Genomic DNA, 70,582 nt, shown 5'->3' with positions numbered 1-70,582 from the left:
TCGCAGAATCTTCATAGTGGACTGCGTTTAATCGCGGTTTGAATTGGATGTGTAAAATTCTGTTATTTTGCATTTCAAGACAGTTTTGAGCCCATGATGTGAAGTATTTTTTACCAGAAATCGGCCAGAGAGGCCGACTACGGGTAAATAAAAGGGACAAAAAGGCTTACGTTTGAAGTGCGATTAAAAAAATTAGCACGTTACGGATTGTATTCAACTAATCGTGAATAATGCTTTAGCGCTGACAGCCCTAGTAGATTCTTATACATAAATAAGACCCAAATGACTTTTATTGTACTTTTACTATACTCTCTTGACGGGCAGTATATTAAACTTACCAATAGAAAAATCATATAAAGGCCAAATTTTACACACTGGACCTTTAAGGTACTTCTGAAGGTTCTATGAATTACTCACCACTGTACATCTTGCTGCACGACCCTGCTGGCCTCCGTCTGGGCACCGGTTTGGTGTGAATGCGGCCCAAATTGGAGTTCAACTACGCTACGTCAAGGTTTATTTGCCGGACAGCTTGTGTCCGTCGCTTCATTTCTTTTCATGCATTTTTCGCCACCTCTCCCACTCTTGCCGAATGCAAAAGCCTGTTGCCCGCAGCGGCGCCAGCCTCAACTCCCCCTCCGACGTGTCTCCCGCTCCCACAGGTGACTCTGATGCTGCTGGACCAGAGCAACAGGGAGCACATCATCGACGCCTTCCGGCCCGACGTCACCTCCTCGTCCTTCCAGAGGCCCGTCAGCGAGATGAACATCGCCAGCGGCTGCCCCCTCTTCTGCCCGCTCTCCAAGCTCGACGCCAAGAACTCTTACATCCGAGACGACACCATCTTCATCAAGGCTATCGTGGACCTCACCGGCCTCTAGATGACTCCGCCCCTTGCGTGGGCGGCACAGTGTTTTTTTTAAAGTGGCGACAAGGCGCCAGCTCTGTGACCAAACAAGGTTCCATTTTTTGGCTCGTTCGCGGTCGCTTTTAGGGCTCAGTTCAGGCATCGACGCGTCCCCGTCCCCCCTCCCCGCCCCCCGCCGCGCAGCCCGAGGGGAGACAAACGTGCTTGCGACTCTCCGCTGCGTTCAGGCGTCGACGGCGTCGGCGAGCGTCGGGCCGGCGCCACTCGAGGGAGCCTCCCAACCCTCCCGCACCCGCCACTCCGTCACCGCTGTACATTTTGGGTGCACAAGCTTTTAATTTGACTTCCCCCTCTTTTGACATCACAGCGCGCCGCTTTGCGTGGCGGTTGCACTTTGATTTTTCAGTAGGAGGACACGCGGAGGCGAGGCGCCGCCGCGGCGTGGCCGGCGCTCCGCCGAGTAGCAGCAGCAGCAGACGAGGCGATGCTCGGCCCAGAGTAGGGGAGAGCCTTTTTCTTATCTAAGTGTGTTTGAAGACCCGGGAAAGCGTGTTCCAGGACACGCAAACTGCGTTAGAACAGGACTGTAGATTGCAGGTAGTCGGTGTGATCATCATAACGTCGCGGTAGAAAGCTGGCAGTTAGACTTTTAGAGTTTTTAAATAGAGCATGGCTTGATGCAGATTATCGCCTTTTCTTGCAGGGTTGTGGATATTGTGAGCTTCTCAGTTTCCAGTGTGGAGTGAATTTGCATAGACAAACGTGGAGTTATGTTATGAATAAGACTGTTTTTTTTTCTTCCCCCTTTCCCTTTTCCACCACCCCTCCCCACCACCACCCCCTTTTTGCGCAAAGTGCATGCCGCCGGCATTCCTGACTTTGAAAAAAAAAACGCTCCTTATTTTTCCGACCGAGCTCTCACGAAAGGTTTTCTCCTCGTTTGTCGTCAAAACCCGTGAGTGACTTAGCCGTTCATGGCGCTCAGACATCTTCCGCCTGCGTCCGCGGTGCCGGGGATATATATATATTTTTTTTTAACATGTAAAGTTTGTTGTTGCGTGTTTGTTCCTGTTTAGGGGGGGGTCGGTGGTTCTGATCGGTGGTTTGGTACATCTGTGGAAGATACAGTGGAGTTACCAAGGAGTCAGGGCAGCTTGCCAGTCAAGCCTGAGGCGTTAAAAAACTCGCGATGCAGGTCTTTGTCTCCGACAAACGTGCACAGCCGAGGTGTTTTTTTTATCCCCAGGAAATGCTCACCAGCTCACATCTCAACACATAGTACTGTGTCCCACCACAGATCGAGGTCAACACAGATTCCACGAAATGAGGGAATTGTCCGTTCCTTGTTTTGTTTTTTTGTCCATTTCCGTGTACAGTGCATATGTGCTTCTGCTGCTCTCAGATAGAGAATACTAATGTGAATCTATTATAAATGTTGGTGCAAATATACACGAGGTACATGTTTGTAGGGGGTCGAGAGGCTGAGAGGAGGCGTCGTCGCCGTCGAAAGCGGGGAAGTCGTCGTGCTTTGTTGTAGATCTCGACCATGAAATTGGTGTTTATTATGGACTGTTAAGTGAAGCCTGGGATTATTCTCTCAAACTTTAAACGTGCCCTCGCGCCACTTGGGCGAGGCGCCGGCAAAAAAAAAAATCCACATCAGGTCTGTTTGAAACTGCCGTCATTTCCATGCGTTCACCACCAGAGGTCGCTGTCGTACCTACTTAGCATGCATGCTGAGGTTTCTTGAGGTTCCCCACCCCCCCTCCACCTCCCCGCTGGCCTGTTTGAAAACCATTCTCGACCTATATTGGAACCTCTCTGTGCATGGGAGGATTCAATTCATATTCACTATGGAGTTCCACGTTGGTTTACCCCCCCGTGAGCCACGTGCGAACACATATTTGTTGGGACGAGAATCATAGAATAGTTATTATGTTATAACTGGCGGTGGCGCCTGTCCCCCAGGGGCACCCGCCTATATTCATAGCAATTTATAAATATGTATCTTTCATATCATAATGTGAAATAATCTATATATCAATGTTAGTACACACAAGATGTTATAATAAACATAGTATTACTGAATACCTTATTAATTCTATATCTATATACCAACTTTTCCTTTGTCAAGATGGTTTGAACAGGCCAGGACGACCCGTTGTGCAGTAAAGGACTTTTGATTCCTGCTAGAGTGCAATATACAATTATATTTTTTGGCTTTGAGGCGGTCATCCTCGACTCATTTGTTTACATTTCTCATTGCGGCGCTGAAAAACTGCAACAGATCCGGAACCCTCCAAGGAAAAACGGTGCTTTCCTTGTTACTGAGGGACATAAAAAATCCCCTCCATGGGAACTGGCTGGAGTGAACTATGAAGTTTTTTTTTTGTTTTGTATTGGGGTTTTTTCTAGGAGGACCATATTTTCACGTTGAGAAGTTCATGCTGTTGGTGGGTTTGTAATTTTATCTTTTATTTGCTTTTTCCAGTGAAGACAGAGCATGTAATGGTTAGGATTACATGAACTTTTTAAAACCTTGGGTGTTCCTGTAATGTGCCAAAATCGGATATTACCTCTATATACTATGTGGTATTGCAAGTTGTATTATTATTATTTTTCGTTCTATGCTAAAATGTTCTACCAAATATGTTTATAACTGAACTGAAATTCAGTTTTAAAGTGACGAGTGTGTGTGTGTGTGTGTGTGTGTGTGTCTGCGTGCGCGTTTGCACGTGTGTGTGTGTGTGTGTGTGTGTGTGTGTTGTACATGTGTGCCATTTAAATATGATACACTCTTTAACCCCGGGAACCTTTCCCCAAATGGCAGACCCTCCTGAGGTTTTCTTTTTTTGAATGTAAGCCTTTGATTCAGCTGTTTGTTTTATTTGTCTCTTAACGAAACAGCAGTTGTGTAACTTGATGCAGTTGACTCGAACCAATTTTATTTGCGCACTTTTCATTGGTTGCTTGTCCAAACAGGGTATTTTGTTGAGTGATTATATACCTTGAAATCAGAGCCATAAGTATCCTGATGTTAATAATTGATGTATTATGCTAAGAGGGACATGCAGTATGTAATAAAGTTTGCTGGTTTGAGCTTGTTCATCCTGTTATCTCTTAGTTTTTTTTTGTTTGTTTGTTTGTTTGTTTTTAAATTGAAGGCATTTTTATTGGCGAACCAGAAAAGGGCGAGGCTTTGTTAGGAAAAGAAAAAAGAAAAAAAAGTGTTAGTTGAAAGAAGTGGCCACTGGAGGGCACCGTGGTCCCCTGATGAATCCAATGCTTTGTTGTCCGCGTACACCTACTTTCAGTGAAATTTAGCTCCTTAATGTCCGGCGTAGTTTAAAAGGCATAAAAAAAAAAAAGGATAAACACCACTCATTCTATAGAGCCCCTCGCTCGCCGGGGAAAAAAAAAAAAAAAAAAAAAAAGCGGTGCAATTATATCCTTGCAAAAAGGTTTTACGTTACTGCAAGCTAATTCTGAACTCACTTGAACGTCATCGTACAGGAAAAAAAATTACCGTGAGAACCCCATTATGTTTCAAGAGAACCGTATAGTTGTTGCAGCCACTGACTTAAGTAATTAAGACGGTGGGGTGCAAAGTACTGCCGTGACAGATGGGATATTTCCTAAATCCTCTGGATGTATGTCACATATCCATCTGTTGAAAAGTTTAGAAGAAGCATTTTGGTGGGGGCTACACAAAACCTGGACGGTGGCTGGATGAACCAATCAGTCATTTGTGCTGAAACAGCGCCGCTAAGAAAGAAAGAAAAAAAGAAAGAAAAAAAAAAAGTCACTTACAGTTGTTATGGCTGCATTGCCACCCTGTGGTAAGCAGAATTTAGTCATGTGTTCTCACCCAAAACAACTGCATGTAAAGAAAGAAAGAAAGAAAAAATGCCAACCTAGCATAGACAGTAGACAGAAGCAGCTGTGAACTGCAACACAACTGCTAGTCTGCTGTCTATGCTAGTCCCTAGCCTGGTTTAGCCAGGAAGCAGTGGTTGCTCCTTGGTTTCATCACAGCTGAAAGGACGCTGCCTGACTTGCATGGTAAATCAACACTTAAAGACTGAAAGTGCTTTGTGTTGTAGGTTGCTAAGACAGATGAGCAAGATCTAAATCTTTAACGAGAGCAATTCAGCCGACGTCCAAGGTAAGTTGTAAAGACTAAGAGTTTATGTCTACTCCTTAAGTACGAGGTCTGGTGTGAACTCATGTGAACTTGCCACACGAGTTGCCCTGGTGTGTGTCAGAGGCGGGAGACAGGAAGGGAAATGGGACAGTCCCTCGTCTCTAATGCACTTCTTGTCCTGCTTTGCTCTCTGAAGATGGAATACAGAGTAGCAAGTTGGAAGCTTCCTGAAATTTGAGGGTAACCTGAAACTGAGTGAAGGAAGGGTTTTTTCTTTTGTTAACAAACGTGTTTACAAAGGTCTCTGTTTGGATTTAAAGGTTCGAGGGATGATCTTTAATTCCAGCAAAATGTGTTGGCTGTCTTTACAAGATCAATCCCAAGCAGTTTTTTCATCTTTTTTTTTTTTTTTTTTTTAGCCATACATACTAACATAGGCTGTGTTATTAGGTTCTATGTGTTTTAAGGAAAGAAAAAAAAAAACTAAAAATACTAAATGCTAAAACATAACTTTATGGGACCGCTGCACACAGCGGTCTCTAAATCTTCTGGACCCAACCTTGTCACACTGGCAGCTGCGGCCAGTCAGTGAAATCTTGTGTAGTAACGCCACAAGAGCAGTAGCAGTCAACTGTCGATTGCAGTGAGAGATGATGACGTTAGGAAAGCAGCTGTTATTATAATTATTATTATTGTTACTATTAATGCTACTGTGATTGTCGTCTCATGTTTGCAGCTGTTGTCGACTGCGGCCACGGCGGTCTGGTTAGGGTGACCCACTGGCCACCTTGTTTTTCGCTGAAAGGAGGAGGTCGGCAGGAAGGGCTGTCTTGAAGAAGAAGAAGAATGTGAAGTGATCGTGGCAGTGTTTCAAAGCTATGCGTGCGTCTGAAGGTTTGTTCGATGATCAGCTCCTCAAACACTTTGTTCCAGACTAAACATCCCGCCACTGGTGCGTGTCACTGTGTTTTCCGTGCAGACGACAATGTGCCCTAGAATTGTGATTATCATAACTCTGATGATGCATTTGTGAAATTTCTCTGCCTCCTCCGACCCAGTTGGTTTTCATCAGTTTTTTTTTATTTAGATGAAACCACATAATGGATTGACAATATATAAAGACCGCTAAAAAAAAAAAAAAGGTTGACCTCGGGGTTCGTTCTCTAAGCTTGACTCATCTGCTCTACTTTTCTATCCACCAAACTGAGAGGAGAGCATTAAAACCAAACGCTCTACCTGCCTTGCATCAGCGTGGCACACAGCAAAGTTGTTTGCATTCCGATGTGAATTCGTAGCAGAGATGGCTGCACAATTCTTGTCTTGCCGGGCCAAAAAAAAATAATTAAAAAAAATAGCACAAACTGATCAACGTTTAAAATGGTAGCCTGCTCCCGTATGACAGGATGAAGTGTCCTCTGTAGTCCAAACATTTACTGGTGCTGTCATGGCTGACCTGTGCCGACCCCGTCCAGCTGAGATTAGTGTGTTTCTATAATAGATGTGACGACAGCACGGCTGGACCCAAACATCGGCTGGCATGTTATCAAAAGGAGTCGAGAAGAACATCTGCATCGCCTCCGGTTTTCAACATTTCGCTGTCCCTTCAAGCTGACTGCAGTCACCGGCCTGCTTAAAATAGCCGTGGACATAAATGTGTCCGTTGCATTGGTGATATTTAAACAGTTCACAACATAGTGTGCCATCGTGGCAAAGCTATTCATTTAAAGATGACATATTACAAGGTGCTTTTTTTTTTTAGACCTAAAAAAAACTACATAGATCGACGTAACATGGCAGCCTTAGCTTCCTGCTAACATGGTAGCAAAAATTCGAGCGAAGCCCATGACAGGGCATGACGTCAGCCTTATTAGTATTCCCCGCTGTGCGACCCTAATTAGCTGGAGGCTTACGTCACTTCCCTCAGAAGTGCCCTTTTTAAAGCCACCCCAACTGATCATCTTCCTCTGCTTCTTCACCGGCTATCGAACAAACAAGCCACCCCCTCCCCTGCTCCTCCATCACAATTAAAACTAACATTTCTCTCCGTAGCTCTGGTTCTGCAGGGTTGGTTCGTAGTTGCTGCTGCTGGGCTCAGCCCAGGCCTCTCACGCAAGCGCGTGGGAGAGGGAGTCCCCAAACCGAACCTGAGCTGCCCTCCCCGCCTTATGCCTTTCACGATGGCTCGTGAAGGCTTTCCACTCAAGCACGTGGAAAGGGTGGGGGGACCCCAAGCAGAACCATACCGCCAAACCTAACGTGCTTGATAGTATAATAAAAAATGTTAATTTTGACAAAGTGACCCTGTCTGAAGTTGTAATGTACACAAAAATCATAGAAGAAATACCAAGTTGAACTGTGGGGAGTGGTATTCCCCCCCCCCAAGAGCTTGTTAAGTGTAATTCTGTGAGTCATGTGACTTGGCTCAGGTCCGAGCTCAGCTGTGACAAGTGTCTCATGGAGTTGTTCCGTCGCCAGTTGTAACTTTGGCCCACATTGGCCGTGTAAACGCTGGCAAACTGTGAAATCGGGTCACTCCCCGGGCTTTTGTCGATACATAATTAAAAAGACAGATAGAGACGCACTTCTATAGAGCTGAACCACTGAACGGGCCACGATGCTTCAGGGGAGAGCTGCGTTACCCACACCAGCTGCTGAAAATGTCACTGCAAATGTTACAGTCCCTTCTAAAAAATGGTTAATGGATTGAATTACAAATTGGACACAGTGAAGTTTCAACACGAAACGTCTTTTGTCCTGCAGATGGATGCCAGCGGCCGGGAGGTTGTCACAATTGTTTATCCAGCGGATTCGTCCTCCGCGGCGGGGTGAGATCATTTGAAAATAAACTTCTGAAGAAGATCAAAAGGAAAAGGAAGCAACTCGGAATTTGAGAACACTAGCGGCGGGTTCATCAGAACTGTTAACGGGCTCGATTTGAAGTCAAAATTCCCATTGGCCATCTTTAAATGAGATACACAGGCCGCGAGTCCAATCGCATTCACATTACCAGTTCTTTCAATGGCCCTCCTCTTTTGAAATGTTTCCTTATTTTAGTAAATGGATATGTAGAAGAATTCAAATGGAATTTCTTGCATTATGTGGACTGAACTAAACTTAAACAAGATTCAGAACCATTATGGCTTGACATGCTGTATCGGTGTGTACGGTGCCGTTGTGAAATAACTTTTCATCCGGTACAGCGGTAAATCAGAATTACTGTTCTTGGATTAAATCGTACAACTTCCTGACAGAGCTTGAAGTTTTCCAGGGCCTCCTGCGGACCGATTCCTCCTGGAAAAAAAACTGCCGGAGAGAACAGAATGTTTACAGAGCCATCGTTAATAATCGTCTCTCCATTGTGAGGTTGCCGTGGGACGTGGCGTCCAGCCACGGGGGGAGAGCGATGGCCGAACGTCTGAAAACGGTAAGTCGGAGCGCCTTCTCCCCTGCAGAGGACAAACACCTTGGTTCCGCACACGTGCGCACTGGCGTTTGTGCTGTAGAACATGATGTAATGACCTCAGGCAGAGTTTTGAAGCATTCCAGGCTGTGAAGTTTATGAGCATGTAACAAAAGTCAGGAAACAACAACCACCGGCAGGAATATTTATCCCCCTGTTTTCACAGCAGTGTGTTTCCAAACTGGCTAATGCTGAATCACTTAATTGTGCGCTTCGTGCGAATGAAAAAATGATGTTGTTGTAAAAAGGCCTCATTTTGTCAAAGCGCAACACGTTGCCTTACAATCTGAAAATTATTTGTAAATGTTCCATTTTTTTCTATGCTGTGAAAAAGTCCCTGTGTTGGGTTTCATCCCTCTTCATTGACTACTTCACAAAATCATTCTTTGTCATTACAATGTTTATTTACAGTTGCAACTATAAATACTACCAGGGATATTTTCTCAAACTTTTGCCACTCAACCCATTTTATAATGAGTATAAAACCACAACATGAAATGTTATTTTGTGGTGGTTTTATGTAAACTTAAAATATCCTGGATAGAGAGCAAAACTATCAAGCAACCAGCGACTACCTCGAGTGATGATATAGTTTCATAGTGTCCTGATGTCTCTTCTCTCCAACCATTGATTTTGGCCTCAGATCCTTTTTTTTTTTTTTTTAATTGCCTGCAGGTTTTCTTCTTGGCTGTAAAGCAGGAAAAGCTTCATTGTTACGTTTTTCATCAACTGCCTCAAAACAAAACAAAACAAAAAAGTTTTATGAATTAATTACTTCCAAATAGGAACAATATGTTGATGTCAGGTCCCGTGACCTTGAGCCTGTCGGTCAATCCAGCCACAACTGGACTCCTCACAGACTGCTGGACATTTTACATTGACAAATGAAGTCATAGTTAAGCTGTTCAGCGCTCTGCTGCAGTGTTAAATGAACTCCTCACCCACTGTGGGCCACACCGGCATTCAGCGATGGAGAAATCATGTGCTGCACTCGTCCCGCTCCCACGACTAATGTTTGGAAATAACTTTTAGGAGGAAACAGGAAACGTGCAACGTCCTCCGAATCCAAGAAACAGAGGAGAGTCCTGTGTCCCCCCCCCTCACGTCTCCTCATAAACCCCCAAAGTGGAAAATCGTCCAAAAGTTACAGTGTGAAGAGGGATTTGTTTTGGAAGTTGCGTAATTTTTCTGCTCCCCCCAACAAAACACCCACATAATTCTTAGAGCTGTCCAGGTTTGTCAAAGAACTGTCACTGAGAAAACACATCAAACACTCCACTAGAGCGTTTACGTGAGGAACCTCTGACCTGCTAACAGCCAGAGGGCTGCACACATACAACATGAGGAATGAGTTTTGACCTTGTCCATGTTGAAAGTTGATCCAAAGGTCTTTTTGAAGCAAATTTATGTAGCCGATTTGATTGTTTAGTAATCATGAAGGCTGTACAAGACTTTTATAATGCAAAACATAACTTACCAATGCTTTGTAATGATTTCAAGTGGTTTTAGTCCAGTGACAGTGAAGTCAGATAAATTCCAAATAAATATATCTTATCAAAACAAAACTTCAACTAAAATAAGATGGGCTGCACAGAAAGAAAGAAAAAACAAAAAACAGTTTTACGTCACGTCTGTTATTCTGCTGTTTGTTTGTTTTTTTGTCCACGTCTCTAATTTGTGTCCAAATTCTGCCTGCCTGTGAGCGGCCACACGGGTTTTGTCAGATACTTTTGAAATAAATCTATATATATTTAATATATTTATTATTATACTACATACTTCACATGAAATGTAATATGGAATAATGTGCTTTATATAATGCTTCTGCAAAGGCATCAAATGATGCTTCAGAAGTGCTACAGTATCGCTTTAAAAAAAAAAAAATACAAACATAGAAACCCCCTATAGAGCAGCAACCTGACATTTCAGTCTCTAAAGGCGCCTCTAGATGAAACTGTACATCAGACTGAACCAGAGATGGCTGGTTGTTCGACTTGCGTTCAAGTGTGGGACAGACCCAGACGAGCACGCCAACATTAATCCCTCTCAGTCTGGAAGCGTTGACCTCTTTTGTCCAGTTGATGGCTTATTACCGGTATTGATTTTGGCTCCTTTCTGTTAACCGCCTTCCTGGAGGGCTGCGGATGACTAATGCACATATCAGCTACTGTTTGCCGCTACTGTCCCTGCACCGACAGGCAAAATTTGTTGTGCTGCGGATAAACTCTTTACTTCTGCCACTTGTTTGTCTTTTGGCTGCACTCCACTTTTGGATGACACGTCCCCTGTTGTTCTGCAGGACCGCGTGCGATGCTCCTGGATTTAAAGTTGTGCGGCTTTACAGTCAGATTGCAGGGGGAGGAATCTTCAGGTTGACCTGTGCATCGACCATCTGCTGCAGGAGGACCTCAAGGTAAATTCTCATTGGTCAAAGCACTTTAGTTGTTAGAAAATGTGTACTGTAATTTTGACACGTTGCATGGTATTTCCTGTAATGACAATTTTCCAATAGTCAGTATTATGCAAAAATGTTGAAAAATTCCGAGTAGTTTAAAGTAGTTGATATTAATTGCACCTCAGATACACTGTGGAAGCATTGATTACGTTTTAGTTAATTAGTAAGTAATAGAAGTAATATTTAGATAATACTTTTGACCTTTTGACAACCGCACAGGCTGTTGCTCACTTGCCAAATCAAATCCTCTCCTTGCCTCGGTCCAAAGTCCAAATCTTTTTTTTTCCTCCAAACTCCTTCATAAAGTTGTTGCCGAGCAGCTTTTCACAGCTTTAGGCAACGTCAGCCTGTCTGGCACCCATCAGTCTGGTATCCACTAGGTGAAGGTCAAGAATGACGCTCTGATGGCGACAGATGATGGGGAAATTCTCCCTGCTGGTTGTTACTTGATGGCAGTTTGACAGTTCAGAGTCTGCTGCCTGCTTCCTTGTCTTGTGGCGAGCCGCAGGGTTGTATCCTCGATCCGATGTGGTTTGTCCTATATTGCTACCCCGGTTGAAGTGTTGATCTTAGTGATGCCATCTTTTATTACCGGTGACATGTGGTTATACCATATGAATTGTCTTATTTCAGTTAAATAGAAGGGAGGTTAACAATTTTGTTTTAGCCCATAAATAGTGCATAACTTTCCTCACTAAGTTCTCTACACAGCTCTTCTTTTCGGTCAACTGAATTTAATTTGGCACTCGTCATATTTCTAACTATGCCTTTGAAATGAACACACTTGTCAGTGTGTCATGTGACAAGATCGGGCTATCCACTCGGACTTTCTGTCAGCACACTTTCCTTCCCCTCTCCGCATTTCCTGCTCTGACCCGATGCTCCGTCCTGATTCTGCGTCACTGTTAATGAGGGCCTCCTGTCGACCTTCTTACCTTAGAGAGGAGCAGCTGCAATATAACTTTAACACTTCCCTGTAACAGCAGTCCACGGATTTTCTGCTTACATCTGGCTTCGGCCGAGGAGGTCCACTGTGAAGACTCCCCGCGTCACCGGGCTTCCCCTCCACGGCTCTCAGAGTGCAGCCGAGATGTTTGTATTTCCCTCACCATGGTTTTCGAGTCGCCTGGAGATGGATGGCGTTATGTGGCAAAAAGAATGGGACGCTAAATGCAATCCAGAAGTGTGGCAGGGTTTGAACCGAGAGGGTCAGGACCTCCTCTGGAAGGATTTACATCAGGAACTTTTTCAGGGCAGATGTCAGTTTGTCATGGCGTTGACACTTTTACACAAAAACACTGGCCAGGAGAGGTGGGCTTGTGTCAGCCAGAGGTACCTGGTTTAGGCCCAATAGAAAGAGACAATTGGGATTAACATTTTTCCCCCCTACATTTTAAAATTATTATTATTACTTAAAATGATAACATGGAGATGCATGAAAGCAGAACACTATCCCATAAAATATTCTGCAGTTTACATATTGCTGTTTTGCATCAATTTAATCCTTTCAATACGAGTTTTCATCACAGTTAATCCATTTATTAACAATGACATGTGCCTAGCATGATACATATTAGCATTTAGAGGAGCGGCTAGGGAGTCTAAATATGGAACAAGCCTTTTTGTGGGCCAATTAGTTTATTTGCATCACACATTTTTTTTTCCTCATCCCTGCACAGGAGTCATTGTGATTTGCTTGTGGTGGCTGCAAAACTGCAATCCAGAAAGAACTCGAGATTCTGAACTGAAAATTAGTTTGACACCACGTTTGCATACTGAAGTAAAAAGTTTTAGTTTATGACTAAAAAACTGATGAGTGGAGGCCAACCATTCATTCCAGCAGTTCTTTACGGCTGACAGGCAAGCACATTGTCATCATTTTGACACTCTGACATCAGAACTCAATACACTTCATTACTAGTCTAACTTAAATCTAAACACAAATAGCTTGTATCCTGGTTCCCTGTTACTCCTCTATGGCCATTCCTGTATTCCCAGAGAGAAACGGGAAGAAAAAAAACCCCTGAAATCTCTGTGACTTTTCCAACTTAACAAACCTCAGCAAGTGGCTGCAGATTAGCCATGAAATGCACAAGCTTTTCCACCAAATCCCAAGTTTGAGCTGTCAGCAGGATGAATGTGTCATCTGTGTGTGCCACATGAAAATCATCTATGAATAACCTCGGAGGAAACGCTCCGCCTCCGCCGGTCAAGCCACATGAGAAGGCAGCCGCGCGGTTGTCATGGCAACGGCGGATTGTTTTGCTGCTGAGACATGGGGGATACTTTTATGAGCGCCTCTTCATTCCCAGTTTGTCATCTGAAACACTTCCTATGGAGAAGTGTTTCTTATAAGAGCTGACGTACAGGAAGAGTCCCCAGTCATATCAAACAGCTCCTTACATCATCCGGAGTCTCTTGTCGGGTGTAAATATTAAAGTGCTTCAACCTTTAAATTGCATTTGAACGAAACGGGGAAAATAACCTTTCTTGGTAAAATTGCATATTCTTATTTTTTTGCCTTTGCTGTGTTCAGTGGAGTTGTAAATTACTGCAGAGGAAGCCAGTGTTTGTGTTCTTTTCACCACAACTGCAGACATCGCTTTTAGGCGTTCAAATGTTCTGCACTTGTTGAGACTTATTAAAAGCCATTAGTCCAATTAGCCATAACGTGACTGCAACACCATTTCCTCTTCTGCTGTGAAAATATTCCGAAGAAGCATAATCTGGCGATCATTTTTTATAATTAAAGTTTACAGTGCCATAACGTGGACGTCACTCTGGCGCACGGAGCATTTTCAGAGAGCCTTAATTTTTGTGACCTACATTTATCTGGTCTTGTCCCAAAACCTGTTTCTGGACAACTCACACTGATGTTTCCAGTATGTTCTATTAGTGGGGAACTTAATGTTTTCTTGGCTGGACCGTCGAAAGCTCAAAGTGATCATTGTGCTTTGGTGGAAATCATTTACCTCTGCGTGCGCTCAGGCAAATGCGTTGTAGTTTGTGAGTGAAGCTGCCAGGTTTCACTCCGGCCAGACTCATCGTTGCACCCAGCAGTTGAAAAATTACATCAGTGCAGTTTGTCAGTGTTGAATGACGCAAGTGTCACCTTTTTACTTCTATGTTTCCCTCTCATAAGAGCGCCCTCGCACTCTGTCATTTTCATGGACTCACAATTAGGGTTATATTTGGCCGCTTCTCATATGAAAGGAAAACCACTGATGTTCCTGTGATGTCACAGGAGAGAGAGAGAGAGAGAGAGAGAACGATCGAGCGGCACTCCCACACATTTTTCCACATGCCTTTGTCCTGTCGAGAGTTCTCGCAGCTGCGAGTACAAAAGCGCTGAGTAGCTGCTAACCGAGGCGAGACTGAGGCTCCTCTGTGAAGACCAGCCATCGGCCTCAGCGGGCAAATCTCAGCTGGATGGAATGAGCTCCAAGTGGAAACTGGGGACGCCCTGCAGCCAAGTGAGATGAATCGGTGCTACAACTAGTCCGGCACTGTTTTAGTTCGCTGCGTTTGGCGATGCACGACAGATAAGACAAAGATTAGTGCACATCATTTTGTGGCCTTTTTGATCTTTGGAGGCAAAACTTGCACCGTGAACCGAGGATCTCAGATGTCGCTTCTAAAATCATTCATTCTTGGTTCTTCCTTTGAATGGAAAAAAAATAAAATAAAAATTGACTACACAGTTTCTACACTAGTCGCTTTAGCAGCAGCTAGCCTCGCTGTAGAATCCTGTATTGTTCCTCATCTTCTCTCTTTTAAGGCAGCTCGTTACTGTCACTTCCTGTGTGTAATGCAGCTTAAGACGAAAGTCATCAATTATGCAACGGCAGGAGTGGTGAAAATGCTTCAGATTGGAGCTTTGCCAGATGGACGTCAACTTAAAACCAAGCGATCCAGCCGCCTGGCAGGGTTGCAACAAATTACGTGAAATGTTGCTTTACGGGCCGAGCAACAGCGCTACTGAGGAGTAAAACAAAGAGCCTGAAGTGACCGAAAGATTATTGCTGTTGCCATGAAAGTCACCAACACCCGAGAGCCGGCTAATGCTTAACCAGTGGAGACGCTGGTGGAAGTGTCCAGCGGATAATCTGAGTCGACCCGTTTGCCGCTTTATTCTGATGGATTTTCTTCCCCTTTGGGACGCAGCTGATGGATTCAGAACACTGTGTGTGTGTGTGTGTGTGTATTGCTTGTTTGGACACCATAATAATATTTGTCAAGGGAAACACGTTTCAATTGGTCCCTTCCTTGGTTTATTAATCGTCTTTGTCACTGTGACTCTGCTGCAAATGACTGTTATTATTATTTCAGTCACAGCCTTTGCAAACAGTGAAAATCTCTGGCAGGGAGACACGACGTCGACTGCTTTATCTTCTCACAGCTCCTCTGTCACTCTCGTGTTTAACCGCAGAACGTTTCTAATTTGAAGGCGCCGACAAAAGACCGCCAGCGCGCCGCTGTTATCACTCCGCCCGCTTTAATTGGCAAAGATAAATTTTTCCGACCGCTTTCGGGGAGACTTATTAATGGGGTAAAATTGACTGATCAAGTGGAAAGAGCGAAGTGTGTTGCGGAAGTTTTGGAGCCTCGACTCGATTTCCACAACACACCTTGCTGTAGCTGAAGGTAGAAGTCTTCTTGGCAGTAAAGACAGTGACGGTTACAACAAAAAAAAAAACAACCCCATTTGTTCCAGACATTTGTCTTGAATTTATTCTCATTTCTGTCTCTTCGAGATAAAGAAAATGACCTCCGAGTCCCTTTCATCCAGCAGCACAATGGTGAAACCTCGCCAAGCAGCTGCTTCGTTTGAATGTCACTCCTGAAATCGTGCTCGTCCGTTTTGTCAGACCTCCAATGGAAAAGCATTTCTTTCAAAGCCAGTGTAATTTTCCGTGGATTCCGTAACTAATCAGCTTGCTTCACAAATTACAAACCCGGGGGGTTGGGTGGGGGTTAGAAGAGACGTTAAGTTGTGGCGAAACCAGGAAGCGACTGATCCAAGCTACTCTGGAAGGAAACAGAGATGCAACATCATTTTAGAGGTTAACAAATAATACTAACAAACGTCTGATTTACAACTGCATGCGGTGGCCTCGCCAGTGTCTTCTCGCCTGAACCGTAAGGGGGCCACAACTGAAAGTCCACATTCTCTAATCTGCCCGGCGCAGTAGATTATGAGCCGCAGCTAGGCGGCCACAGGAAGGGGATTTACACGCTCGGTTTGCCCCTCGCGGTTTCCCGTGAAGTCGCCCGGTTGCGACCGCGTGCAGAAGCTCTGAGCGGGCTGCGCCGGCACAAAGCCGCGGGAGGAAACCGAGAGGGCTCCTTGATGCGCTTAGTGCCATATTAGTTAATGTTTGCGCGAGCTCGTGACTCTTGCGGTCTGCTCAGCGTCTGTGCAGGGACGGTAGATGAGTCACAGTCCGAGAGGAGAAGGTTTTTTTAATATATATATATATGCATATATTCTGCTCGCTGTTTGATGAAAGAAAAGAAAAAGTGTCTCTTTATCTTCCGGCCCTTGATTTCACCTTCTCTTTTTTCACCTCTTTGAATATTTTGTCTGTCATTTTGCTTTGCTCCATCAGCTTTGGACTTTTGTTCCTTTTCTCTGCCGTCATTCCCTGACCTCAACCGCCTCTTCCTCAATTCTCATCCTTCAATGTTTCCCATTTTCTGCTTCTTTGTGTCTCGCTCTTTTTAACCCTCCTTCCTGAAGTGATTGTCGGCCGCATAAAATTACTACGCTGGGGCCAAAGCAGTGACATAGTGCAGACGTTTCTAAACTATCAACAAAGAGAGCTTTCATTGGAAAAAAAACAAAAAAACCCTCTTGATTACCAGCAGTATATAATTTTTCAAGCATTACCATGTGCTTACAGCTTGAACTAGTGCCGGATATGTTTCAATGTACTTCTTCCCCAATAAACTAACAACACAGCCCTGCATAACAATCAATGTGTCCACTGCAGTAATAGCCTCAACTCCATCTCGCTGCTGAGAGCCAAAACACCAAACGTAAACATCAGATACGACTTTAACAGCTGCTTTGTTCTACACTGCAGCTGACATGAGCCTAAAACGTACGATGCCGTAAATTACACGCATCCGTCATCATCGTGCGGCAGAGAAACAGCTTTTCAAAAAGGAAAAAAAAAACAAACAGCAGCGCGTCACAAGCAATGCATGTCACTGGCGAGCTCACGCCTCTTTCCTCCCGAGGGATGCTGATTGGCCCTGTCACACACCGACTGGCTGAAATTGATTGAGTTTGGAAAATTACTGGCTGGAATTGATTTAGTTTGAAAAATTTGTGGGTTTTTTTTTGTTTTTTTCAGATTTGTTTTTTCAGCTGCTCGTCAGGTTTTTTTTTTTTTTTTTCCCTCAGGCGATTAAAAGTAGCAAAGGTCCTCACTAGATTCTTGTTAAACCCCCCAAAAAAAGACAGCTGGCTTTTCTTTTCTTTTTTCTGTCTTTTTTTTTTTTTTTTTTACATTGGTCTGTAATGGAATCACTCTTTTCTAAATGGTTTGTCAGCCCCCCCCCCCCCATCCCTCTCCGAGCCTTAAGAAGTGCGTCATTTTACCAGATACTGGCCAATTCATGAGTGTTCACTTATTAAACAAATATTTGTCAGATGTGGTTCCTGAAGACGGCGCTTTTGTTTTGACAGAGACGAGTAGGAATACCAAAAAACTGGTGAGTCACTATGAAGTTAGTTTCTCCGTGATTATTGTCAATAAATCAAGTCAACTCTTCTGGAAAATGATAACCTTCCGAGCTAACTTTAGCACGTCTCGGTCCTCATGACGTCACGCGACATATGCTGTGCCAAAAAACGGAAGAGGATAAAGGTCGGCCTTGGGTTGACTTAACACCACCTTCACGTGCATCGACCATGCAGTGCAGACTTGAGTGAAGGAAGCTCTCTGGTTGGGAGCGATCCTCGCTAAATCACAATTGCAGCTTTGTTTTGCACAAAACGCATCCAGCCTTGGGGTTTGCGCAATTCAAACGGGAGTTGATTCGAGTTGTTTTGTTTATCCAGGTTTGTTTATCCAGGTTTTACCAACGCACAATAAAAGAAAAAAAAAACAAAAAACGTCATCTTGTTGCACTCTGCACGCGGCGGTGGGTTCGTGCCACGGGGGTAGGAAATAATCGCCACCAGCTGCGAACTTAACAAACGTTATTGCGGAACATTGTGGATGGAAACAATTGGCCTTCGAATCCCTTCAAAACATCTTTAATTGAACCTACACGTCTATGGTTCAGAGAGTGAAGGGAAGAGTGGCTCAGAGTGGTTCTTATTTCCTCCCGGTCTCCGATTTCACCGACTCAGCGCTTAGTTATCGCGGTGCAACCCTATGAGAAGACATTGTGTAAACACTGTGCATATGTTCGCCATAATCCGCGAGCCCACTGCAGGAGCAAAACCACCGCAGGCAACGCGGGCTACGCATCTGCGTTATCACATGTAAGGCGGACATGTGATTCTTTTTCTTATGCCGGTGTCAACCCGCTGGAGGGAATCAACTCGTAAAGAAAAAAAAAAAAAAACACGTCAGTGCACATGATTAGATTTGGTGAAGCAGCAGATAAGAATTCAGACGAATGAAAAATGGACCCTCACCGCCAGATTCATGTCAAAAAGGGTAATTTAATGGATTTTCCCCGATTGTTGAAATAGCCGCCCTGTGCACTTAAAGGATATGGTGCGTGTGCGTGCTGCACGCTTCGCCAAACTACCGTAGCGATCTTTGCTCGACGGCAAAAATGTGAAATGTCGCCATCAAATCCCATAACATCGGCCATGAATTTACAGCTGAAACGTGGGGAAGTGATTTTCCAGTAAAAAAAAGCCTTGACAGGAAACTCTGGAGAGTTTGGGGGCAGACATGACGTCAGTTGCTGCCTTTGTTCACTTGTGTGTAAGTTAGGAGACATCAAGGTGGACTTTGAAAATTGAATTTGCACAGCATATTATTCTTATGTTGCGTGAAAAGTCCCATCAGCAATTTGCAAAGTATGTATTTTCTTTCAAATCACATGCGCGGAAAACATGTAGTGTGTAGAAGTCTTAAATCATCTTACAAACGGATATCAATTGGCCAGAATTTCATTGTGCTGTCCTTGTACCGCCGCTGCCAAGGTGACTTTGAAGATCCTCTACAAATGCCCAAGGAGTAATAATTACTAAATTAGTGTATCAGCCTGAAATTTAGCACAGACATGCATGTCGCACTGGCTCGTTTTTCTAGCTGAATTTCACTTTGTCAGTCAGTGACGTCGAGCATCGTCGGCTGAGGGTCGACCTCGCGCGGCTGCTGCTCTCACGGTGACTCCTGGATAGCCTGGATCGCCTAGCTGTTATCAGCTGCCACGTCTGTTTCCAGCCCCGGTAGCTCAAAAAACGAAAGTTTCTGCTCCAGCTGTGCCTCGCGAAATTACAGCGTGCGCGACACGCGAAACACATGTGGAGCCTTAGATTAAACGAGGCCACTGTGTGACCTAAATACTTGCTTTTTTTTTTTTGTTGAAGTTCTTCTCTTTAGGGGCCTCTCCGTCAGGTGGTCCCATCGGGGTGTTTTACTGCCCGGGAGATGATTTTAATTTAATGACTGGTGACAGATTTTATGAGTTTATAATGCAGCTTCAGAGGGCATCTTCGCATGCTTGAACTCTGAAAGCTTCCTGGTTGCTGTAATACCATCCAGACGTTACAGTCACTTGCTCTTCAGCGTTATCGTGTTTCTTTGCGGCCTGCAACGAGAAGTGACAAATCTCCCTCGCTTGGTTCGGGAGATTAGATTAGCCGAGATTTATATCGCTAGTCCGTCAGCCCGACCCTTCGAAGCTTCTTCGTGTCGTTTCCCAAACATTTGTTCATGAGGGGAGGAGTTTGCGTGGAGAAAAATAGTTAAAAAAAACAAAAAAACTGCAGCTAGTCAACGAGTAATATTTTAAATGAATGGGGGAATAATGTGGAATCCATCATAATAGCCTATGTTTAATGGTATTTTGGAACCTGTGGTAAATTTACCATTAACTACCACCAATGGGACGACGATTGAGTGAACTGTCAGTCAAGTTTCGTAAAGTCGTGCAGGTAAGTTGTCCGAGAAAGACGGGAGGAGGGTGAAACATCCTTTTCCGCCGAGAAAGATCTTCACCGCCGTGTTGACGTTTTCCTCCCAGTTCCGATGAAACTGCTGCTCCAGCAGCAAACACGCTAATCTCTTTAGCAGCAGCGATTGTTTACAGCCCCGACGCAGCTTCCTCCTCCTGATCTCGTTTCCTTGTTTTTGTGGAGCGGCAGCAGCAGCTTGTCGAGCCTCTTTATACCGGAGAGGAAGGAAGACGACTTGAAGACCAGTTGAAGAGACTATCTGTTGGAAGCTGGCAAGATGGATGAGCTCGATGGAGTTGTAATCTCGTCTGCTGTGTCACAGCAACAAAAAGGAAACGGCCACTAAAAACACCCCTGCGCCGTGACCGAGATGACCTTTTACACTTTATTTCCAGCATCGCCAAAACACCGTCAGGTCTTGACCATCTTTACCAGCCCCTCAGACTCATTTTAAATACTTAATCTGCTACCCCTTTATCCCCATTTAATCCAATACTGGGATTAGACTGCGCGGCGTCTGTGTGGTTAATTTTTTTTTTTTTTTTTTCCGACCACTTCCTCAGGCTGAAATTAGATATTCTTTATTTTTTTCCCTTCCTCCCACATTGGGGTTTCGGGACAGACAGCAGCTGATTTTACACGCGTCCTTGCCGCTTGACTTTAATTCATATCCAACCTGGCTTGGGGTGACGTTCGAGTACGCGTCTGGTTCAAGCCATCTGTTAAATGTATGAGAACGCTTTCTGTCTGCGTCTCTCTCTCTCGGCAACATTTCCTCCTGGAATTTCGGGATTTGCGGCTGCTCGGTTGTGTCTGTCAGTCTAATGAATTCTTACCAGCTGGATGTCGCCACAGATTTTTTCAATTAAGCCTCCTCGCGTGTGTGACGCGGCTGCAGCTGCCGCAGGTATGAATCAGTGCGAGCGAGACGAGGGCGACCGGTGTGAAGCGTGGGATGAACAAAAAGAAAGAGAAATAGGGGAATGTGGGAATATTGCATGAATAAATAAAAAAAAAACGACCAAAGAAAAATCTTCTTCCACCACTGCAAAGCCAGTAGCCGTACACAGCCTGACTCCACTTTCCTCTCATTTCCCTCCTACTCCTAATTCCCCCTGCGCGACCACAAGCGCTCGCCGCTCGCTCTGCCGCGACTCCCGGTGACACTGGCGCCTGGTTTAAAGGCGGCAGCCCAGCAGCCCCATCCACAGTAGAGGGAGGAGAGGAGGACCGTGTGCAGGGAGGAGGAGGAGGAGGAGGAGGAGGGAGGAAAGGAAGGAGGAGGATGACGGCTGTTTAAAGGCTCCAAATTCAAGCGGACGGCTGTCTGACCCGAGCTCTTTCAAAAGACATTTACGCTCCCGCCGCCGCCGCCGCCGCTCTCTCTCCTCTCCCTCCTCTTTGTCAGCGAGGGGGGGCTGCTCGTGGTGTGCCAAACGGCGAGGAGGAACGCCGGGGAGCTGGCTGACCGCGCTGCCACCTTGCCGGGTGGAAGCAGTGACACGACGGAGCAAGACGTCACCGCCGCCGCCGCCGCTTCTTGGCTTGGATGAGGGACTGAAGACTGTGGAGGGAAGAAGGGCCTCCATCTGTTCGCACAGGCTTCCGAAGGTAGGAGAGCTCACTCACTTTTTTTTTTTTTTTGTTGCCTTGATTGCAATTCATTGTGGATCTTCTCCTCCACTTTCATTACCTCTCAACTTCCCTGAAAGCAATAAAAAAAAAAAAAAGGAGCGTATTCGCACATGTCTAGATGTTCTTCAGACGTCCGTCTTGCAAAGCTTTTTATGCACAGCAGCTTTTCAGGCTGCATTCTTTGCGGCATACGGCAATTTCCCCCCCCCCCACACCGCCGTCGGACGCGTGCAGCAGCCCGTTGCAGGGTTGCAGGTCATGACTAAGTGCCGAGGGTCTGAGCGTTTGGAATGTGAAGTTCGCTGCATCCTCCATCACCCCACTCCGAAAACGTTCTCAATTTTCTCCGGGTTTGCCGATCAATAGTCCAAAAATATGTTTTGAAACAAACCTCAGGGTGCGAGAGGGCAACTTTGCGTTTGCCTCGCCGATGCAGCTCACCTCTCATCCCGCCGTGCCGTTTTTCCATCATGGAGATTAAATTAAGACGGAAGTGGCAGTCGTTACTTTTGCTGAGGCGGGCTGGACATATAAATACTTCCATCCACTCGGTACATTAGCTGCACAAAATTGAAATCCATTCCAGGACTGCTGTGGTTTGCTCTTTCGAAAAAATAAACATCTCGGCCAGCGATCGTAACAACGCGGCTCCTCTGATGTGCTGTCAAGACTTTTGGTTCTAGCCTCTAGTTTCCCGACTTAAATACTCGTTACAGATTTTTGTTGCCCTTCACTCAGGTCCTGACAGCCTCTGGCCGATGCTGTGCGTGTGTGAGGCTCCATCGTAGCGCGGCATCATTTGCAGAGTCTGCATTTTGTGTTTAAGGTGTCAGATTATTATTATTTTTTTGCCATATTTTCTCAACTTGAATTCTCAGGCTTGACTTTTGGGTGTTTTCTTTTCATTTCTTGAATGCACGCTATCATCGCCTGTTCTGCCCAAAGCCCCAGCGCACAACGTGTCAGGCCAGTTTTCACACCTGTCCAAGGTCTGTGACTGAATGCGCTGCTAACGTTCTGAACTTGCCCACTGCTGACAGTGTTTGTTCTGCAGAGGCAAATACATCTCGAAGCAGCAGAAGCCTGTGAAAGTTTTTTTTTTGATGCACCGTCGTCTGGAACTTTTGTTCTTCAGAAACAAGTTTGTCCAAGTTCTCCCATCCAATAAGAAGTTTCAGTGTCTTTGCAGACCTGCTTGGAGATATTTAAAGTTAAAAATAAATAAGTAAATAAAAGCTCATTTCCTGTATTGCTGAGGCCCCCTTGAACTCTCATTAAAGACTCATTATAGTAGCTTGAGTCACTGCTTCAAAAAAGCCAAAGAAACGCATGTGTGAGTTTTGTTGTGCAGGCTCTCACAGTGTCCTCAGCTTGGTCACTGTGTCAATCAAGAACCAGGTGTGCTGTTGACAAGGAGGCGGTGCACAAAAAAAGCTGTTTTCACTACCTGCTAAACTAATCATCATTCCCGACAACAAATGCACGTTTAGAGAGAACGTGAGCGCGTGCAGCACCGGCTGCAGCCTCACGGGGTCGAGGATTTGGTGCGAGAGGAAGTACAAGCACAGTGTCAGCTGACACACAGTCGCTTAAAAAACAAAACAAAACACAAAAACAACACCCTACTTATGTCTTTGCAGCTCGTGGAAGCAGATGTGTTCCAGGTTGACGCTAGTCCTGTGAACTTTTGTCGAGGTGATGGATTTATGGGTTTTGCTTGTCGTTACGAGTCAACTGTGTAGAGAGTGTGTGTAGTAACCCAACTTGCGATAACATGTTTGTTTTAAGGCTTAAGCAACCTAAGCAAGCAGGTTGAAGTTTAGAAGGAATTAATGAAGAAGCATTTTTTTTTTTTTTATTAGTAGTATTTTGATGGTCGCTTATTCTCAGGCACGAGTTACATGGTGCTAATAGGATCAGACTGGCTGCTCTGTGCCAGTCAAGAGTCAATCTGCGAGAAATTAGCTGTCATTGCAATATTATTAAAAAGGGTCCAAGTCACATATTCCAGTAGTTCTAGTAGTATTGGCAAATCATTGCCCTGTTGTTGCAGCAGTAGTAGTAGTTATACATTTTTATTTGTAGGGTGCCCTTCATGGCACTCAAGGTCGCCTGACAGTAAAATAAGTACAAAAATACACAGAAACAGAAAACATCACATATTAAAATTAGCAAAAAGCAGGCGCAACAGATCAAGTACGGTGTGCAAGTCTGAACTGATGAGTTTTCATTTTAAATTTGGACAGATTGATGGATGTGGTTTTTGCACAGTAGTAGTAGCAGCGTAGTACCAGTAGTATAAGTATACAATCAAACCATAGCATATACAAACGTTGTGGCCATAGATGACAATGTTGCAGTTCCTCACCGTCTCTTTGACAGTTGTGTGTTGCAAAAGTGATGAGCGGTTCTCCAAAGGCCCGCACCTGAGTTCAGCTTCAGAGGCCGCAGTCGCAAAGAGCCGCTGAACAATTTGCATCTGGTTGTGGCTCGCAGGCGACCCCGGCAGCTCCGAGGTGCGAGAGTCCCAGGGGAGTTCCTACCTCATTAGGTCTGTGCAGCAGACCGGCTAGTACCGTTCTGCTAATGAGATGAAGCAACGTCGGGTCCCAGCAAAGAGTCGGCTTGCCTTTCCTGTAACTGTAAGACCCGCTGTGCGAGGTGGGTTTTGGGTTTGAAGCTCGACAGCTGATTAATATTCAAGCTGCGACCTGCTGCCTGGAACTAAACGTGTTTACAAGAAGAACGTGTGTCTCACCTGCGCGTGACACCAGAACTCTGATGGGGGTGAGCTAGAACTGAGTCAGTCTGATTCTTTCAGCGATCGGCGACGTTGAGGTGACATGAAACACTCACAGTTAAACTAAGTGGTGAGGTAACTGAGCCGCGGCGTGGACAAGTCACCCGCACCGGTTTGCGTCTCTTTTTTTTTTTTTCTTTCTTTCTTTTTTTGGACTCGGCAAAACAGATGTCGTCAGTGCGGAGCCAACATTCCCAGTTTCTCCTTTCCGTGTGGGAAAGTTCCCGTCTTACTGCCAGCATGGGGGAAGGATATTAAAGCTGCAGCAAATTCTGGATGATAGCTTAGTGGGCGCATTCTATTTACTTCAGTGTTATCTTTAAACGACCCTCCTGAGCCTTGAAATCACCGGAATCAATGATGCCGGTCCACCCCCGATGCTTTGGGTGGTCTGTTTTTTTCCCCTTTATACAAATAGGATATTGATTGATACGGAACAAGGGATGAAATGACATCATAATCTTGCAGTTTCTTAAGACCTGTGTAGCACACTCACAATTTGATGGTGGTCTTGATATTCCGCGGGGAAATAGACCAAAAAAAAACCTTGAAAGAAAACTTCAGTCAGCAGTCCTTGAATATTGATTCAACTTGGAACATAATATATGCAAAAAAAAAAGTGCCAAAAGTGGGCATTACTTATAGATATGTTTGTCCAAAGAAAAAAGATATATATATTTTTTTTCAAAATTGTTGTGAGGTTCTACAGTTATGAGATTGTTAATGAAGTGTAAATCATTACATCCATCTTAATAACATCAATCTGTTGCAGATTATCAGCTCTGTCAAAGTTATCTGCAGCATTTTAAACAGAAGTCTGCCCACAGAATTGTGTGAAGTACTTAAAGGGATTCACTCTACATTCCCAGCAAAGTAAATTATCTGTCTCCTCTGTCTCGTTAAGCTCTTGAGGAGGACATAAGAGACACGCATTTATCGACAGCCCCAGCTCCCTGATTTACAGCAACCCTCATAACACGAACCAGGTGTGCACAAAAACTTGTGAAACCCAAGCTCGAGCTTAATTTCAATGCGTGTGTCTTCCATAGATTAGTAAGCGGTAAGAAGGGGACGTAAATTCAGGAGGGGTGAGGTCAGAGGTTTGGTCTTAGGTCAGGTCAAGCAACAAAAGCCAGGAGAGAACAGAGAGATGATGAGAGGGCAGGCGCTCCCTTCAGAGTCCAACCCCAGCCCTGCCCAGTCAAAGTATAGTGTGGCGACAGCAGTGGAAAATATTTCTTACGCCTCCGTAGTGTCCGGCTGCTATTAGGTTGCATGTGGACCTGCAACCTAATGAAGACGGAAAAACTGCAGAGACAAGACTCATTTAAATGTATCCAGTTTTTGTTTCGTAGTTTTTAAAGGACTTATCTCTAAAAATCTAAAAAAAAAAAAAAGATGACAAAAGATGAAACACGGAATTAATGTCACACTAAAATTGAAAAAGAAATATCAAACTAAACAAGCCAACAAGTCTTAGTTTGACTAATTAAGATATTATCCGCCAAATCATGATTAAATAATACCAGCTGGCAGCCTGGCGCCATTCAGGATTATTTGTCTGGTCTTCAAATTTTCATGAATTCTGTTCAGGAGAAAAACTATAAATCGGATCAAAAGCTGAGTTTAGCATTAAAAATGCAGTGATAAAAAAAAAAAAAAAGGTACTATTTTTCAATAAGAAGTAGCCATGGAAAACAGTGGTAACTCTGAGAACCAAATCCAGGTGCACCTTGTCTTTTCCAGGCTCTCAGTGCAGAAAAACTCACCGCTGGGAGACATTTTTCTACAGTTGGCATGTCAAGCCCTGTCAGCTGCTACCAATCAGGCCATCCGGGAGAAAGATCCTCCACCACTAACAGAGATCTGAGCCCTTTATAGGGCTTCATGTATATCAAGTATGGTACAGCTGTGAGTGTTAGAGTCGTATCTTTTGAAGGCCGACACAAAATCCGACAGGGCCCAGCAATATAACTGGTTTCATTTCTTCCTCACATGATAAAACAGTCTGAACCTCCAGCTGTTGGTGTCATAGTTAACCATGCAGCCACATACAAAAAAAAAAGCCTAATTTTGCCGCCTTGTTTTTCTTTATCCTCACCGATATGTGAAAGGTTCAACAAAGCATCAGTTTTAGCTAAAAGTGAAAGTCTAATGTTTTTGAGGGAGGCTGGAAACAAGGGGCTAAATATGCTGTCTTACACTGAGATCTGAGTTTTGGGATAATTACTGTATTTAGGTGCAACTGATCCAGTAGAATAAGGGATGAACATCTAAAAGTAGCAATATATGACATCATTTAAAAGTAATTGCCTGGCTAATCTGAGCTAGCCTACCTACATATTACTCTTTTGGCCCCAATAGAAAGTTACAGTCAAAACTATATGAAACAAATTGTTGCGAATGAACTGCTCTCCTCAACAGCCACCATGTTCTCCAGTGTGAATAATGCCGTAAATGTATTATTTTTTTCTCTATGTTTTTCAGAACCATCAGCATTTGCCCAAAAAGGCGTTCAGTCGAACATTGAAATCAAATATATCCCTCTTCAAACCTGACATCCCATCTCAACATGGATCCAAGATGCCTATTGACCTGCCTCCTCCTGGCTGCTTTGATGGGTTTATCCAATCCTGGGCTCGTGAAGAAAATCCTACGGCATCGACGGCAGACTCTGTCGTCCGCCAAGGAAAACAACGTCAGCTTGCCCGATGCGGGGCACCCTGTGGTTTTCAATCACGTCTACAGCATCAATGTTCCTGCCAGCTCCCTTTGCTCGGTGAACCTGGATTCTCCAGACAGCATACAGGTCCAGCCTCAGGATGCAAGCGGCCATCTCAGCACTGACCACACGGTCGACGGGGAGAACCAGATCGTCTTTACCCACCGCATCAACATACCCCGGCAGGCGTGCGGCTGCGCCGACGAGACGTCCATGCTCAAAGACCTCATGAGCCGCTTGGAGGTGCTCGAGGGAGAAGTTTCTGTGTTGCGGGATCAGTGCAGCGTCGACAGGGCCTGCTGCAGTGCACAGGTCACAGGTGGGTTTGTCACAATAAGACGTGTAGGCCGAAATCTGTCGAGTATTTCCTAAAGGCCCAGTGTTTAAGATTAAATGGTGTCTGGTGTCAAGGAAGCACATCACGAACAACATTAATGTTCAATGTTTTCTGATCTCTTCAAGATGAGAAGACCCTTTTTTTTGCCAGTGTTCACTCACAAAAACTGGAGCAAGGTCAAGCAACAATGGGCCAAGACTATATAGCACAGAATTGACATAATATTAGATTACGTTTTTATACTTAATTTATGTGAAGGGTGCTCAAAACCTTTATGATTAAGAAGGTTAAGAAATGTTAGATAATTTCTGACTGAGTGACTCTTCAGCAAAAGGGTTCTTGGCTTGATTGTCAAATGAATTTTGGTCTGTTAGGAAAAGCTATTGTTTTTCACAGGATTAAGATTGCACTGCTTTCTCTCTAGACTGAATTTGTAAAACAGAAGGAAACAAAAGAATTTAAAGTTTGCCTTTGTGTATTTTTTAAAGGTGAAGTTGGGACCAAACCCTACTGTAGCGGTCATGGAAACTACAGTGTTGAAACTTGCAGCTGTGTGTGCGAGTCGGGCTGGAGGGGGGCCAACTGCAGCGAATCCAACTGTCCTGGTAATTGCATGAGTCGCGGCCGCTGCATTGGCGGAAAGTGCGAGTGCTTCCAGGGCTTCAAAGGGGAAGACTGCGCACTTGAGGTCTGTCTTGTGCACTGCGGAGCGCAGGGCCAGTGCGTCCGGGGCGTTTGCGTCTGCTCGGACGGCTTCTTTGGCGAAAACTGCTCTGAAACCAAGTGCCCAAACGACTGCCAAGACAGAGGCCGCTGTGAGGACGGCACGTGTGCGTGTCAGGAGCCCTGGACTGGATTGGACTGCTCCCAACTGTCCTGCCCCAAAAACTGCTTTGAACGCGGACGGTGTGTGAACGGCACCTGCGACTGCGACGAGGGATTCCTGGGGAAGGACTGCGGCGAGCGCGCCTGCCCCAACAAGTGTCACGGCAACGGTTTCTGCGTGGACGGCAGCTGCGTGTGCATCGCCGGCTTCAGCGGGACGGACTGCTCGCAGCTCACCTGCCTCAACGACTGCAACGGCAGGGGCGCGTGCTTCAACGGGCTGTGCATCTGCCATGCCGGCTACCAGGGGGAAGACTGCAGCCAGATAGCGTGTCCCAACAACTGCAACAGCAGGGGCCAGTGCATAAACGGCCAGTGCGCCTGCGACGTGGGTTTCCACGGGGACGACTGCGCCGAGCTCTCCTGTCCCAACGACTGCCTCCAGAGGGGCCGCTGCGTGAACGGACAGTGCGTGTGCGAGGAGGGCTACGCCGGGGAGGACTGCCGCATCCTCACCTGCCCCTCCAACTGCTACGGCCGCGGCACGTGCATCGAGGGCGTGTGCTCGTGCCACGCGGGTTTTGCCGGCGAGGACTGCTCCAAGCTGAGTTGCCCCAACGACTGCGCGAACCGCGGCAGGTGTGTCGACGGCCAGTGCGTTTGCGACGAAGGCTTCGCCAGGGAAGACTGCAGCCAGAAAGCCTGCCCCAACGACTGCCTGGCCCGCGGCCAGTGCCTCGACGGCAAGTGCGTCTGCCAGGAGGGATACGCGGGGGAGGACTGCTCTGTGCTCTCTTGCCCGGCAAACTGCAACAACAGGGGGCGGTGCGTCGGCGGGAAGTGCGCGTGCGAAAGTGGGTATGAAGGAGAGAGCTGCGGCGAGCTGAGCTGCCTCAACAACTGCCAGGACAAGGGCCGCTGCGAGAACGGGCAGTGTCTCTGTGACGAGGGATACATTGGAGAGGACTGTTCGGAAGGTAAGGCATACCGCCATCCACGGTCCAGGCATACCATGGTCCAATAGCGCACACATTCCCAGTCATTGCCATTTTGCACGACTTTTATTCCTCCTCTTCCTTCGTTGTGCAACAATAATAATAAAGTTAAAGTTAAAGTCCGTCTGATTGTCACATCCCAAAGGATGCAAAATCTGACCCATCATCCCCTGAGGGAGCGGTGGGCAGCAGCGGTGCTGCGCGCAGGAATCCTTGGGTTATCTAACCCCCCCAAGTCCAACCCCGAATACTGAGTGCCAAGCAGTGAGGCAATGGGTACCATTTTTACAGTCTCTGGTATCACCCAGCTGGGGATTTAATCCACAACCTACCAGTTTCAGGGCAGAAATTCTACCACTAGACCATTGAGCTATGATCATAATAAGGAGAATTTTGAATAAGACAGACAAGTGCTCTCTGATTTATTTTGTGCCAATAAAACCAAAACCTTCAGTGAATCAAGCCCATTGCTGCTCAGGACTAAAATTTGCAGCTTAGAAAACATTGGGGTTCTGCGCAGTGCACAAAGATAGCTTGCAGTATGTTTAAAAGTCCTGCCCCTTCACTTCCCTTTGTCTTCAAGGGATATTACTATTATTATTATTATCTTGTTGGAAGACTTGTAAAATAAACTGGACTAAAGCAAAGCAAAGAATGTGATAAAAGTTATTTCACAAGGAGAATAGTGACCACAGTTTGCCGTTCTGTGCCCACGAACAATTAAGCCCTAAAGTACATACACTTAGCTAGTGTGAGCACTACCGTGCTTACCCATGGTACACTTTCCTGGCATGGCACGCTTGCTAGCGGTGTGTTTCTAATGTAGCATCATCACATCTCTCTGCATGCAGCATTGAGTGTTGTCGGTGTTGACCAGTTTAACGAATGTCAATAAAAACGCATTGCTTTTCTGTCTTTGCAAAGTTTCACCTGCAAAAGACCTCACAGTTGGCGAGGTCACCAGCGAGACAGTGGATGTCTCCTGGCAAAACGAGATGCTGGTGACTGATTACCTGGTGACGTACGTGCCCACCGGTCCTGGCGGTCTCCTCCAAGAGTTCATGGTGTCAGGAGACAACACTGCAGCCACGGTCAAAGGGCTCGAGCCCGGCATCGAGTACCTGATCAGTGTCTACGCCGTCCTCAACAACAAGCGGAGTGTCCCAATCAGTGCCAGGGTCGCCACAGGTACAACCCAACCACCGTCTTTTCTCTGTCGCTCACTAAAAAGAGTTCACGCGGTTCAGCTGTGGTTCTGATTCTCTCATTTATTTATGTTTCCAGAACTTCCACAACCAAAGACTTTGATATTTAAATCAGTGCGAGAGACCTCGGTGGAGGTGATGTGGGACCATCTGGACGTCTCCTTTGATGGCTGGGAAATCTATTTCCGGAACACGGTTCGTCTGCCCACTTTCTTGATCGACTGCCCAGAATTTTATTATCCAGGGAAATGCGAGAGGTCCTGAGTGGTGCCAGCTTATTGGAAGTCCACAAATAATTATGGATTTATTTCAGCGCAAATAATTGCTTTGACATGTGGAAAAAGTCAGCCGGAGCGCAGGACTGTGGGTAAATCGTGTGACTCTAATCTGAGCGGAATTATTTCCTCAGCGAAATTACTTTGCTCTCTGACAAGTCAGAGAGCTTTGAAGGGTTTTGGAGTTTGGTACTGGCCTGACCTGATGTGCATCTTTCAAACACTGTTTTCTGGAAGGTGACCCATCTTCTGGATCATTTCCTGTGTGGTGGGAATTAACCGGACTTAACTGTGTCGTGTGTCCTATTTATTGCTGCTCTTTTTGCTTCCAAATTTGACCTGATTTCTGCAGCGCCTTGAAACGCTGCAGAAAGTCCATCATCTGCACACGACTGGTCAGAAACCCATTACTCCCTTTGCCTAACAAATTACATTATTGCTTGCTTGGACAAGATAGAGCAAATCTAGCTCTGTTTAAAGCCAAGCTGGCAGTGGACTTCAAGAGTCAAGAACTTTCCTACATCAGGCGAAGAGTCTGGTTTTTGACCCCTCAAGAGAAATCGAGGGCAGCGCGCTTTGAAGTTTCTGAGCGGAAGATTGTCACAAACTTTGATCCGAGTACTGCCAGCTGCCTGCAATCTGCGCTCGATCGTCAGTGAGATTTAAAATGGGAGGTTATCTGAACCGTCTGATGCTGTGTGGTCACGGTTTGGTGAAGAAATTTAAAAAAATAGCTTCTGCCCTGTTGTTTTCTTCTGCTGCTGGGAACCAGTTTGAAAGTAGTGCCAGTTCACTTGTGTCACAGTCTGATTGGGAAGCTGTGTACAGCAACACTACAGGGACAAACCAACTGACCACATGCAAGTCAATGTTTTTTTGGGGGGGGGGAAATCACAACATCTTTTACAAATAATGTTTTATATGTACTGTAGGTCAGAACATAATTGTGCTTTTATTTACTTGTCTATTTTTACCCTGCTTTACCGTCGCTGCTCATAGCTACTTGTTAGACGTAGTCCTTGACAGCTTTTCCTTAATGGGACACTGGACATTCATGTTTGCATTTGATGTTTTTCCTCATAGAAAGAAGAAAATGGAAAAGTCTTGAGTACCCTTCCATCATCTCAGAACAAGTTTGTCCAGTCCGGTCTCGGTCCAGGACAGGAGTATGAGGTCTCCATCAACGTTGTGAAGAACAACACGCGGGGACCCCAGACGTCCAGAAGAGTCACCACCAGTGAGTCTGAACTGATGGTCAAACAATTGCTGAATGCGTTGGCGTCTACATCTTGTATCTGTTGTACCTGTTGAGATTCTGTTAACGCAACGTCTCTAGGAACATTTTTGAGAAAGTTTCTTCAATTTACAGAGGTCATGGATGTCAAAGCATGTCTCACCTCATCTGACCTCTGTTCACATTCACAGCGCAGGTATACAAAATCAGAAGTGGGAGGCGAATAATTAGATGGCTAGATAAAATCATTAAGACGCACCCATTATTGGAATTAAGTGGGAAAATTTTAGGGTTGTGTGTATTTTTTTCACTCTCTTAACAAATTGCAACAAATGTCACCTCACTCGAGAAAACAAAAGCATACAATAAAAGGAAAGGAAAGGAAAGAAGCAGGGACTAGGAAATCCCTGCTGACTCTGTGCAGCTCCAGTCAACATCTTTTTATTACATCTCAAGATTGCAAGATAAATTAACACAGTACTTACAAAATTTGTATATGAGCTGAGCACTGACGCGTCATCATTCTTTTTCACGTCCACTAAAGCCTCAATCTGTTCTGATTTCCTCTGCCAACTGTGGTGTGAATTGACTCCACTTGAGTATGTCTTGGAATATGGCAAGCCAGCGTTCGCGGTGCGTGGAAAAGACATTTACTTTACAATGCTGGCTCGGTGGAACTCTGAGGGTATTGTCCCGCTTCTTTTCTGATGTCATCTGTTTGTGTTGGCTGAAGCGGACACACACACACACACACACACACACACACACACACACACACACACACACACACACACACACACAGACCTGAGCAACTGAAGTAAGGTTTCACCATCGGTACGCTGTGAGCCCCAGTGGTGCTTTTTCCACCTCTCCTGTCCCAAACGTGGACACTGGGGATCTGTCACCTCCTGAAAGATATTTCACATGAGTTTCTCCCCCTGTTGAAGCTTTTGCTTTATCTCAGGAACTGCCAGGCGCAACAGGAGTTAATACAATGTGTTAGGAATGTATTCAGATGGCTTTTGTTTTACGTTTTATTTAGTTAACTTTTATTTTGTTAATCTTTGTACTAACAGTCGAGTGTCTTCCACTGTAGACGCCAATGTCAGCATGTGGAGGTGTGGAATTACAAAAGCTTATATTTTTGTGAGCACCACACCAACTTTAAAGCTGTGTTGTGTAATTTTCCTACTTTAAAATTTTCGACTTAAAATCGTCTCTGTGATTCGTTGTCAGTTTTTTTTTTCATACTTAAAGTCCCTAAGCCGGTAATAAAATCTTCCTGTAGGGTAAAAAGAGTTTTACCTGGGGGTTCTGGGCAGGCAACCAAAGTTACAATCCTTAGACTGGCCAGCTATGGGCGCTGTGTCATTATCAAGGGTTGAATTCAAATTTAAATATAAAAATAAGTGGGGAGACATTTTTTTCAGGTCTCCGTTGTTGTTTGGAAGCATATACAAACAACCTGTTGTAGGAGCAATGTGGTTAAATCATATCCTGCCTTGGCAATGCAACGTGTTGGACTTTCCACCAAGGAAACCTACGATTGGTCCAAGACGCCAATTATCCTGTCATGCAGCGCTCCAGATTTTTTCCCCCTTCTAGAAGTAAAACTTTCAATCACTGTAATGGACAGAACTGTGCATGAAATTAAGTGGAGTAACGGAAGAGCACTTCTAAAAATGAATTTAGCCATCACTTGCAAGACAGAAGACAACACAATTTTGTTATGTCTTCTGTTTTAGTTTTGGCCCTAAAACAGTCACCTTGCTAATAAGCTCATATGTGGATACTAATGCCTATTTCCATATGTAAACCAAAATACTAGACAAACACAAAAACCTTTGGGTGATCCATAGAGAGAAAACGTAAGTGTATTAGGCCAAGTTGCTTATATGTATTGAATTGAGTTTCTTTTTAATCGTTTATACCCATTGTATCATTTTGACTGACAGACTGAAGACTTTACACGCTCACTATTGTTATATTTCCGTGTCTCTCCACCTTCAGGGATCGACGGGCCGCAGCAGGTGGAGGTGAAGGACGTGACCGACACCTCGGCTCTGGTGAGCTGGTCCCAGCCGGTGGCGCCGGCCGACAGAGTCACCATGGTTTATGGTCTGAGCTCGGACCCCTCGGGCGGAACCAGCGTGGACGTTTTCCCTCCAGACAAACAGTCCAGCATTGACGGCCTGAGACCCGACACAGAGTACAAAGTGTCGCTCATCTCCAGGAGAGGAGAGCAGGAGAGCAGCGAGCCCGTCGCGGCAACGTTCACCACTGGTGTGTGTGAGTGCGTGTGTGTGTGTGTGTGTGTGTGTGTGTGTGTGTGGTATAAGTGGCAGTATTACTACTATTACTGTTAGTAATAGTAACAGCAGAAGATGTGTTTTGGTGCTGCGCATACACATTTGTTCATGATGTCATAAATACATGTGACTTATTTAGATGTTGACTGGTGTTGTCAAAAGTATTCATATATCGATTAAATATCGATATTGAAAACTAAAGAACGGTTCAATACGACTTTTCCATAGAATCGATATATTGGTATATTGGTATGCGACGTGCGCCGCCGCCAACACACACACAAACACTCAGAGCGCTCCCTCCCCTCCCTCCCTTGTGAGGCGACTTGCACGAGACTTCAGCAGTTACTAGTATTGAAAGTCGTATCGAAAATCAATCTTTTTCAAAATACCGTGTCGATAGCTGAAATACAGTATCGTGACAACACTGATGTTGACAGGCCACACACACACACATTGTGTTCAGCAAAACTGAAAGTAACACAGCTGCAATGCACATTTAGTTGTTTTTGTATAGTATTGATAATTATTATGACTTACATTGATTGTGTGCAACCCTGGGTGCAGGAGAAGCAGCGGCGGAAGGTGGATGGATGCTTGCATACAGCTCACTGGCTAAATTGTCCTAGTTTCGGAAGACCTTCCTCCTAATACTACCACTGTGTTTGTGTTTTTAACGAAGCGCTGGACGCCCCCATGAACCTGCAGGCAGTGTCGCAGACAGACAGCAGCATCACCCTGCAGTGGACCAACAGCCGAGCCACCGTCGGCAGCTACCGGGTGAAGTACAGCCCCTTTTCTGGAGCAAGCCACGGCGAGGAGCTGTTCCCGCAAGGGCTGGAGGGAACCACGAAGGCGACCTTAACCGGTATGGAGACAACACCTGGAACAATTTCCCTGTCCTGTACACGGCGCCACAGTGTCGTGTCTCTTCGATCCCTCTGTGCTGCAGGGCTAAAGCCGGGCACGGAGTACGGAATTGGCGTGACAGCTGTGAAAAATGAAAGGGAGAGCCTGCCAGCCACCACGAACGCAGAAACAGGTAATCACGCACGCACAAACGCCCGACTTTGCGTCGCGCGGACCTGCGGTTCCTTGAAACCAATCAGTCCTTCCCCTCGTAGACATCGACCCGCCCAGAGACCTGGTGGCGGTGGAGTCCACCGAGACCACCGTCTCCCTCAGGTGGCAGAAGCCTCTGGCCAAGGTGGGCGCCTACAGGCTGGTGTACGTCTCCAGCGACGGACAGGTCAGCGAGGACGAGATCCCGCCCACGCAGACGAGCTACGTGATGACCAACCTGACCCCGGGGATGAGTTACCGAGTCACTCTGGCCGCAGAGAGGGGCCTGAAGAAGAGCCCCCCGGCCGCTGTCTCTGCATCAACGGGTGGGTCTCTGCGCCGTTTGATCGGAAACGTGATAACTGCGGCAAAAGTATAAAATCGCGTCCGTTCCTCATTCAGTCGCGTTGAGTTCGACCAACATCGAAATCTCATGGTGCAGTGTCAGCGACAAGTCCACTATAGTCTATTCATCGCGATATTTTTGAGAAAAAGGGAGAAAAGAAACCAGAAAAAAGTCAAATCTGCATTTTTACAAATCAAAAATTTACTTTAAAGGAAAAAAAAAGTGTAGTCGCAGTCGTGTAGCTGTAGGTGTAGGTAGTTGTAGGTGTGTCTTTTCTCATTAGTTTCCATTGAGAAACTTGTGCACTTCCCAATTTCTTTGCTCTACCATTATGAACAAAGAATCATCATCAGAGATCACAGATTTCTTGCCTGTAGTTTAAAATCGCCTCAAAGTTGTTGAGACAATAATATTCACAAAACCATTGCGACCTTTTAAAGTTTATTCGCACCTTTCATGAGGCTATCGAACGGTTGTTCAGTTGTGGTCTGATGATTGGCCGTCAATTGTGCAGCCAGAGTGAGACGACACTGTGATGCCCCTCCGTCTGAATCTACCTTTTTTTTGTTTGTTTTTGTCGTAGCCTCGTTCACATTTTACTTAGCCGGCTCAGACGACCGCGACCTAACCACTCCCGCCTCGCCGTCAGACAGCGCCGTTAGCTTTGCCTATTCAGATCCCTCAGAGAGCCAGTTCTCGGGGATGGAGCCCGAGGACGAACCTGGAACGCTGACTGTCTCGGGCGTCACGGCCGACGGATTCGATCTCTCTTGGAAGCTTAGCGGTCCGGGCGTCTATGATAGCTTGGCGGTAGAGTGCAGAGACGCGCAGCAGTTGTGGGACGTGAGGGAGCTCCGACTTCCCGGGGATGTGACCGGCTCCAGGATCCAGGGCCTGAAGCCGCTCACAGCGTATCAGATAAAGCTTTACGGGATAACCACTAGCCAGAAGTCTGCGCTACTTGAAGCTGTCGCAATCACAGGTATAAAGTTTTCTTCGGCGCTAGGGATGCACAATATCGTATGTTTCCGAAACATCAAGGCAACCTGACACCTAAACTGATCGTCCAATAAGCCCGTCAAGCAAACTGCTTCTGATTCTACAAGGTATTTTGTGAAGTCATTTGCATTTGTAACATTCGAGATACCAACGCTATTGTGCATCCTTAGACCAGACATTGGAGACTCTCCTTCTTCTCCAGCTCCGTCTTTTAGTCTCAGTCTGTTCTGTTCCTGAGGATGAATAGCTGCTCAGAACAGTCCACTGATGAAGTGCATGCCACCAGTTTAAATGCCTGCGACGATCTTCATCACATCCGGCATGATAACGGACTGTCTCATCACAGATGTTTGCTTTGATTTCACAAAACTGTTTTTTTCCCCCTCACTCTGTGACTATTGATTGACTCACTGCAAAGAAAAAAAAAAAAAACTGGATTCACAAATGTTTAGCATCCGCGATCCAGTTCGCGGTCGTCGACGGTGAAGCGCTGGACTCCTCGCGGCAGGTTTCGCTCGCATGAAGCAGCAGCTGCTGCTGCTGCTGCTGCTGCTCCTCCTTCTTCAGGCTCTGCATGGCTTCACCAATCAAATGAAGACACCTGTGTACTTCACCCCGGTGGACTCCTCAGAATCTTCAGAGATTAACGGCATCGACTCAGATGTCGTTAATGAACGCAGTGGCTGTTGCTTGGTGCCGCGAAAGGCCCGGCGGGTGAGGTTTAAAGTCATCTACTGGTGTTGAATGAAGGTGAAAAACACGTGTGTGTCCAGTTAGATAAGGTCATTTACTATTTTTTTATTCAAAGTTTGTGCCACCATAAGTGGCCAAAATTATTTTTCCCCAGGTAACGCTGCTGATACTTAATAAGAAAGATTTGACATCAGGTGTAGCAACAGGAAATGGGAGACAGAATGCCTTCTCACCACTAGATGGTGCTAAATCGCACAGGCTGGGCCTTTTACGGACTGAGTTTGTGAAAGAATTCGAGCCCTCACGGGAATATTGACTGTTTCATTGTATCCACATTTCCGCTCTAACTTCCTTTTCTTCACAGGTTCTTCTTTTCAGCGGCGCCGGTAGCAAAGTTCCTCTCTAACCTGCTTTTCCTCTACTGTAGCACCAAAGTCTACCTCCGCAGATTTGCTCTCTGTGAGCGTCGAGGACGCCTCGACAACCCCTCAGTCCCACCCGGAGGAAGATCTTCTTCGTCCCCCGAGCACCGACGCTCCCGATGCCGCCGTCACGAGCTCTGGCTCCGGGTCCGAGAGCCCGGAGCTCAAACTGAGCAACCTCACGTTCAGTGTTTCCTCCGCCAGCATCCGCTTGGCTTGGTCAGCGCCCCAAGGGGCGTTTGACGACTTTTGGGTGCAAGTCACGGCCCCAGGAGTGGCGACACCAGTTTTTACAGCCGCGCTGCCAGGACATGTAAGGGACGCTGAAATTGAGGGTTTGTCGCCCTCGTCGCAGTATGATATCACATTACACGGGCAGGTGGATGGAAAGAGATCTTTACCGCTCAATGTTCTCGCCACCACAGGTACATGGAGCTCATGTTTGTTTCGTGCACTTTCTTGACAAGCAGTCAAAGTCATACGATCTCAAACTAACTCTCTGGATTTGTCACTATGGCTGCATGTAGTGTTTTTTTTGCAGAATGAAAATTGAATATTCTGACAACAAATATTTCTTTTTCTATCCCCGCTTGATTTGATTTAGAAATGTTTTTCTTGAAGAGGGTTTGAGCCACGGAAAATACTATTAGCGGTCATCTTGTTCGTGATTCGTAATAATGAAATCAATCATACTTTTACAGGCTATAATTAGGTCCTATATTAAATTTCCCACTGTTTCCTGGAATGAAAAATAAAAATCCAAAAATAGATAATAGTAACTTGGAACGACGTGACGTTAACATGGGAATTCCCTTCACTTTTCCCATCAGTGGTTTTAAATCCGTCACGGCTGAGCTCACACGTGTAGTTTAATTTCAAGTCGGTCAGAAGGGATTTTTTTTTTTGTTGTACTTGTACTTTAACTATTGGATCCGTATGTACAATTTATCTATATAATTTAATAATTTATATAATTTCTCACCTCATCACTACTGGATATTGAGAAATGCTCTCCTCAAATCAATACGTAAATCTGTCATCCCGACCTGACTGTGGCTCAAACACTTTTATTTTTTTCCTTCAAGAAAATTGCTCCGTGTAGCTGACCCCACTCTGATCTGTCCATGTAGCCGAGGAGCTGAGGCCGACGGTGGCCGACCTCGCCATCTCAGACATTACGTGGGACGGCTTCACCGCCTCCTGGAGCCCCGCAGGCGGGGACTTTGACAGCTTTGTCATTGAGGTAACAAACATGGAGAACGAGGCGGAGAGCCAGAACCTCACGCTGTCGGGAGGAGCTCTCAGTCTGGGCATCTCGGGCCTCAACCCCAACACCAGCTACCTGGTGGGCCTGTACGGGATACATGGGGACTCCGTTCTGGAGCCGCTGTACATTGAGGCCACCACAGGTACCTGCGGCCGCGGGGCCACTGGAGCCTTTTTCTCTTCTATCTTCTCCTCCTCCTCCTCCTGCTCTTCCTTCCCGCACCAAGTGTGGAACTGCACCTGACCTGCAGCGTCTCTCTGCGTGCATGCAGCAAGAGCGCCAGGGCGCGAGCTAATTTTCCCCGCCCGGCCACGGGGACGCTGCGCCGCCTCGCCTCTACCCTCCAGCCACTGTCTCCGTCTCAGCTGAGAGAGGGCGCGGTGATGATGCCCGCATCGCTGAGCCAAAACAAACGCCCCCTCAGACGCTCTCGCCGTGACCTGCGAGTGTTACTGAAGTGCATGAGGCCGCCACCCTTCCCCCTGCCCCACAGCATTGTGGCGAAGTTTGACGCTGATGCGCTGCAACGATTGCTTTAAAAAAAAAAAAAAAAAACAGCAAAGTAAAGCAAAGCAGTAACTCTTTGCTCTCAAACGACCCCTTCGCAACCGTGACGGCGTGACCGACTCGTTCCATCCGAGCCATTCCCTCGTCCGATGTGTGTCGTTCGATCGTGGTCACGCGAGCTGAAATGGCGTTTGAGTCCCCGTCGGTCTGTCCGAGTGATGCTGGGACGGAATCTGAGCATCGTGGTGAATACATGCAGTTTGCGTTTCTAACAAGCAGTTGTCAAAGACGTCTTCTGGCTGCAAGCGAGGCAACGATCAACTAATATTACCTGAGGCTAACAGCAGTGTTACCTAATTTCTTTTTTTTTTTTTATGGTAAAAAAGAAGTTCCCTGCAGCATGTTTGCATGCAAATGGTAGATTTTTTTTGGTTTCAGTAATGGCATGTAAAAACAGATTTTTAACCTTAGCGCTCTAATTTTGCTCTTGATTCTCTTGCTCTCGGCTCATGCAGACACAATCTTGTCTCAGTGTCACCAGGTCCTTCTTCCCGCTGTACTTGCTACATTTTCACATTTGACCCAAGAGCTTGGAATTTAAATTTGCAGGTCTGAATTTGTCAGCTAATGTTAAAAAATGAGTTTATTTTACGTATTTCCTCTTGTGCAGTGCACGCATTTAACATTTTAAGTTGCCGTCAGTTGGGTGGTGGTAAGTCTCTCGCGATCTCTCAAAGCACTTATTTTAGGATAAATTGCTAACTAACCAACCACCAACCCTAACCTGGGTCTCGTCAGTGTTCGATGTGTGTCAATCTTACTATGGTTTCCTCTCTTCAGTGACTCAGCCAGTGGTTGGCGCGCTCGTTGTTTCAAACTTAACATCAGAGAGGTTCCAAATCTCCTGGAACGGCACTGAGGGAGAAGTTGATGGTTTTGTCCTGGAGATAATTGACTCTGATTGGCTGATGGAGCCAAAGGAGTATAACTTATCCAGCGACGTTCAGTCTCACGAGGTGACTGGGCTCAGGCCCAGCACTGACTATATAGCCTACCTCTACGGGACGTACAAGGGATCCCGAACTGATGCTGTCAGTGTCGTTGCGTCTACAGGTACATTTTCATTAGTCTTACGAACAACAGATGATTGAATATTAACAGTTTTTGACTTCGAAGCCGTTCAGTTTAATAAGCAAACATGTATTTTTTCCCCCCCTTGTAGCTGAGGAGCCTGACTTGTCCAGGCTAGTCATTTCTAACATTACCTCAGACAGATTTTCTCTGTCGTGGCAGACGGGACAAAAGACTTTTGATAACTTTATTGTGGAGGTCAGAGAGGCGGCGGCGCCCTCACAGGCGATGGGCCGCACTTTGTCCGGAGACGCTCGCTTGACGGTCATGGCCGGCCTGAGAGCGAGCACGCAGTACAATGTAAAGCTGTACGGCAGCACTGGCGGCCAGAACACACAGCCCCTGTATGATGTAGCCACAACAGGTACAGCAGTGTCACTGTCAAAGAAATCCTTTCAACTTTTTTGCTTACTTGCTATGTGACGTTGTGTTTTATTTTGAAATTCCATTATTCTCCTGTGTTGGGCGACTTGCCCTTTGACTTTGTATGTTTCTTACCTTCCTTGTCAGAGATTCAGCCACTAATGTATGGTAAATTATTTGGTCAAGTCAGGTTCTGCATGTACTTTGATACTTTGATTTTTGGTTAATATTCCAATTGTAACCAATGTTTGGTTATAATTAGATCATTTCCTGTTAGAGTTATTTAATTTGCATTTTCCTTTTCTGATTGAAATTTAATTTTTCATTTTTCTAGTTTTTATTCTGAACTTTATGTCTGACTCATGCAGTTAGATTCAGGTCCAAACTTGGTCATGATGCATGCACCGACTGCATTGTAACCCGTCCCTGTGTTACTGAAAGGCCGTGTTGTGTTTGTGTTCAGAGGACGTCCCCCAGTTGGGGCCCCTTGCTGCTTCCTCTGCGAGCCCACATAACCTGAGCCTGTCCTGGAGCACAGTGTCGGGCCACTTTGATGGCTTCGTTATCCGGGTCAGTGACCCCGAGCAGCAGTCAGACACGCTGGAGTTCAGACTGCCGGCCAAAGCCCGTAACATTACCATTTCTAACCTGATGGACGCCACAGTCTATGACGTTGAGCTGTACGGCGTCTCTCACGGCCGCCACACTCCCTCTGTGCTGGCTCACGCAGCGACAGGTACTACGTATTTTTCTGTGTCCTCGTAGACTAAATTAGGCCTTTGTCCTAAATTCTATGGTGCGGCATGCAACATTCTGGGAGAGGTTTAGACGAAGAAAATTCCAGTTCAGAGGTGACTTCAAATGCACCATGAATGCATCCTAATCTGTTATCTATGACAGAGTAGAGAGCACAAGCACCAAAGTCCTGAAACAGATAATAGAAGACGGATGAAGTTTAAATATTTATGAAATACGACCTTGAAACCTGCTGTTATCCTCATTATCCTCGTTATCCTCACAAACAAGCTTGTTTCTCCTCTGAAATAAGACTTTGGCTTTGATTTAGTGGCAAAAAGGAGTCAAATAGAAGCCTCATGCTTAACAATCTTCAGGCTACAGTTTGGGCCGTCGTGCAGCTGTGTAAAGAGGCACCTCTTGTCAATAGGCGTTTGGAAATTAAAACCTTGACATTTATTTATTCCAAAATAACAAATGATTGTGATACGGCCGTTGAATTTAAGCGACAGTTATGAATTCTGTCGGCCTCCTCTGAAAGTAATCACGTGACATTAAGACGACATGATTAGCTTCTGCATCGTTTGCCTGAAAGGTGGATGCTTACTCTCCTACCCTCTGCCCCCCCCCCCTGTGTCACAACGAACCCCCGAACCCCCTCATTCCTCCCCCATCCTCCAGCTCCTTTGCCCAAAGTGGAAAACTTGACCATTTCCAACATAACCCCTTACGGTTTCCGTGTGTCGTGGAAGGTGAAGCAGCAGCAGCAGCGGTCCCAGCGGCAGGAGTTAGCCCCCTCTAGTGGCAGTTTCAGTCATTTTCACGTAGTGGTGACGGACTCTGGCTGGCTGTTGGAGCCTCAGGAGTTCACAGTGCCAGGGAACCAGAGTCACCTGGACGTCTCTGGCCTCATCACCGGCATCGGCTATGAGGTCCGTGTGACGGGCGTGTCAGACTCGGGCCTCCTCTCTCGGCCCCTGACCACAGTGGCTGTGACAGGTACCACTCTGCGGGAAGCCTCCGGCAACTCCGTCCGCTCCGTCGGCAACTCTGCGAATACGCTCCGCACGTTTCACCATCGCAACCTGGCAGGCCTGCCCGTTAAAAACATTCACCCGGTCCTCGCGTGCGGCCGCTGCCATGTTCTGATGGTGAGCTCTGACTCTTAACCCAACTCCTCCCCCAGAATGACTTTGCTTCTCGCCTTCTTTCCCCCCCAAAAGCACTTTCCTGGAATGCAGCTCCGTCACCGGTCGGCAGCTACGCGGAGCTTTTTCCCTTCTGCCTCCCAAAAATATGAGCCAGCCAACCTGTTTGTTTCATATTTTATGTGTTTTCCTTCAGATTTCTTACCGCAGGTGACTTCAATTGAAATGAGTCAAATACAATAGGTCTCTATAGCGTTGCCTCCTTTTCTTAAGTGGTTGATTCATCAGGCTGCAGCGTGACCTGGCATGGCAGAAGAAACGTTTCTTGATGGCGTTCATCCAGTAAAGGGTCCCTAAGAATCATCTTCCTCAAACTGAGCTTCCTTTGCCGCCGGGAAAACTTCCTGTGCACCAGTCTTCCAGTTATTTAATGTTGATAATAACAAATCTTAGTATCCTTTCTTGTCATTTCATTTTACGTCTTCGTTAACAAAACTCTTATGTGGAATGTTTTCCCAGTTCCCCTGTGTTTATTTCATGTTCATCTGGGAAAATGTGTGGAGGCCCCTTCAAAAACAAACTCTGAAGTTAATTTGACAAACTGTCAATCACATACGAGGCAGATTTAGAAGTTTGGTCCATTATCACTTTCTCTAACCAGTCACCTCCTTTGTCACGGCTGAATCAGGCTAATAGTTATGACTTCTATTGGAGGTTGGTAAAATGGATGGTTGGACATTCAGGGATTGGGATCCATCTGCCTGGCCAGGTTATCTGCAACGTCCACACAAAATCAGATGCAGGAAAACACTGTCGACTCAGTGCAGCACTCTGGGCATGACGCACGTGTTGATCTCTCTTGTTTCTTTGCCTTGGAATGCACTAAGTGAACTGCACAGCAGAGCCACTGAAGCCTTGACAGAGTATGAACCCGCTGGCTGAAAAAGAATGCACATTAACACGAAGCATTTTGTCTTTTTGCCCAAAAATAAGGCGTCATTTGTCTGTCATCCACCGGTTCTGATTTACATCTGATGAAACGCAGATCCCTTCACACTAGAAACTAACTTTGCCTGCCGTCTCTCTTCTTGCCTGAAAAACTTCTTTCTTCCAAACCCCTGTCAATGGACATCCGCCAGAAGTTGAAAAAATATATATTTATGTATTCATGTCGCAGAGGAAAGCACCCGGACTGCTGCCAAAGCTGTGTTTCTGTTGTCCAACCAGAGGCCGAGCCCGAGGTGGAGCATCTCTTTGTGTCGGACACCGCGGCCAACAGCTTCCGCCTGTCGTGGACGTCTGATGAAGACATGTTTGACAGATTTGTGATCAAAATAAGAGACAGCAAAAGGGTGGGCCACCCCCGGGAGTACAACGTGGGTGGCGCCGAACGCACCAAGGTTATCGCGGGCCTCATGAGCGGCACCGAGTACGAAATCGAGCTTTATGGTGTCACGTTAGACGAGCGCTCCCAGCCCATTACTGGAGTAGCACAAACAGGTATTTGTATAAAAAAAAAACAAAAAAAACAAAGGCTATTTTGGTACTAACGACACAACTAAACTCTTGCGTTTCAGGTCTGCTGTCTCCACTGCACTCTCACTAATCACCCTCATTGGTCTGGTTTAGGCTTGGACTCATGGAAATTCCTGGCCTTGCTTGCTGGAGTCGAGCTCTGGTTCTGTTATTGGATTCGGTCTGGTGCATTTATTAATTCACACCCCCCCACCCCCCGCCCCCCCCCCATCTTTTTGCTCGCACTCTCTCGCACTTTTCCAGCCCTGAGCACTCCGAAAGGACTCCGCTTCTCTGAGGTGAGCGACTCCTCGGCGGTGGTTCACTGGTCGTCGCCTCGTGCTCCGGTGGACAGCTACCGCGTCGCCTACATGCCCTTCGAAGGAGGTGAGAGAACTGCAGCCAGTCATCAGCATACAGCTGGCTGTTTCGTTTCAGCTTCAGTCCATGTGGAAGGTTTTTAAATGGATCGATCCTTCGCTCCACCGGTTGCGTGATTGAGGGATCAAGGATTTGGCCCCGTTGGTTTGACGGAACGGCTGAGCAGACGCGTTTTTACCGCAGCCAGTTTGGCGACAAGTAGGCGGCTTTCCGCTAATAATAATTATTTATTAAGGTCTGTTTTATTCTGGTCAGAAAGAGCGCAGGCCATTAGCACTGAATGGAAATAAATGTGTGCAACCTCACATGATTCCAAATTCCAAGAAAGTTCTCAGCACTTGCAAAGAGAGAGGTGCGTCGGAGAAGGGTGCCACCCCTGAGTAAGACCACAATCGAAAAAAAGCTCCCGCACACTGCTCGACTCTCTTCCTCTGGTTTTTATTGCAACGTTAGAAGATTAAAAGCTTCATCCATGCAATTTCCCCATGCGGCACTCGTAAAGGTTGGTTGCTCAAGGATGCTGTTGTCACAAACCTATAGGGGAGGTATCGCTTCCCTCTGTGACATCACAAACAGCAATTCCAAAGCTGTTTCTGTCTCTTTTAAAACACAGTTTCTGAAAGAAGGAGCCAGTGTAGATGCGAAGGACTGACTTTCCCGTCTGGGGAGTTTTATTGGCCTGCGAGTATTGTTGAGTGGATTTTGCGTAATACAGGACCTTTAACGTTATTACTAAATCGTGTCCAACAGGAAGCCCAATGATGGTGACGGTGGACGGCGGCGTGTTTGAGGCCTTGCTGTCCAACATGGTTCCTGGCAAAATGTACCAGGTGACCGTGAGCTCCGTGAAGGGTCTGGAGGAAAGTGACCCCAGCACTGACACTGTCACCACAGGTCGGCTCTCTTCTCTACCGACTCGGCGCTCTATCACGTCAGCTCCCAGGGAGTTTCACGCTCACTTCTGCCCTGTGTTTTCCAGCTTTGGACCGACCGCAGGGCCTGACGGCGGTCAACGTCACCGACACGTCGGCCCTGTTGCTGTGGCAGCCGTCCTACGCTACCGTGGACGGCTACCTCGTCACCTACAGCGCAGACACAGGTGGGTTTCTGCCCTTTCTCCCCCGTCTGGCAAACTTGGCTTCAATTGTGCCGTTTGATTTATCGACGGACGCGTCCCACCTCGCAGCGGCCTCCAAGGTGGAGCACGTTTCCGGGAATTTGGTGGAGTTTGAGATGGGCTCGCTGGCTCCGGGGACGCGCTACACAGTTGAGGTGCAGGCGGTGAAGGATTCCCAGAAGAGCGACTCTGCTGTCACTGAGTTCACCACCAGTAAGACCCACCGGAGGAAAGAAAAATCTGCTCTTTGTGCTTCATCTTCATCTTTCGAATGAATGCTTGAATCTGCGCTGTTCCCACTTGCTCAGACGTGGATCCTCCTCGTGATCTGACGGCCGTTAACGTCCAGACGGACAGCGCGACGCTGACGTGGAGACCCCCGCAGGCTGCCGTCACGGGTTACACCCTCACCTTCTCCTCCACCGATGGAACAATCAGGGTATGAGCTTGATGTTTTCTTTTTAAAGTAGGCTAAAATGTATGGTGGCCGACAAGGGCCAAACACAATACAGCTGCCTAAGTTAGCATGCTAACGGCTTAGCACACTAACGTGACTTTTATCGGAGTATATTTTTTACGCCAGTTTCCACGAGAAACTTTCTAGTCAGGCTCTACCTGTGTGTCTCTCCATTGGGCTGCTCCGCTAAGAGCGCCCCCTGCAGGTATGGAGCACTTCCGCAGCAGTGACTGCTTTATGCGGCGTTTTTTTATATATTTCTTTTCATTTTCATTTGTTTTCTCGGTTTGCATCCGTTGTGTTTTGCATCGCTTCTCTGTTTGCAGTGCATTTGATGATTAAGTATTTGTCCTTATGTCTTGCAGCGCGTTTTTCTCGTTTGTCTCCACCTTGTTTAGACTCGTGTTTGTGTTTGTGAATTTGCATCGTTTCCATACTTTTTTTCGCCAATTAAGGTGCATTAGGCAGTTGTAATGTGTTTGGCCCTCGTCGGCCACTGTAAAAAATAATTAAAAAAACATGAATAAAAGGCATTTTAAGTCATCAGTGCCACAAAACTATTGTTTTCTCTCTCTTACTGTTTTTGTGGGCGTGTCCCTAATGTGTTTGCGTGGAACCAGGAAGTGGTGCTGAGCCCGACGGCGTCCTCCTACAGCATGGCTCAGCTCGCCGGCTCCACAGAGTACAACGTCAGGCTGCAGGCAATTGCTGGAGCCCAGAGGAGTCGCCACATCAGCACCGCCTTCACCACCAGTAAGGGTCAACGTCAGGGAGGGGCTTTGTTTTCCAATCTGGGTGGGTGTTTGCAGACAGGTTGCTGGCAAACAATTTGATGCAAACTTCTTTTGTTGCTCTTATGAATTTGTCCTTTGCGCCAGCGAAACAAAGAGACCTTCGTTAGAAATAAAAAAGAAATTCACTTGGCGCGCCACATGGACAGTATCCTTGACCCTTCCAAAGAGCCTATAGAAAGCGTTGGAGAAGGGAGTCGCAACTTGGAAGGTTGAGACGATAGAAACTCTGCCCATCGCATTCAGGCAGAGCTGTCAGAAAACCAAACGATTCAGCTGTTTCAAAAAAAAAACAAATCTGCTTCAGAATCGTTCAGCCCGGCCGCTCGATCGGGACTGACGAGACATCTGTCAGTAATTTGTGGATTTGTAGGTGCGTTGCAGCGGCGAAAGCTGTGGATTATGGTTGATAAGGCAACGATCCAGAGGCATGTGGGAAAGATTTTCCAACCTATTTAGAATTGATGTGAGGTGTTGTGGCAGTTTGATCGCCTGGGATTTTACTTTTCTTCCTCCGGGCCTTCAGCCTCTCGCTGTATCTGCTCTTTTAACATGTTTACACTTCCCTTTTGGGAAATCACACGTGCATCAAACAACTGTATGACATCGGTGCCGCGTCTCCAGTTGGACAGTTGTACCGCCGGCCCAAGGACTGCGCTCAGGTTCTCCTGAACGGCGAGACGGCCTCGGGTCTGTACACCGTCTACATCGGCGGCGAGGAGAGCCAGCCCGTCCAGGTCTACTGCGACATGACCACGGACGGCGGAGGATGGATGGTGAGCGAATCAGAACCTGCTGGACGGCAGTCAGTTGGCGGCTCTGCAGACGTATTTCACCCTGGATATGAGTTAGGCCGGTGCCTGTTTTCCCTCTCACCGGCTGCAACCTGCCGAGCTTGCAGTCCGTCCAGTCGCGAGTCTGATTCAAATCATTCTTCCCGCAGGTTTTCCTCCGACGGCAGAGTGGAAAGCTGGACTTCTACAGGAACTGGAAGAACTACACGGCCGGCTTCGGCAACATGAATGATGAGTTCTGGCTGGGTGAGGGCCGCGGCGACGCTTCGCCTCCACCGCTTTCCCCCTCATTCTCGATCCTCCGCTCACGGCTCACGTGTCTTTAATGTCTCAGGTCTCACCAACCTCTATCGCATCACCAACTCTGGCCACTATGAGCTGCGGGTGGACCTGAGGGACGACGGAGAGTTGGCCTACGCTCAGTATGACAAGTTCACCATCGCAGAGCCGAGGACGCGGTACAAAATCTACATAGGAGCGTATAGTGGAACCGCAGGTACGAGTGTGAGAAGGTTTTTCTGCTACTTGGCTATTTAAACAGAAGTCAGCTGACATATATATGCTGTATATACGTATATGTATATATATATATGTATATACATATACATATATATATATATATATATATATATATGTATGTGTGTGTGTATATATATATATATTTATATATATATATACATATATACATATATGTATGTGTGTGTATATATATATATATATTTATATATATATATACATATATACAGCATATATATGTATATATATATATATATGTATATATATATATATATATACATATGTTTAAATTAATTGCTGTATTGTGTAGCGACTCTATTTAGAGATATTTTCGGATGTTTATACATGACTCACTGAGTCAGACTTGACTACACACTACTTTACCTGTGTGTGCATTTATATATAAGATTTTTTTTTTCCATCTCATTACGCATGATTTTGACCAATATCCCATCTGATAGTTATGCCATGGAGTTGTTGCAGCAAATGTGTCGTGTGATCTCCATTGTACCATGTGACCAGTCCCATTTAAGACGGCTGCTCACAACACAACAAGCCTTTTTTTTTTTCCACACTTGACACTTTCACACTCTGAACTGTGACCAATCATTTTTTTGTTTATTGGCTGCATTGTTTCCGTGTGTGCAATCTGCTCCTTCTCAACCGTGCCTTTGCCTCCTAAGTCATTAAACAATAAATAGCAGCGCAACCTCAATGACTGACGGCTCAGCGCTAATGACGCTACTGCCTGCTGAAAAGGTAGCTTTGAGTTTAATTTTAAGGCGGGTGGTGCTAAGACCAGCATGATGGACTTCCCCTCTGGCTTGTTCTTCCTTAAAGCACAAGACCGTAAACGGACTCAGTGAAGTGACCCTGAGCTTTCCCAGCCAGTTTGCTCTGTGAGTCTGACCCCCTCCTGTCTCCTCTCCAGGTGACTCCATGACCTACCACCAGGGTCGACCCTTCTCCACCTACGACAACGACAACGACATCGCCGTCACAAACTGCGCCCTCTCCTACAAGGGCGCCTTCTGGTATAAAAACTGTCACCGAGTGAACCTCATGGGGAAGTACGGCGAAAAGAGTCACAGTAAGGTACGCGATTTATCCCTCTCTTCTCTCCTCGAGGGCTTCCTGGCGTTTTCTATCGTTTTATGTTTTTCACCTCTAACCGTTCGACTGAAATATTTTGAAACGCAAATTTCCCGCGGCTGCGTGTCGTGGAAGGAATGTTTCCTCTGATGCACCGTACAGTACGTCCCATGGGCTTCTCTCCTTGATTTCCACCCTTTCTTGTTTTTTTCCCCCCCACCTTGCAGGGGATCAACTGGTTCCACTGGAAGGGCCACGAGCACTCCATAGAATTCGCAGAGATGAAGCTCAGGCCGGCGAACTTCAAAAATTTCGAGAGCCGGAAAAAACGTTCCTAGTGTCATGAAAGAAAAAAAAAAAAAAAAACATCTCCATTCCTCCCAACACACGTCCAAGGTCTTGTGTGTCACCCCTCGTCTCTTACAATCAGAAAACACTCAAAGACAATCGCACTGACTGTTGTCCAGTTCTGATCATGGGTGCAAAAATTACCAAAAAAACAAACAAACAAACATAAAATACAAAAAAAAAAAAAAAAAAAAAAACCCGGTGACGTTACTGTATTTTTGTCATTCTTTCTGGCTATGTTGTGCGTGTGATCATATTGCTGTGTTATAAATAAAAGTAGCCGCGCGTTTCATTAGCATGGAGCGACACACTGTTCAAGCTTTATGGGGACCAGACGACTGTAACCCAGCACGGTGGGGAGGGGTGGAGGGAGGGGGGGGGGGGTGTCAGTCACATGTCAGAGGCACATAGTCAGAAGGCGTCAGTTCCAAGTTAATTTAACGCTGAATTAGTTTAATGACTCGATCTTAGACTGATGGATGTTACTGTGGTGACACTTCAGTGAACAAAATTACCTCTATAAAATGTCATTTGTATTTGCCGTGCAGCCGAGGATCAGGGGACATCCCGACTGTGGAATTCTTATTGGAATGTCTTTTTACTCTTTTTTTTTTTCTCCCCCCCGATTTGGGCTCTGAGGCTGTGCAACGGTCGGTCATTAAGAATAAAAAGATGAATTGAAAAAGTTGTTGCGGTGATAACAGCGTCGTCTTTTCTCCACCAGATGGCAGCAGTGTAACTGTAAAGCGCAGTGGCTGGAGGTTTGGTGTTGTGTGTGCGCATGCGTGTGGACTGAACTGAAGAGTTCGTGTTCGAAGCAGCCAATGTGTCATTTTGACTTTCAGACGTCTTTGGAGTTTTTTTTGTTTTTTTTTTTTTTGTTAATGCACTGGATTCCATCTCCAGCGACAGGACCCCGACCCCATCACCCCCCCTTCATGGAGAGTTGCTACCTTTATTAAGGAATTATAGATGTGCCATTACATATAGTGTCATTTTGCCGCCTTAAAGACCTGGGATGTCACATTCCAGTGGTGCTTCAAAGCCAGAAATGCAGTGGAATATGTGGTTCAAGAAGGTTGTGATGGCCCTGCCATCGAAACAACGCCACCTGCTGGCCATTTGACTGGTGCCACTAAACATGGTGCTTCTGGCTGGCCTTGCTTTGACTGTGTAACTTCGGATGCCTTTACTTGACAGGTATGTCCATGGAAAAGCTACATCATGTTGTTTTCTTCTATCTCAATGTCCCTAAACTTGCCAATGTCGGATATATTCACCGTTATGATGTTTGCACTCAAATTGTTATCTGTCTTTAGCAACATGAGCACTTTGGCAAGGGGTGGGGGTGGGGGGGGGGGGGGGGACATACTCAAGTTTTGTGAAATCAGTATCTCCCTTCGATTGACCTAAAATCCATGGACCGAGGAACCTGACCCACATACAAAGTGAACTTTTCTTTGTTGGCGCTCAATGGCACTGTGACATTCCTGAGAAAAGCAGATTTTTCTTTTTGGACTTTGAATGTCGCCCAACTCCTCTATATCACAACAGTATTAATAAGGGATCGTTTGGGACTTTGTGTTGCTTTTGGCCTGCTTCTGCGAGGCTGTTCTTTCAGTCTTTCAACATCAGGCAGGTGGCTGCGATTGGACGGTACCTAATGTCCTTGGAACCACGTCAGAACTCCAGATATGCTGTTTTCTCCTTCGACTCGTGTGCGTTGTTTTGTTTTGCTTCCAGCTTATCTGATCAGTGGCCGCATCCAGTCCTTGTCCGGCGCCTCCATTAACGCGGTCTGAATGTTTAGTCAACGATCTCAGAGGGATCTTGAGCTGCAGCCTGACCCTCTCAGCTGTCAAAGGTGTTGAACGTTGGAACATTTTAGTTGAATGAGCAATGTGAAGAAGAGTGATGAGACATCGGATATCTCCTGGCACCAAGTTGGGACTTTTCTATTTATGCAAAACCTATTGACCTTGATTTCTGCCCATGTTTTAATGCCAAGATCAGATATCTGGCCAGAGTTGTTTCTAAATTAGGATGCGAGGCCGTGAGTTGAACGTTGATATATCAGTATGAATTGTTGACTCCTCAAGTAAAACTTTCTAGTCATAATACTCCATGTTGGAGGACAGGCATGAGTATCCGGCACTGGCGTTTCAAGAAAAAAAAAAAAAAAAAAAAAATCATGACTGTCACTGGCACTGCTACTTGTTGTCAGAAACTAAAACGTTTATCTAAGTGAGTGAGTGAGTGAGTGAGTAATCATCTACAGTTTTTGATTAAATTAAACTCCTTTTGATCAACAGTGAATGCCAGATTTAGACAGTATAAACCTGTTGAATATAATAGGTTGTGCAGGCAAGATGCTAAAGATCCACCTGCGTGCTTAAGGTTTTATTTATTTGTCATTTATTTGTTATTCCTTCAAATTCTTGAGGTAATGTTATGTGTTGGTTGGTTATTTATGGAAACAACCAACACTCAATCAATGTCAAATGACAACATACACAAACACATGAGTGCTGTTTGACGGTACTATAGAAAAATGGCAAAAATAAATAAATAATAACAAACTGCATTAAACTTTGGAATTCATTTACATGAAATAAATAAGTGGATTTAGCTATCTCTACATAATTCATTAAATGTCCCGAGTCACGAAAATATATATGTACTGTATATATCCCACACACACACACACACACACCTCCCCCCCACCTCACGATCCTCTTGATTGGATCGGTTATTTTCCGCCTGATCCGTTTGCGTTCAAGCGGAAGCGGAATGAGTATCCAAGCGGAAGCGGAAGTCAGTTTTCACTTTGGAGCCAGCGGGGGGGAAAGAATCTTCAGCTCTGTCCTGGGCCGACATCAAGTATTTCCGTAGTCTTTCAACTTCTTTTACGTATGTAGACGTTGATGGACGACGGTGTTCCATGCCAACCATGCACAAAAACAAAACGTTTTTTTTTGCTCATTCATAATGACGCCGGTTATTGTCAGTTTTGAGTTTTAATTGGCGTTTAGCAGTGCCTCTGTGGGTGCCCTGAGCTCGTGAGAGATTTCCAGGTGACTGCCAACTACAGGTGGTTGTTGTTAGACAACATATTGAGTATTGTCGTTGATATGATGACCTGGCTGAATTTGCCGGCGTTTAATTTTGTGGAAAGTATATGGGCTGAAATATGTGCCACCAGAAACTGAATTTGAATCATTTATATTTGAATTTCAACTTACTGTGACAGACATCCGGGTGCTTGAGGATGAAGGGGAAGAGCAATTGAGCTCAGATACACAGGACTCCTCCTCGGCCAATCAGCACTTACTTTTGTACACTAACGTTGACGGACCGGCGTTCCGGTTCAACTCGCTACTATGTTAACTGGCTACCTTTGTTTACTCGCATCTGTGGTCGAAGTGAACACATTGCATGTTTTTGTTTTGTTATTTGAACGTGTCTTTGTCTGTCTGGTCGGAACGGTGTTAACGAACAGAGTTGGAAGCAGTCGCAATGAATGTTTTTCATGTATGTGGCGATATTGGTAGGTGACAGATATGTGACTGACAGGTGCATATGGGCATGGCTCGCCTGCTGCCAAGCGGTGCGAAGCAGCCTCACCATATAGCAATGGGAAGACGTGCTTAAAAGTGAACTTCGGCAAGTCACACAAAGTGTTTTACTGGGATTTGGGGTCGGTGCGCTGCCTAAGAGTTACGTCTCTTCGGCCGATCGGCACTTACTTTTGTACACTTACATTGATGGACCGGTGTTCCGGTTCAACTCGCTACTATTAACGATTATTAACGATTTCCAACCGATAACCATTTTATTTGTCAATCAATCAGTATGTTTTTCAACACTATTGTAGTCAAAGTAGACAAGCAATCAACCAAAGGATAATTACATAGTCAATGAAGCACCTTGGAATGTAGGAGAACAACACATTTTTTCTAGTTTTTTTTTTTTATTTAAGTTATTTATCAGTCAATAAACCAAATCAATCCATCGATTTAATCAATGGAGTTACATGAAAAGAAGGAGCAAAACAGCGCACATGGATTTCTTTCATGCACTGTTGAAGTTACCTTAAGGCGACTTTTAGGTTACTGCATTCCAAATCGGTTCGAAACTCACCAAGATGATGACTGTACTATGATAGTTTAGCATGAGGCAGAGTGACAGAATGCTGAATCTCAACATGTCTGGAAAAATTAAATAAATAAATAAAGTCAAAACATAGGCTAGCGTTCTGTCAATTGTGGGCATGTATAGATTTTACTTTTTACTAGTCTGTCTCATGCCAAACTATCAAAGGATGGAGACTTTGGTGAGTTTCAGGCTGATTAAAGTTTTCTTTTTCTTTCTTTTTTTACCCTGGAAAAAAGCACAAACTATATCTGATTTTCAGATATGTTGAGGCTTTGCTTGGAACAGCTTCCTCTCATGCTAAGCAATGCTTAGAAGGGGGTTTTGATTTTTTGCTTTTTTTGGGTTTTTTTGTATTTGGAAAAAAAAAGAAACAACATACTAGTGTGTGGTTTCTTCTAAATTTCGGACATGTTGAGATTTTGCTAGGAACAGGTCGGTCTCATGCTAAGCTACAATAGGACGTTGGTTTTGATTTGGTTTAGGGCCGATTAAAGCATTTTTTTTTTTTATTGTTGTCATTCCTAGAAATAAACAACATACGTAAGTTACATGTATGTATGTGCACATGTTGCTTTTTCCAATTTTTGTTCCTATTCAGATTTCTCTTTCTACTGGTCCGTCTCACACTAAATTACCATAGGACGGTGATCTGGGTGAGTTTCGGGCTGATGATGGTATTCTTTTTCTTTGCCCTCAGAATAAACAACTTCTCCTATACGCAGGGAGCTCAGCTGCGGACGGGAAACCACTGCAAAGTGGTCGACACGGACGGCCCTGACGAGCCCAGAAAGGACATCGCCAGCCGTCACTGCGTACCTCCACCCTGGAAAACCACCAGTTTCTGCTGTTACCCTCCAGACAGAGCTGCGGCTGACACAATGCCAGGAAAAGCAGGAGGAAAGACGGTTTCATTCCAAGAGCAATATGGACAATAAACTATTCAATATAACGACTGATGAGGGTGGTCCTTCTGTGCTATTCCTGTCAAAACTCTTACATTCTCTCCATTGCACTATTTATTGCTTAAATTCTCTTCATTTTGCACTATTTATTGTTTATAAGCTTTCCAATTGCACTTTTTAACTGTTGCAATCTGTCCATTTGCTGGATTTGCATTTTTTTTTTTTTTTTTTTGTTACATACAAAGTTTATTCTGATTCTGAAATGGACCTTGTTTCCACCAGGAAGACGCTACAGTTAGGGAATCAATAGTCCCATGATTGCCTTTTCAAAGTTCAAAATTATGTAATGTACTTTTTTTAATGCACCATAAACTAGATGTGCGCAATTTGCGTCGCGAGCTTTGTCAAAAGCATCGGTGTCCTCTCCCAGTACACATTTGACACTCCTGATGTTTGACATATGAACCTCAAGGAAGCCTCACTTTGCACTTTACCAATAGGAATCCTCATTTTATGCAAGCCAATAGGAAGCTTTGTTTTGTAAAACGCCAATTGGAAGCCTCATTTGGCGCGGACCAATAGGAAGCCTCGTTTTATGAGAGCAAAAGGGAAGTTTTGTTTTTTACGTGAGCCTCGAAAGCCTCCTTTCACACAAGCCAATTGGAAGCCTTCTTTCACACAGGCCACTAGGAAGCCTTCTTTCACACGAGCATCGTGTTTTTCATGAACAAATAGGAAGCTTCATTTTACACTGCTGGAGCAAAGGCTACCTTTTGGCCGAGAGAAGCTGTTTACATTAGTCACGCCACGCAGTCTCACTGAAACACACTGGTCCACCATTAATCGTGTTTTTCCAAGGAACCTTTTCCCTCGAGTCTGTGCTATATTTGGATTGGCTCTGCTCTCTGTGCACAGTCCCTGGCACCGTGCGGACATGTATCTAAATCATCTGCCATGACCCCTGCTAGGCTCCAACTGCAAGTTTTCCACTGCACTCCGGCAGCGTGAGTGTGGCAGAGTGCAAAATCTCAACATGTCCGAAAATTTGAAAAAAAAACAAAAAAAAAACACGACATGCTATATGTCGCTTTTTTTGGGGTACAAACCCCCCCCCCAAAAAAAGTACTTTAATCAGCTTGAAAATTACCAAAAGCACTATATTATGATAATTTAGCATGCAAGGAATACATGCAATAAGAGACCTCAACATGTCCGAAAATGTAAAAGAATCAACATTACAGGTAAGAATTTACCCAACCGAAAAACTTTGACTGTGCTCATGCTACCAAACAAAGATCAACAAAGATCCTTGCAATGGCAACGTGTCTCTGATCAAATCTGCACACCACAAGACACTCACTCGCGGTTAAAAGCAAATAAACGGGCCCCATTACTCAAACCTGCTCGATATTTCAACGTGATAAAATGCGCTAGCTAGCTCGTTCTTTGTTCCTCCCCCATTGAACGCTGCGCTGTTCGATGCTTGCTTGCGAGTTAAAAAAACACGGCGTCAATCACCGTGGAAAACGATCGCATTGTGATCGTTTGTGACGCGCGGGCCTCAACAACCGACGTCCAAAGTGCCATCACGGCTGAGTGCTGCAAAGCGTCGGAGTCAGCGACCTCCCGTGTTCGTGCCGACGTAGATCTGCACTTTTATAACCTGTCACGCCGCTGAGTGATGTCCTCTAATGGACCCCTATCACATAGATTAACAACAGAGCTCATTTAGTTAATCACCCGCTGGATGAGACCTATATATTTGACGCTATTGTCCATTTTCAGAAAAGCAGACCAATTACACAAAGAGCCCCACCCACCCCTGAGGCCAGATGTCCGACCTCTGGCTAAACCCCGCCCTCCACCAAGAAAAAAAAAAAAAAAAAAAAAGCCCAGTTGACAGCCGCATTTAACTGCGCTGACGTTTTATCTCTTCATTTCTTCTTCTGCCATCTTGTAATCCTCATCGCTGCCCGGCGCTCCGTCCCACCTCCCGCTGCGTGGCTTTACGTTGAGAGCATTAGGACGGAAATACATTTCATTAGATCGCTGCAGATGTACGTCAAGTTGGACCTGAGCCTTAAGAGGATTGAGGCCGTGTTTCCCAGCGTGTACCGCATCAATGTATGTGTGTCGCAGTGCCGATGCGAGCGGCTCGGGGCTGCCTCGTCGCAGCGCCGCTTGCAAGGATCGCAACCCCAATTCCTCAACCTCATCAAGTTGCCATCTGGACCCGTGGACTTTGGTGCAATTTTGGCTAATTCCACCGGCCTACACATTAGTCGACCTATATGGTACATGCCATGTGATGTGATTGCAATATTTAGGTTGTAATCCTAAGACGTGCACTATTTCATTATCAACTAGATAGATAGATACGCGGGTCACACGCTTTCCACTTTACGTAAGAGGCAAGGGGGGAAACAGCAGAGCAGGGAAGCTCAACTTTTGGTGGAAGCTGAGTTCCCGTCTCTCAGTGAGATTACATGTATAAATAAAGGTTAGATTGTCAGGGGGAAAAAAACGTTTCTAAGTGTTGGAAAGGTTTTTTCTTGCCACCAGTTAAGATGCTACATTGATTCATTTCTACAAAGACAAATCGGCAATACTGTACGTGTACAAACATTTTTTAAAAACTCCCCTCAAATACCCTCAAGCACAGTCAGCTCACTCACTATTTTTGAAACTATTCAGGTTTGCGGATGTTTTTCTTTTTTTTTCCAGTTTTGCTTTTGCAAGAGAACCAGCCAACCTGCTGCAACACTGACGTCGGCCAATCCAGAAGCTGAGCTCCTATCGCTAAAAAAAAAAAAAAAAAAAAAAAGGTTCTGCGCAGCTAAAACAAATAATTAACCTGCAACAGCAGATGGGACTTTTCCTGTCCGTCTGGCAAAGAAACAATTCAAAGAACAAAAAGTTCGGGCTTTCTCTGAGCGAAAGGGAGCAAAGGTGTCGACGTAGCGTCGCATAGCGAGCTGGTAGCTACGGCATATGCCGCAGTCTTTGACTGAACTCCTCCCGAAAAACCAATCAGAAGTAAAGGAGAACAAGTGTTGGCCACTGAAAAAGATCAGCGCCATTCAGTGTCCCACATTTATTGCAAAAACACCTCCTAGTTCTGGACCAAACATGCACCATTGCAACATCAATGCTAATCTCTTTAGCAACGTCGAGGCTAGCAGTTTATCCCTGTCTTGCTTTCCTCGTATTCGTCTTCTGAAGAAGAGAAGCTGCCCCCAGCATGTCTGGGTGGGATCTTAACACCGTCTGGAAATATTTTCTGTCAGTAACACCACTTTGATTTCAGTGCTGCAATTTCAGCAATCCGCCCTCCAAAATACCAAACCGCCGCTCGGAACGGCCCGTCGTCAGACGGCAACCTCGGCCCGTCCTTCGCTTTACGATTTGCGGTCGACTCGAACAAAGAGACACGCATTTGTCCTGCATGCTCGCAGTGAAAAAGCCATTTCAAACCGTCCCAGAAAGTCCCCTCATCATATCACTCGTACCTGCTCACGTTCCCCTTCCCCTCGGCCGATGGTTTTAGCACGCCAGCTCTGTGACATAACATCCTCGGCTCAGAACGGGAGCGCGCAGGCTCGCTGACGGGAGGGATTACGGCTCGTTCTTCAGAGCGCCGGGGGTTTATTTTAGGGTCCGAGTGGATAAAACGGGATTAGCATCACAATGAATCCCCCCCCGGGTATTCAAACTTGGAGGTCAGCTCCGACCTTTGACATTGGAAATGTTTGCAAATCCCCCATCTGTGTTGTGATAGCCAAACATAGATTTGATCAGCTGCCATTCCAGCGAGGTATCCCTCTTTCGACGGAAAGTTCCGAGCTTTTTTAGACGACCGCTACCGTGGACGGGACTTTTTGCCTCGTGGCTTTGCCGACCACGGTCGACGCTCTGTCAGAGAAACTTAGATCTTGAAAGTCTTCAAAAAACAATCGCACAAGCGTTTGTTGTGAACTGAAATCTCAGGTGCTACTGTTGAGACAGCGGCTGTAATCTCTTTGCGCGCTAATCTCATTAAGAAGACGATAAATCACCATTAATGGAAGCGGTTTACGGCCCGACCTGCGCTCACGCGGCAGCGCTGCGACATCCATCTGCACGCCGCTCCAGCCAATCAGATGTGATGTCACTGCAGCTGTGCAGCTGCCTCGTTAATTATTAAGAGGCCCATATTAGCAATTAGATAAACGGGCCGCCTGTGCTCTATCTCTGAGCAGAGTCCACGGAGAGCGTTATGGATTTATGTGACACTTAGTCTGGAATCGTTTCAGGGATAAAAATAAAAAAAATAAATAAAAAAAAAGAACACTTGAGTTCTGAATTGCTTTTATTTTTTTATGACGCGATTAATTTATTGCTGAATAAAAGCTGAAGAGAGAACAGACTGACGAGGACAATGTAAGGTTTCAGCCTCATAAAGCGAAGTCGCGAATTTGGGCGTGTCAAAATTCAGACACTTCCTTAACGCTTATCGTGAAGTACGGGAACACACAAGCGCACGTTTGGAGGCTTCTTGGGGGCGAAACGACGTACGATTCACGTGCTCAACCAACGCTAGCTAACAGGCTTTAGCGATAAGCGTTGTCGCAATATTCAGTTCTGAAAGTTGTGGCGCGCGCTTGGTTTGTGTGTTGTAAAATGTAGCAACACTCAACACTACACAACTACAACTACACCGACTACACCACTGAGATGCTGATAAATGCAAAACTTCCATCTGGTTAAAAAATTCAGGCCTCTACGAAAAAGAGTGATTATGTCTTTATTCAAATTTCCATAATCTTTGCCAATGTTTGCAAGAACATGAATTTGGTTTCATGGTTTGAACCCCCCCCCCCCTCCTCCACCTCTCCCCCCTTTGTGCCATCAAATCAAAAACAAAATAAACCTTTGCCTACTAAAGTGTCTGGGTGGCTTTACATTAGGCTCCTGACCTGCCTTCCCAAGGTTGGACCATTACAGTCGTGCCCATAAACCAGTTAAAGTGACATCGCGCGAGATAGCGTCGGCGCCGAGCTTCGGGCCTCGAACCCCCCCTGGTGACGGACATCTACGGCGTCTGAGGCGCTTTGAACTCGAGCAAACCCTCCCACCGGCCGTTTCTGAGAACGAAATCGCACCACGTCGCGCATCTGAGGTGCTTCCTGTTCATGCGCGGAGAGCTGATAAGTGCGGCCCCCCCCCTCCCCCCCGCCGACTCGCAAAAGGGAGATTTCGAAGGGCTAGCGGACGGTGGGAGGACCGGTTTGGTTGTGTCGCAACACGGAGATCAGGTCGTCGATTGATGGACTTTGCCCCCCTTCTCCAATAACTTCCCTGAGATCCCTTTCTGAGAGGAGCTCATCAATGCTGCAGATACGCGTGTTAAATATTTACAGGGCGCTGCTGTGCAATGCCAGAGCCGCCGGCTCTATCGGCCTCCGCCGAGATAAACCGTCTGAACCGGCGGCCTTATCTTTAAAAGCCATCCTTTACAGCTCTGTAACCGGTGTGGCTGCATTACAGTGCCCGCATTTGACCCAAAAGAGGAACAAGTCCCCCCCCACCACCACCACCACCACCACCGACTCGCCCCTTAAAGGACCAGTGACGAAAATAGATAAATAAATAAGAACAACTAAAGTTGAAGAACGCTGCATTTATGTAACCGAGGAGCGGTTTCGTAACGCCCTGACCCACTCTGGCTGTCCTCACGTCAACTCTCTCTTTTACTCCACTTCCATTAAAAATCATCATCATCATTAAATGCCCCCGCAGGATTACGACCATTAATCGCTGCCCACCCACTAACCGCTAATGTAGCCTGTATTTACAGCCCGGCAACACAACAGGTCACTCACCCTGTAATGGGGCTTTTTCATTCTTTATTTCCACGCTCTAATAGTTGTAATAATTCTTAAATATACCAACCCATAAAAACCTAGTCCTATTTTTTTTTTTTACCTATTTTTTTTTTATTTTTATATATCTAGACCCAAGTGGCGACGATATGAAACACTTGCTACGGTGGTTTTTGCATATATTACATCTTTACTTATCTTGCATTTGTTGCATACACGGTCACTTCCTGTGAGCCAAAGACGCCAAACCTTATCTACTTATCACCAAGTTAGACTGCTCCTTTTTTTCTTTTCTAAAATAGTTTTTGTTCCTTTTTAAAATGTCAGTAGTATTTTTAGCTCCCATATGTCACAGGACCCGGTGACTCCACCCGCATAGCAGATACGATAAGATACCGGCCAGATAAGCCAGGAACCGTTTCCTTCTCACACCCTTCTTGCACTTTTCTGTCATTTCAGCAACATAGCAAACCAAGCCATAGCAAGTAGTAGTAATACTCGTTGCGACATTCGCCCGGACCTATAACTGGCTGCTTCAACAATCTCAGCTGTGTCTCGGTTCAGCAGACAAACTCTTTAGTCAGCAGAGCGAAAAACAGACACACACAAATGTTCAATATTGTTAAACATGAAAGTTAATTATGCAAGCGATTTTAAAAAAAAGATCAATGTTTATATTGTCATAATGTTTACAACGTTATATTCAACAATGCACGACTTGTAAACTATGATATGAGAAGCAGCATGTTGTTGTCAACGTGAATGTTACGTAATCTGGTTCCATGTATTATAATAAAAAAAAGGCACTTTCTAATTCAAAGTTTGTGTTCAGATTACAATATAAGTCAAATGTCAAATGAATGTGCATGTCGACTCGCTTAATCTCCGGAAGATCGAACGTGGGTGAAAGCATTCACGCTTAACGTGGCGTTTCAGTTTTTGGTGCCGCGGTCTGATCCGCTCAACTGAACTCGTACCTTTCGGGCCACGCCGGTGTTTCGCAACGCGAGGTGAAGGCTCCAGCTGTCATTGCGAAAACTGGTTGGTCTGCCAGCGAGAAGTCAAACTCTAGAGCAGGCAGGGCCAAACTACGGCCCGCGGGCCACACCCGGCCCGCTGCGTGTCTCTGTCCGGCCCGCGTGAAGGCAGTCATAAATTCAGTTTTGCATGCAATGAATTATCCAGAAAACGGCGTGGATGTCTAGAAAACAGCACATTTAACCCTCTGTTTACTGCCTCCTGAAAAAAAGGAGGTCCCTGGAGGTTCAGTGTCAGCTTTCTGCTAAAAGTCAGCATTGTAGCACCTTTTTACAAGGGGGGGGGGGGAACAAGGAACTTTAGCAAAATAAAAGCTCACAGAGGCCCCTCTCTGCTTTATGGCACTTTGTTTGTTTTAGCAGTGAAAGCGCAGCGTTGCTGCTCGTTACTCATTTATTACAAGAGTTCATTGTCGTTTTTAGAAAACGTAAAGTGAAATTTATGTAATGGTATTTTTTAATTCAAGCCACACGAACCCACCGTCTGTGGCATTCCCGTGTTATCTTTAGACCAAAAAAAAAAAAAAAAAAAAGATTGGGGAAATGATGAGCTGGTTAACCATTGGCAGAGATAATCTTTGACAGGCATAAAAATCAATCTTATCTTATCTCAGTACACAAAAGAAATGCACCCATGAAAAATCCCCCTGAAATGGAATAATCTATACATTTTTAAAAAAATTTTTTTTTTTAACCCATTCCACATCCATCCGTCCAACATTTGTTGGTTAATTGATTCAGGTGAAAACAGACAACGCATTTTTTTTTTTTTTAAAAAGAAGTGTTTTTATTTCCTTTTTAACAAAGTCCAATACAGAGTTGAAGCAAAACTGGAGGGGAACACTGGTAAATCTCAGCCCAATCAGCGTGTCTGGGGACATTCACAATAAGACAAGCTTCAAATTAAGAAAAAAAAAAAAAGGACAACTACAATAATTATACAACTTAGAATCATGGGCCAAAGAGAAATAATGATTTATGTTGTTCAAGAACTAAAAAATATAAGTTTTTGACGTTAACATTCATGCCAGCAGCTGTTCAGCAAGCAAATCAAAATCAGATTTTCTTCTAGTAAAATACATGGCAAGACATGAGGTCCTTTAAAAAAAAAAAAAAAACAGTTTTAGAAGAACCAATAAAAACCTAGGATAAATGACACCACTATCATACTAGAAACAAATTAAATCTTAGATGAGTAATTGGGGGAGAAAGTCAAACTTATATTTTACCGTGTTAAAAAGAAAAAAAACAGAAGTTCTCCAATGGTCTCAGTTTACACACACTTTTATCTCTGATGGCAGGCGAATGGTCCGACCTTCTGGCGGGAAGCCGCGCTGCCCTTCAGAACTTTGCAAGTCCATTTTAGACAGAAACGGGGCAGGTGTTGGTAGAACTGGGAGCCATAGAAGTCAAAAAACGACGACGTCGGGTTAAAAGTTCTTTCTGCTAAATCCGTTACGCAAGAAAAAAAAAAAAAAAAAAAAATACGATTTCTCTCCCGATCGTGGCTACTTTTTCGGAAGGAGGGGGGGTGGGGGTTGGGGTTGGAATTTAAGTACCGCATGTGAACGTTTTATTTTGATTTGATTTTTTTATTATTTTTTTTCAGTCGCTTCACGAGACTCGAGAGCTTCATTTCAGATGCCGATCACCCCTTCGACGCATTGTACCAGCCGTCGGAATCGTGGACTTGTTTAAAAAAAAAAAGAAGAAAAAAAAAAGAAAAAAAAGAAAAGAAAGATGAGCGAAAAAGAAAAGAACATTTGAGCTGTGGCTAAACTGTTTTTTCTTTCTTTCTTATACTCTGGGGGATTCAACTGGCACATGTTGTCCTCTGTGAAATTACAGATCTGAAATGAGCTGATCCACATATGTAAACAGTGATTTTCTGATACAGAAAAATACTAGGTGGACGATGAATATCTGTCTTTAACAACACCAGCCTGCGTCGGTATATCCTCAGGTGGGAACACTTTTTTTTGTTTGTTTTTTTTTTAATATATATATATATTTTTTTTATATATATTTATATATTTCTTATAACAAAATAAATCTATACTGTCGTTGTGGTGCTGATGGTTGATGAGGGTTTTTTTTTTTTTGTACGAGCTCCCATCATCCCGTCCTCTGAGCGCTTGAACTGCCCTTCGTCCGAGCCTGCGTCGGAAAGAAGGGGAAAAAAAAAATCAACGAACAACGAAAAAAAAAAAAGAAAAAAAAAAAAAGAGTCTCCGCCTGAGAAAAAGTCTGACGTGAAAAAACTGACTAATAAAATACGCATCTCTTCCGTCGTCACACCGGCTGTTAAAGTCATTTGTAATAAAGTGTACGTTGCTATTATTATTATTATTATCATCATCATCATCATCATCATCATCACCATCGTCATCCTCTTTTTTTAAAAACTCATCATCTGTAACTGTGTCTTGGCATTATTGACATAAAACATCCTCGTGGATATTTACACAGGAGAAAAGAGAGCGAGAGCGAGCGAGCGAGCGAGAGAAACGAGCTTATACTGTTGGCAGAGTCAAAAACGCAGTTCTGAAGGAGAAGTTCGGACGAAGAGGAGAGAATTGCATAGCAGATCAAAAATAGAAACTAAAAACTGGAACTGATCCTTTTTGGTATGGTGCACTTTTTTTTTTTTTTTCTCCTCCTCGCTTTTCACGACCGTTTTGAAACATTATTATTTGTTTTCTTTTCACATATGTACAGAAAAAAAAACAAACAAACAAACAAACAAAAAATAAACAGTGAGTCCGTTCATAGTTTCGCCTGCGCCGCGGTCGCCGTCCTCAAGTTCACTTCTGCGACGTTCCGACGGAGGGCGGGAGGAGGAGGCAGGCGGTCCTGCAGCCGCAGCTGCAGCTGCTGCTGCTCCTCACGTCCGTCAAAAACAAACAAACAAAAACAAAAACAAAAAAAGTCCATCGGAGTCTTTTCAAAAAAAAAAAATTAAACTCTGTTTTTAAAAAAAGTGCCATTTTGCTACATTTTATCAGCTGACCCACGGCCTGCTACTGAACACAACACCAGCACGTGTGTTACACGCCCCCCCCCCCCAACCCCCCCACACCCACTGACCTCACACAGCTTCCTGATTCTATGAGTTTTGGTCACGTGGACAGTCTCACACTCTCTCTCTCTCTCACTCTTATCACTCACACACACACAAACCAGCGCGCGTACAGAAAACACTTGTGCAGAAACAGACGGACGACAACAAACGAAAAGAAATATATGACACGAGGGATAAAAAAAACCAAGAGGTGTTGTTGGGTGGGGGTGGAGGTGGAGGTGGAGGGACGGGGGGGGAGTGGGGGGAGGAAAAGTTCCGTACAAAGTTCTCTCCGCTGCGTTTTCGAACATTCCCGGCTGGTAAAGCTTTGAAAAAAAAAAAAAGAAAAAAAAAAAAAAAATCAAGCACCAATAGGAAAAGGCCTCAGGTGTCCTCTGCTGGGGGGAGGGTGGTGGTGGTGGAGGTGGAGGTGGAGGGGGGTAGAGTTCAGCAGATTCCGCTCCGTTCTGTGCCTCTCGCAATAGAGGGGAAGAAACCTACATTCAGACTCACCTCGGCCTCGCCGCGAGAAAAAATAGTCACCCGGAAACCTTTCAGGGCTTTTTCCTTTCACGTCTTTTCCATTTCGTTCGTTCATTCGTTCCACTTTAACGTCTGCCGGTCGGCGGGAAAAAAAAAACCCCGAGCCTCTCGGGGAGCGAGGAACGAAAAAAATAAAAATAAAAGTCTCGGGAGTCTCCGAGACTCCCGCGAGGCCTTTTTTCGCTCGGGTCCGTGCGGGAGGGAGGGAGGAGGAGGAGCCACCGCCGCCGCCGCCGCTTCACCGTCTCTGCTGGCCGTAGACCGGGTACGCTAGCGTCACATTCAGAGAGTCGTTGTGCTGCACCAGAGACGTGTGCTGGTAGTGGAGCACCAGCTCCTTCAGCGAGCCGTACAGGTTGTACGGCTCGGCGAAGCCGAAGCCCGACACCGTCTTGTTGATGACGCAGTGCTTCACCTCGCTGTCCACGCTGAGGAGGAGAGGAGAGAGAGAGAGAGAGAGAGAGAGGAGAGAGTCAATATATGCATGTACCATTGGTATTAGGGATGTTAACGCTTGATCAATCATCGATTAAGAATTTAATCGATTAAATCAAATTAGTCGCAATTAATCAAACATTTTTGACGCGGGTAGTTCACGTCATTATGACAGTGTAGTGGCAGGAAAGAGCAATTGACCTGTAGATACTGTGATGGTCATAATATAGCTAGAACAAGTTACTTTGAAACAACCATTTTTTTTTGTTAAATAAGTTAAAATGTGAGCCATTAGAAGTCAACTTAACGTCAGAGGATGATTGTTTAAGGTGTTTTTACTGTTCTGTAATGGACCCTCACATTGGACCCTCAACATTATCTCAGGGTTAAACAATGTCTTCCTTCAACTTATACATTGTGAAACCTCGGTTCTGAGGAAAAGAAATCGATGCTTATCAATTCATCGTTAATCGATCGTTAAGGTCAATCAACTGACGATTAATGAAATAATCAATAACTGGCAACCGGCTAATACGTATAGGTTTCATTCATTCAGTCACGTACACGACGCTGCAGGCGTAGCAGCCGGCCTTGCTGCTCTCGCGGACCAGGAATGTTCCGTCTCTCTTGCCCTGCAGCAGCGCCTCGGCCTGCAGCCGCTTGATGTTGCCCAGCTTCCAGGAGCGCTCGTCGTGGTGGGGGAGGTCCTCGTCGTCTTCCACCATCGAGTATTGACTGCAGGGAGGAGGAGGAGGAGGAGGAGGAGGAGGAGGAGGAGGAGGAGGAGGAAGACGAATTAGCTTGGCCGCCGCCAAAAAAATGTCATTTACTTCTTTATTTATTTTTTTTCCTGTTGGAACTGAAGACCGAAGAAAAAGAAACTCACTCCTCCGTGTTCTCGTTCTTGATTCCCAGCCACTCGTTGAGCTTCTTCTGCCGGACTCCCTTCTGGGTCAACCACCTGACGGAGAGGAGAACCAGGTCAGACCTGCTTTTTTCTGAAGCCACCCCCCGCCGCCTCTCCACTTCTCCCCGCCGCCACTCACATGAGGTACTGGTCTCTGGTCTTGCGCAGCTGGATGAGGTCGGGCTTGATGCTGTTCATGCGCTTGTCGATCTCCCTGTAGTCGGCCGCCTGCTTCTTCAGGTCCTCCTCCAGCCGCCGCTTGCTGTCCACGATCTCGCTGATCCTGGACTTCAACTTCTCGTAGTTGCCCATGATCCTGAGCGAGCGGGACGAACAAATAAGGTATGTTATTTTTGAAGGCTAGTCAACCTTGACGTGAAACGTGGGGAGCGCAAACAGACGATCCGGTCCACCAAGACAATGGACAATGGGAAATAAAGAGCGTTGCGTCGGAGACGATTCATCACCGGCCTCCTCCAGCGGGTCTGCTGGTTCCTCACCTCTGGATCTCCTTGTCGTTGCCCTCCCGCCGGAACTTCTCGATGTACTCCTTGCTGTAGCGCTCCTGCGTCTGGCACTGCTCCTCGAAGATCTTGATGGTCTCGTTGAAGGCCTCGATGGCCGTCCGCTTCATTTGGATTTCCTGCCGGTGGAGGAGTCGCCGGTTAAGATTTCAAATTGAATACGAAGGACAGGGCGAGCTTCAAGATATTTCAGTGACCATTAGTGAGAAGAACATAGAAACAGGGGGGGGGGTCTGACCCACTTTGTGCCCCCCTGTATTTGGCACACTGGTGACGGACTCTCCCTCACCTGCGAAGTGCGGGTGTACTCCTCGTACAGACGGTCGTACTCCTTGTTCTTCTCCTGGTACTGCTGGTGGTACTCGCAGAGCTTCCTGCCCACGGCTTCGATGTTGTCTTCCTTCACCACCTGGTCCTGGGGGAGGAGTCGTGAAAAGCAAAGGAGGAAGTGAGGGAGCGCAATGGCAATTTTCTTTTATTCCTGAAAAGCTTCGGTCGACCCAAAAAAATGCCACCAGGGATTTGTCAGAAATAATAAATAAAGGCTAAACAAAAAAAAACAAAAAAAAAACAATGTTAAAGCGCTCCTACAGTGAGCGAGCCGCCCTGGTGGACACCTCTGGAAGTGGCTGAAAGAAGGTGGGGGTCTCACCTGCTGGTGTTTGGAGACCGGGTAGAGCAGCTTGACGTCCAGCTTGGGGTTGTACTGCGCCAGCGACTCGTTACGGTAGTGGTTGATGAGCTCCACCACGGAGCCGAAGGTCAGCGGGTCGGAGAAGCCGTACTTGCCGTCGCGGTGGAAGATCTTGATGAGCTTGTTGTTGCCGCCCTTGCGCAGCGTCAGCGTGTAGTCGCCGTGCATCTTGGTGGAGGCGTCGCGCACCAGGAAGGTGCCGTCGGCCGTGTCGCGCAGCTTCTCGTTCACCTCCTCGCGGGAGATGTCGCCCCAGTACCACTCGGCGTCCTGCAGGGCCATGGTGCTGCCGGCGCCGCTGCTGTTGCCGCCGCCGCCGCTGCTGCTGCTGCTGTTAGGGGCGGGCGCGGGCGTGGGCGCGGGCTTGGGTGGCTTCGGGGGTAGAGCTGCAGGAGAGAGAGAGAGAGAGAGAGAGAAGACGACGGCGTTTAAAATTCAGCACTTTCACGTTCAGGAATGCGAGGTCGTTTGCATGTCGGCTTAAAAGGCCAAGTGTGGAATATTTGGAGATTTGGAGGGAAAACAGCGACGCCAAGGGGAGAGAGTTTAGACTGCGGCGCTCTGTCGCTCAGCGTCCCTCTCCTGAGTTTGCCAGTGAGCTACCATGGCTTGCACACACAAACCTGGATACACTGCCCACCTTTCTTCTTCGCTGGCATATTTGCCTTGAATATGAAACCCACTGTCAGTCGGGCTGGATTGTCCACATAGGCTTCCGTAGACATATGGCAACTGGGAGATTATATATATATATTTAAAGACATATATATGTATATTTATCTGTCTATTTATACACACACACATAGCTATATATATATATATATGTGTGTGTGTTTTGGGTAGGAAAACCCAAGTATACACTTTTATTATAATCATTTTTGTGGTATATGACGCTCTTACCAACACAAAAAAACGCATAATTGAAGCCAAATTCTACACAATGGACCTTTAAAAGCGCTGCAACGTTGTGGACAGCTCGTGCGCGCGCGCACACACACGCGCGCGCACACTCACTCTGCCCCCCATTGATTAAAGCAGGCTGGAAAAGAGGGGGGTGGGCCCTGCTGAGGCGGTGGGAGGGGAAATGAATCATGAGTCAGGGATAATGAATTTCATTCAGGAGCAGGAGAGCCGACGTCTGTGAATACCAGCCGGCCGAGCGGCGGCGGCGGCGGCCGGGGGGAACAATGATCGCTGTGGCAGCGCCGAGGCTTCGTCTCCTCACTTCACAAGTGAATCGCAATCGCCATCAGATTCCCTCTGCTGTGACGCAGGCCACAAAAGGGGGACGAGGAGAGATGGGCCATCTGCAGAGGTATCGCGGGGCTATTTTTAACCCTGCAAATCTGCACTGCTTTGTTCCCTCCCCCCCTCCCTCCATCCCTCCCTCGCTCGCGCTGCATTAAAACCACATACACACACACACACACACACACACACACACCCTCCACCCTCCAGCTACAATGGACCTCAGCGGCTCATTGACACCGTTGCCACACAATCCCGGTTGTCTGTGACATGGCAGAAAACACGGCGGCGGTGCTGCTGCTGCTGCTGCTGCAGCAGGGTTTCCTGCGTGGCCGCCTTCTGTCTTTTTTTTTTTCTCTTCTTCTTCTTCTTTTCTTTCTTTCAGAGAACATCAGTTCCAGAGAAGGAGGAAATCGTCGGCGCTCGCACAAGCCCGTGTGGTTAAACCGGTTCAAACGGCTCCGAAAACACACAGAAATCTCACAGCGGCGACCCAGGTGGTGACAAATCATTGTGACACCATCTACTTTTTTTTTTTTTTCTTTTTCTTAGGATGGCAGCCTCAACATCAGCCTCTAACTGTAAAAAAAAAAAGCCATCAAAGGCATCCTGCTCAGTAACGTGTTACATCACTCACCGCAGCCAATCAGAGGGAGGCAGTGTCGCCAGCCACTCCTGCATCCTGCATGTCCTGAGAGGGATGAGGTCACTCACCGCTTTTTTTTTCTCTCCCCTCTCGCTTCTTTCACAAAAAAAAAAGGAAAAAAAAGAAATATTTCATGCAACGCGCGGCAAAAGCTACTCAGAGTGGTGCACGGCTGCAGCTGCGTCCGAAGCGTGCGTCCATCCCGACGAGTGGACGGCGACCAGAGGGGAGGGGGGTGGGGGTGGGGGGGGGGAGAGAGAAGAAGAAGAAAAAAAGAAAGCAAAAGAAAAAAAGGGTATCTGCTGCAGCTCCGGCGCTTCCCCTCCGTCGTCTCCCCGCCCTCTCCCTCTCCTCTTCCTCCTCTCCTCTCCTCTCCTCTCCTCACTGCCGGCTCAGGCTCTGCCTCCTCCTGCTGCAGGTCTGCTCCGCCCCTCCCCTCCCCTCCCCTCCTCACCCCTCCCCTACCCACG

At 46.0% G+C, this 70,582-nt stretch overlaps 2 protein-coding genes across 8 annotated transcripts in view; one reads left to right on the top strand and one right to left on the bottom strand.

The window, feature by feature from the left end:
- The first annotated feature begins 20,252 nt into the window (after window positions 1–20,252).
- LOC142890442 (tenascin-like) lies at window positions 20,253–50,270 on the top strand. 5 transcript variants are annotated; one of them, XM_076029481.1, is made up of 29 exons: window positions 20,253–21,689; window positions 27,001–27,554; window positions 28,061–29,374; window positions 30,317–30,580; window positions 30,677–30,792; window positions 31,956–32,109; window positions 34,117–34,395; window positions 35,098–35,283; window positions 35,368–35,457; window positions 35,540–35,803; window positions 36,407–36,805; window positions 37,943–38,362; window positions 39,068–39,346; window positions 40,552–40,824; window positions 40,934–41,206; window positions 41,669–41,941; window positions 42,622–42,939; window positions 44,316–44,588; window positions 44,868–44,990; window positions 45,735–45,878; window positions 45,964–46,083; window positions 46,171–46,314; window positions 46,410–46,540; window positions 47,179–47,311; window positions 47,974–48,125; window positions 48,293–48,389; window positions 48,478–48,639; window positions 49,591–49,754; window positions 49,979–50,270. In XM_076029481.1, exons 2-29 carry the CDS (start codon window positions 27,086–27,088, stop codon window positions 50,087–50,089), a joined length of 7,125 nt encoding a protein of 2,374 aa, XP_075885596.1. In that variant the 5' UTR covers window positions 20,253–21,689; window positions 27,001–27,085; the 3' UTR covers window positions 50,090–50,270. The 5 variants fall into 5 exon arrangements, with proteins under 5 accessions (XP_075885596.1, XP_075885597.1, XP_075885598.1 ...); XM_076029482.1 differs by having other exon boundaries at window positions 20,254–21,689; window positions 34,117–34,389; XM_076029483.1 differs by lacking the exon at window positions 36,407–36,805 and having other exon boundaries at window positions 20,254–21,689.
- A 15,419-nt stretch (window positions 50,271–65,689) lies between these two features.
- The window catches only part of pik3r1 (phosphoinositide-3-kinase, regulatory subunit 1 (alpha)), a 21,149-nt gene continuing 16,256 nt past the window's right edge, over window positions 65,690–70,582 (bottom strand). Inside the window, exons 1-8 of one of the 3 annotated variants that reach the window (XM_076029480.1) lie at window positions 70,104–70,183; window positions 68,177–68,604; window positions 67,814–67,939; window positions 67,501–67,643; window positions 67,140–67,316; window positions 66,980–67,054; window positions 66,658–66,828; window positions 65,695–66,086 (exon numbers count right to left, since the gene is read on the bottom strand). In XM_076029480.1, the coding sequence (XP_075885595.1) occupies window positions 65,897–66,086; window positions 66,658–66,828; window positions 66,980–67,054; window positions 67,140–67,316; window positions 67,501–67,643; window positions 67,814–67,939; window positions 68,177–68,500 (1,206 nt within the window). In that variant the 5' untranslated portion in view covers window positions 68,501–68,604; window positions 70,104–70,183 and the 3' untranslated portion in view covers window positions 65,695–65,896. Of the gene's footprint in view, window positions 66,087–66,657; window positions 66,829–66,979; window positions 67,055–67,139; window positions 67,317–67,500; window positions 67,644–67,813; window positions 67,940–68,176; window positions 68,605–70,103; window positions 70,184–70,582 lie in introns of those variants that run through there. The other 2 variants (XM_076029478.1, XM_076029479.1) reach the window with 2 other exon arrangements.

This window comes from Nelusetta ayraudi, unplaced genomic scaffold (genome assembly GCF_046127955.1).
Source record: "Nelusetta ayraudi isolate G7.1 ecotype Tasmania unplaced genomic scaffold, CSIRO-AGI_Nayr_v1 ptg000026l, whole genome shotgun sequence".
Classification (NCBI taxonomy): domain Eukaryota; kingdom Metazoa; phylum Chordata; class Actinopteri; order Tetraodontiformes; family Monacanthidae; genus Nelusetta; species Nelusetta ayraudi.
Note: the sequence above shows the minus strand (reverse complement) of the source record. Positions and strands in the feature narration are given on the sequence as shown.

Coding starts and splice junctions, on each gene's coding strand:
- LOC142890442 (XM_076029481.1), top strand. CDS start 27,086: ATGGATCCAAGATGCCTATTGACCTGCCTCCTCCTGGCTGCTTTGATG. Junction 35,284..35,367: donor CACGAAGGCGACCTTAACCG/GTATGGAGACAA, acceptor TCTGTGCTGCAG/GGCTAAAGCCGGGCACGGAG. Junction 46,084..46,170: donor CACCTACAGCGCAGACACAG/GTGGGTTTCTGC, acceptor CCCACCTCGCAG/CGGCCTCCAAGGTGGAGCAC.